Source organism: Amphiura filiformis, chromosome 2 (assembly GCF_039555335.1).
Source record: "Amphiura filiformis chromosome 2, Afil_fr2py, whole genome shotgun sequence".
NCBI classification, from domain to species: Eukaryota; Metazoa; Echinodermata; class Ophiuroidea; order Amphilepidida; family Amphiuridae; genus Amphiura; species Amphiura filiformis.
Genome location: NC_092629.1, coordinates 55,863,664 through 55,935,752, shown reverse-complemented (window position 1 = coordinate 55,935,752; position 72,089 = coordinate 55,863,664). Strand labels below are relative to the sequence as shown.

General features: G+C 36.2%; 1 protein-coding gene and 1 long non-coding RNA gene across 2 annotated transcripts; one reads left to right on the top strand and one right to left on the bottom strand.

Moving 5' to 3' along the window:
- The first annotated feature begins 4,257 nt into the window (after positions 1 to 4,257).
- LOC140141514 (uncharacterized) lies at positions 4,258 to 5,097 on the top strand. The gene has a single exon (XM_072163401.1). It carries the CDS (start codon positions 4,258 to 4,260, stop codon positions 5,095 to 5,097), a length of 840 nt encoding a protein of 279 aa, XP_072019502.1.
- A 42,787-nt stretch (positions 5,098 to 47,884) lies between these two features.
- Positions 47,885 to 49,486, bottom strand: LOC140136318 (uncharacterized). Its single transcript, XR_011856647.1, has 3 exons — positions 49,378 to 49,486; positions 49,011 to 49,078; positions 47,885 to 47,992 (listed from the first exon to the last, which is right to left on the bottom strand). It is a non-coding gene; the product is annotated as an uncharacterized lncRNA (long non-coding RNA).
- Between the last annotated feature and the right edge of the window lie 22,603 nt (positions 49,487 to 72,089).

Sequence of the window (72,089 nt, the reverse complement as noted above, 5' to 3'; positions counted from 1 at the left end):
GCCGTAATCCTCTTGACCATCAACCAATCAGATAGACATATTTCAGAAATATATTCGTAGAGTTGAAACTTGTTCAACTCTGGAAATATATATTTCAAGTAATCTCGTTTCACATTTAGCAGCACTTTTGTTTGCAATAAAGCCACAAACAGAAGTAATGCTAATATACGATTTCAGTCAAATATTGGTTCAAATATACGACTTCGGTCAACTATTTGGCTATTCTTTGCCCAAAATTATGAAATGTATATCAGTAACAACTCTTAGGAGGGTTTTCGAGTAATTTTAACGAAACAATTTTGGACTTGACGCTTAACTGTGGTGTTCTAGGGGAATTAAAATATCACAATTAACATGTTTAATTCAAAATCGTTGTCCTACAAGCACCGGTTAAATGGCTCGATTCATATTAGGTATAAGTTGGGACATTATCAGATTGTGTGAACATTACAAATACAAACAATAAGGTTGAAAAACAAAAAGCCATTTAAAAATTAATTTAAAAGATCGTCTATTTGTAGCTTTATCACACTGAATAGACCAAATATCTGCCTCTGACGAAAAAAATGTTTTCCATGCTGATTTGTTTTTATAACGAGTATGTCATTTCAAAAAAAGAAAGAAAAAAAAAGGCGGATATTACTTTTAAAAACTCAACGCATTACTATTAATAGGCCTATAATTATAATTATAATGTTATACTTGATTAGATAACAATTAGCCATGTGTTTGATAATTACAGAAAATGAAATATGCAAAATTGCTTCTCAGTCGGAGACAGATATTTGGTCTATTCAGTGTCATAAAGCTACAAATAGACGATCTTTTAAATTCATTTTTAAATGGCTTTTTCTTTTTCAACCTTATTGTTTGTATTTGTAATGTTCACACAATCTGACAATGTCCCAACTTATACCTAATGTGAATCGAGCCATTTAACATGTGCTTGTAGGACAACGATTTTGAATTAAACATATTAATTGTGATATTTTAATTCCCCTAGAACACCACAGTTAAGCGTCAAGTCCAAAATTGTAAGTGGGTTTTCTTTTATTTTACCTCATTATTTCGTTAAAATTACTCGAAAACCCTCCTAAGAGTTGTTACTGATATACATTTCATAATTTTGGGCAAAGAATAGCCAAATAGTTGACCGAAATCGTATATTTGCACCAATATTTGACTGAAATCGTATATTAGCATTACCGCCCCTTCGTGCCTTTATTGCAAGCCAAAGTGCTGCTATATAGTTTACTTGAAATATATATTTCAAGAGTTGAACAAGTTTCAACTCTACGAATATATTTCTGAAATATGTCTATCTGATTGGTTGATGGTCAAGAGGATTACGGCATCCTCAAAGTCTCTTGCTGTAATTCTCTAATCGATATCTATTATAGGACAGATCTTTTGAAATCGTGTCAAATGAAATAGTCTCGGATCAAAATTTGTGCACGATACAACGTTGATACTTCAGATTTCGGAATTTTATTTAAAATAGGCATAAATCACCTTGAACAGGTTGAATGCTGGCAAAAGTAGATAAAATAACTATGGGTTGAATTTACATTAATCAGTGTTCTGGGCCAGGATAACATGTAGGACTCCTTCGCACTCTAAAACAATACTTCACCAAATGTCCTTGCTTTCATTTTCTCATTTAATGTATTTTTATTTTTATTAATTTCTTTATTCACTGCCTATGTGGTCAATCCGGTATTGCCAAATATTTCTCGTCCATTACCCGTGTTAATCTATTTATTTATTAAAATGCACCATCTATTAAATTCCTGTAATACAATGTATAGTCCTAGTGTATTTGATAACAAAGTTGTTTTTATTTTTGATTGGAATTTGGGGTTCCATAGATTTACAAGGGTTTTACACGATTTCATATATAAAATATGTTAGGGCATGGCGGAATTAATATATGATTAAAAATAGACATACTCTTAGGCCCCCTTTTTTAATGTTTGTACATTATTAATATTAATATTAATGTACAAAATGCAAACGAATGTATATATATATATTTGATTGTTTTGTAAACATTAATTTTGATGTTTACTTATAATTATGTCTGGAAAGTCAGAAAAAAAGGAGTATCGATATTTCCTGGGAAAGTGGATCAGATGAGCAGTGAGTAAAAAAACATTCGCTCTAAATGTTTATTTGATTATTATTTTTTTATGAATTTATTAGGCCTACTGGTAAAGTGCAGAAAAAAACTCCAAACGCACTCTAGGATTTTTCATCAGCAGCAGTAGAAATTTCTCTTGCATAGATTTTCGGGTGATCTCGCTTGGCTTTAGCAAACAATGAACCGTTCACTTGTACATTTGTAGGTTATGTTTGTAAGCCTAAATATCATATTATTTGCATAAAACATATCTTACCATCACTACAGCATTGGAATACTATTGCCTGCCAGTCATTTTCCTTTTTCTGGACGTCCTCATATAGTCCCTTACTTTTATGTCATATAAAATGGGTAGTACGCTTGTACCGCACTAATAACGTTTTCTTTCAGTTCGTTATCAGCCATTTTGGAACTACCCAGGCGTATTTTGCACAACTGTGCATGTTAATTTTCATTGGGGATTTGTGAAATCATCGTTCGTCGAACGATATTCAGGTGACCTCGAGCCTTTCATATAAATCAATAGTATCTCGCTATCAGTTCCGCGATATTTAATCCTACTCAACTCGGCGTGTCATCATATTTTATTCGTTGCCGTATATATTTTGACGTCACAAAAGTATTCGACAACGAATATTCGCATTCGAATATTCACTATGAACCGACCCTTACTTCGTAACATCATACATAATCGATATATATCGATTATTTAGTTGAAATCAGAACAAGGCACACCAAAAATAATAATTTGCAAACAAACTTTCTGCTAAACTTAGAATTCATCATTGTTACTAAATATTTTGTAACTTTTATTACAAGTATTCATGTTTTAAAATTTAAAATTCCTAAGAAAGCTAAATATAACGTACAACTTAGATTTGAACAAATATGACCAATAGCAATGCTTTTTTTACCTAACAGAATTCAATTTGCCCGGTAGAGATCATTATACGGACACCCTATATAATTATTATTATTGTTATTATTATTATTATTATTATTATTATTGGTATTATTATTATTATTATTATTTTATTATTATTATTATTATTATTATTATTATTATTATTATTATTATTATTATTATTATTATTATTATTAGTAGTAGTAGTAGTAGTAGTAGTAGTAGTAGTAGTAGTAGTAGTAGTAGTAGTAGTAGTAGTAGTAGTAGTAGTAGTACTCAGTGGCGTACCGTGGCTGCCCCAACCCCGTGGGGCTGAAGAAAATTCAATTTTGCGCCCTTCCTCAACAGCCCGAAAAGGTTGACCCAATTTTTTTTCTCGGTCGTTTGAAAAAGTGAAGAGCAAAAAAAAAAAAAGCGCATTTTCATGTATAGTACCATTTTTTCCAAATTTTTTTATGCTTTATCAAATTTTTCCGCCCTTTTTTATTTAAAATTATTTTTGCTGCCCCTTCGTTTTTGCCGCCCCCCTTCTTCTTCCGCCGCCCCTTCATTTTGGCTGCCTCCTGCTTTTTTACCCTGGGGCTGGCGCTCCCAAAGCCCCCCAAAAAAAAATACGCGCATGGTACTAGTAGTAGTATAGTAGAAGTAGTAGTAGTAGTAGTAGTAGTAGTAGTAGTAGTAGTAGTAGTAGTAGTAGTAGTAGTGGTAGTAGGCACACATTTCAAGTTTTGAAATACATTTTATAATAATAAAATTGGTTCGATTTAGTTTATATTTATTGATAGAGCTATGAGTTTTAAAATAGCCTATCATTTCAAAACTCATGCATATTTGACAGAACCAAAGTCATTAACACCTACAGCATTTGTATTACATTTATCATTAAAAACGGTATTATGATCTGCTCCAAGCTCTGGATCGCGGTAAGGAAGCCATTGTCGTGTTGTTGGACTTTTCGGCCGCATTTGATCTGATCGATCACGAGCTTCTTTCACGCCGCCTGGAGGACAGATATGGAATATCTGGTTCTGTTCTGAAATGGATCAACTCCTATCTAACTGGAAGAACACAATCCGTCGCGGTAAAAGATGTGCTCTCTGATGGAACTCCCCTTACGTGTGGTTTTCCACAGGGTTCCGTGTTGGGCCCACTCTTATTCACTCTGTATAGTGAGCCGTTGCAAGACCTGATTGCATCATATGGAATCCAGATAATGGTCTACGCAGATGACACACAACTCTACCTATGCTTTGATCCTGCCGACCGAGCCAAGGTCATTGCCGTCATCGAGAAATGTATCGCAAATGTGAGAATGTGGGCTATAAATAACAAACTGGCTCTGAATGACAGTAAGACTGAAGTTATTCATCTGAGATCTAAGTTCCGTCAAGCTCCGGACCCAGTTACATTGGTTGTAGGAGATTCTGTTATTCATGCTTCCGACAGTGCCCGAAACCTACGCGTCATCATCGATTCCAATCTGACCATGAAACCGCACATAGACCGTGTTTGTAGATCTGCCACAATTGGAATACATCGCATCGGTCAGATTCGCGATCACCTTGACAAGGCTACAACTGAGAGACTTGTTCATGCATTTGTGACTTCGGTTCTGGACTCGTGCAACTCGCTCCTATATGGCCTGCCGGATTGTTACATAAAGCGACTGCAACGCATTCAGAACACTGCCGCTCGACTTGTCGCTAGAGTTCCTCGTATTAATCACATGACTCCGGTTCTTCGCTCACTCCATTGGCTTCCTATGAAACAACGCTCCATCTACAAGATTCTGCTGCTTACATACAAGACTCAAAACAATCTCGCTCCTCAATATCTCATCGACACCATAACTTCTCCATTCAAGCTCCAACTCAATCTCCGCTCTCTTTCACAAGGACTCCTCTTCATACCGTATCGTCCGGCAACCAAGTATTACGGTGACAGATCTTTCGCCTACGCTGCTACAACTCTATGGAACCAACTCCCACTGGATGTTCGTCACGCCAAATCTGTTAGTGTTTTTAAAAGACGGCTGAAAACCGCTCTGTTTTAACTTTATGTACTTTATATCGCGATGTAGGTGCCGGTCACCTTTAGTATCCTCGCTTGTTATTTGACTGTATATGTTTTTATCACGGGCATTTTAATTTTTTATCATGGACTTTAGTGTGTTTTCTCATGGACATGGATATTTGCTTGTCTTTATATAATTTTGCCTAGTATATCATGATGTATTTTGTTGTAGTGTTTAAGATGGTATAGTGTTTCTACCTTATATATTTTTGTCTCACTGAATTTTGGTGTAGTTTTTAAGATTGTATACATAATGGTGTTTAAATGATTGTTTTTATTGTACAGCGCTTAGAGACGTTTGTATTAGGCGCTTTAAAATCCCCTTTTATTATTATTATTATTATTATTATTGTAAGTTATATGTTAAAAGCTACTTTTGAAGTATGTTCAAAAGTTAAAATCAGTGGTGAAACGAGGATTTTTTTCAGAAGGGGGCAAGGCAAATTTACAGGAGGACTTTGACGAAAATGATCAAAAATGGGCTACAATTACCAAAAGACCTCCCCCCCCTCTTGGCTACGCCACTTTTTAACTTTAAATATCCCATTTACTCTGAAAGATGACACATTACAACTCAATGACGCTTTTTGGTATTGCTTGCCAACATGATGTATCATTTTCGACTGATATCATTACACATAACACATATTGGTCATAAAATTAATTTGTTTACAAAACATTTGAAATAAATAGCATTACTATATATGGTACAAAATAGACTTACCTCTGCATGTTAATCCATCACCACTGTAACCGTCATTACATGTACACATGAAGGAGCCAGGTTTATTAGTGCAAAAAGCATTGATGTCACATCCGTCAATCTCCAATGTACATTCATCATCATCTGTAAAATCATAAATAAAATACGACACTATCATAAAAGAATGGAATGTCAAGTGAGCTCCAACACCCCCACGTGGTATATAACAATATTTCTGTGTTAAACATAGGGTATATACCAATGTATACAGGGGGGTAGAATGGTCTTTTTACTTTTTTATTGACATTTTCTTGTTCATATTTTAAGATGGAGATGCATCTTGATAAACACACTCCTCTCTACAATCAGTGTTCGAAATATGCCTCAAAAAGTTACAGACCAACCGGGCTTGATCTTAAAAAGTAGATGCCAGTCAGAAAAGTTACCGGCCAGGCCAAAAAGTTACAGGCCAATGGCCGGCTGACCGGCCCTATTTCGAACGCTGGCTACAATACATCTTGATAACCCCTCACCCATCACGAATGCAGACTCACTGCAAATTAGCAAACTGTGAAATACTTCTTATAATTTATGATTTTTTTTTCAACTAAAGGGTATATCATACTTGCGGTCGCAGCATGCGATTCAAAAATTGCTAGCGATTAAACATTGGTAGATATTTCACAATCGCCAGCAGCTTGTAATTTGCCGATTATCGACGGAGGTGACGTTCATATTAGAAGCGAGTTAAAATAATCAGGGAAGTATCACAGATATATGTGACAGTATTCATGATGTTATTGTTAATAGTTCCTATTCGCCATGCACACGAGTGACATGTATCGCTGAAAAACACGCCCATTACTAATGTATAGACGCGCTGCATGTTGGCTTGTTTGTGAATTATAAGACTCCGTGCGCTTGCAACATTGGTGAAACATTGAGTGTAATTATAATCTACCAAAACACGTTCAAAACGTAAAAAGGGGCCAAGTTTAAAAAATCTTTCCTGTGTGGCTTTTCAACCTTTTTTAAACTTGGTCCCATTCAGTAAAGTGGTACCGTAATAACATGAAGAATGAGTCCTAATTTCTGCATGCAACAATTAGGTTTAAGACTGTTCGAAAGCGGTGCAATATGACGTAGGCTATGTATTATCAAAAACATTTGAAGGTTTATGTTTCATTATATTGCGTGTTCATAAAGAGTAGTAGAGTATTATAGCAAATTGACTGTCTGTCAACCTGTTACATATTATAGGCCCTACATCTGTACATAAGGCGCAGGATCGCACAAGACGATGAAGAATTTAACAAAGTGAGTATTTGCTACTTTTGCTTAAATCAAAATACATTATATCGTCTTTACGGAAAAACTTCAATCAAGCACGAACATTAATTAATTTACTCTACAAAATGAACACTGACAACTAAGAAAACAAACAAGTAGCCTAAAGATGACTTCGTATGGGTCTTTAGAAACTTTCATAAATGGGACCAAGTTTAAAAAAGGGTGAAAAGCCACACAGGAAAGATTTTTAAACTTGGCCCTTTTACGTTTTGAAACGTGTTTTGGTAGATATTAATTCTTTTTTTGAGGTAAAAAGATATTGCGCGGTAAGTGGTTCTTTGTAGCCATGCGAGGCGAAGTAGTTGGATATCCATATTTCACGGTTAATGGTTCTTTGTAGCCCTGCGGGACAAACTAGTTGGATATCCATATTTCGCGATGAGTGGTTTTTGTAGCCCTGCGGGGCAAACTTGTTGGATATCCAGATTTCGCGGTGTGTGCTTCTTTGTAGCCCTGCGGGGCAAACTTGTTGGATATCCATATTTCGCGGTTTGTGGTTCTTTTAGATTTGCAGGGCAAACTAGTTGGATATCCATATTTCGAGATGAGTGGTTTTTTACAGCTTCGAGGGGCAAACTAGTTGGATATCCATATTTTGCGGTTAGCAGTTTTTTGTTTGATATTATTCTTGATTTTGAATAATATTATAGTACCTGTTTGTTTCCATATATCGGTTATTAAAATTACAATTCACCACATACACATTCCAGTTTGCGAGAGGTTTATAATGAATAAATGAATTGGTGTTATTATTTCGAATTATAATTATTTAGGGAGAGTGTTTTAGGATTTTGTTAGAAAAGGGATGATTGTTGATCATGTTTATTTTATTGTTGTATGTATTTTCCTGTCATTTCCTGCAAACCTAATAAAGATATTTTGATAATTGAAACTAGTCTGTATCATAAATCGTAGAGGTTGAAAGAGTCAACAAGCGTCAGAAATTATAATTTGCCATGGAACTTCGGTCATATTTTATTTGAAATATAACTGGATGTTAGGGTCTGCATGTATGGTATGCATAGTATGATGATATACAGACACTGACCTTTCCCTAAAACTATTTTAAAAGCAGCAAGTTGTGTATCACACCCATCATCACACCCATCATGGGTTCGAACCCCTTTATTGTATTTTATTGTTAAACCTGAATAGCGTGATTACTTTTGAATGAGCGGCAGCACACATATTTTGTTTGAGGATAGCTGGATCTATCTCCTTTTCCTCACATCTTCTCCGTAGTACCATGGAAGAAAGAGATAAGAAGGAACCACAACGAACGCATTCACTTTGTCCACTCCCTTTACCGACATTTAATTGACATTGTTATTCATGAGGATTTACTTTGAGCAATACCCCGCGTTAAATAGGTGATTGGTATTGTACTCCATGTATTTGCATGTCTTCTGGAGCGTGTCTGAAGGATGATTTGAACTAATGACCTTCCGTGCAAGCACCCTATAGGATTTTCTCTGGTGACGTGATCATCGGTCATTGATGGCCTACATCTTTTTCTTCCATTTTGCCCAATTTTCCCGAACTTTTGATGACTTTTTTCTCAGAGTTGGCAGTCTTTGGCATTGAAACGAGTTAGCTAGTTACGATTATACACATATAAACTATTAAATTAAACAGGTTTTATGTACCGGACTCAACCGGAACATTGTGCAATATTTAAGAGCATTTTACATCTATTTTTCATCGAAAAAGTCACCAAAATCTTACCTTATTTGCTAAAGCTGAAACTCAGCAAAAAAACTTCCGATTTTGACGACCTTTTCGATGTTTTAAAGGACATTTTCTACACAATACGATCAAGAAAACAGTTTGACTGTAGATCCCAAAACAAAGCTACTATACATGTTCAGAGCATCAGTGAAATTCCAGAATCTTACTTCCGGGTAGCTTTTGTTTGTTCGTGGATAGGTTTGTTATAGTTTTTTCCAGTAATGATTTCGCCAAGCATCGATCGCGGTAAATGGATCATACATGAAAGGAGGTACCATTGATAGCTTTTCTTTTCATGCGTCAATAGATAAGCGGATTAAAACTTGGCCGATCGAAGTCGTTGTGGTTCCTTCTCATCTCTTTCTTCCATGGTAGTACAAAGCTGTCTTTTTATCTAGTGTTTAGACAATGTTTACTCAACCATTGCTATCAATGGATGTTGCCATTTTTGACGACTTCTAACTTTTGAAATGCCCAAAATGAATCAATAAAACCGTGTATAAGATATTTGCAGGGATATTTGGGCGCGATTACAAAAAATTAGAAAATAAATGGGCACTTCTGGGTTGGGTATCTATAGAGGCCCTGCAAGAAATTATTGATTGGCTCCAAACAAAGAATTTGAACCGGTGTCCTTCACCGTAGTTATGGCGGAGTACAGTCCATTCAATCAAATGTTGTCATCAACCTATTTGATCGTAGTGCAGGGTTATGTGTGTGAGACGAACTGTCACGGTAGATTGCAATCATGCTTTTGTTGAATGCATTTGAGTAGTCTGCCATATTTACGAGATGATACGTCACATGCAATGACTCTATAGATTCTATAGAATTTAAGTATGATATATTTTCGATGGTAATATATTTTCACTTTCAAAGTTTGTAGTTTTCATAATTGCAATTTCTGAATGTTATATAGAAAGCGGGAATAAGTCTATAAATGTAAGAGTATCGGATTATTTTGAATGTTAATAAATACGAAACGCCGGCGGTAGACACCAGCGATATCAGGGATTGCCGCGATTCTTGCAGTAGCTTTTATGAATAGAATACAATAGTGGATACAATAGCGGATACAATAGCGGAACAATAGAGCTCTCTTAGGCTGCGTTCACATAGAAGTATACGATTCGGGTATACGGTGCACGTTTTGCAGGTGTACGCGTATAGCTTAAATCGAGCAAGGTAATTTCATAGTACCGGGTCACACAATAGGGCACTATTCGAAAAGGCCGTATACCTGCGTATAGTAGTATAGTGGGAATAAGTGGGAATCGTGCGTGTTCGATTTTAGTGCAGCGTATACCGTCCTAATTTTAAAACTAAACCATATGTGGGTAAATTCATTTTTTTTAAATAGATGCACTATCGAATTCTGCACATTTTGACACCTCATTGAATGCAATGTAACCTCAAGAAGTAAAGTTACAAGCATTTGATTAGACGAAGAAAATTGGTAAACTGACCTACAAATGTATACTCGCTATTCACTATACGAAATACGCTCATTCGACCAGGCTGAGTTCACATAGTATACTCATATATGAACTCAGCCTGATCGAATGAGCGTATTTCGTATAGCGAACACCGTATACCGTATACTTCTATGTGAACTCAGCCTTACGGGCAAATAAACCTCGTCGCGTTTTGCTAAATTTCACTTCTTCTTTTTCATGAACTAACCGTTATTTCATTAAGTAACCGTTATTTTTAAAAATTGGCAAAACCTCGACGCGAGGTTTTTAATATTGGACTAGATAATTTGTTACTTACTTAAGCGTGATCAAAATCCAGCAATTTGCCGATCAGCGACGGAGGTGACATAATAAAAAAAAAATCGCTACGCTCCTGGCGATTGCTTAGTATGACATGCCAATATTAGGTATCAGCATAAACAGCATTTTACATCACCCAAAGTATATTCATCCCAATTTAAGTTATACATTTTCAGGCAGACCCAGATTTTGACACATGATCAAGAGATTAAAAGCTTGAATAAATTAGCTTTGTTTGAAAACATAAAATATCAGCTTTGATTATTCCAATCACAAATATCGGAAATAAAAGGACGTTTTTTAACGTTTACAGCAATCATAGTAGAATATTTAGATCAGATTCCGCAATTTTCAAAAGTTTGCCTCACCTATAGCTGAAATTTTTTTACCTTAGATAAAATTTCGATATTGTACAAATTACACTAACCTGTGCACATTTCTCCATCCATACTGTAACCGGCATTACATGTGCAAGTGAAGGAACCCTCGGTATTAGCGCAAAGAGCATTTGCGTCACAGTTATGAGTATTCCTGCCACATTCATCAATATCTGTACAAAGTTGTATGGATTGATTGAATTTATTTAGTTCTATTTGCAAATACAAACATTGCATAACAAATGTACACACACGATATGAACAAAATTAAGAACATAAGATAAATATATATTCATTACATGTATTTTAATACAAACATGGGCAACCCATGAATGTTAATCTTTCAGGATTATTTCCCATGTGGTCCTTACAAAATGAAATGACATAGCAAGACTGAAAAAATGGAAAATAGACAGATAGACAGAAATATAAATCTGAGACAAACCAAATGGAACAAATTGATTTGTGTAAATGGGGAAAACAAGAATTGGAATCTTATTGGAAATTCGTCAATACGCTACTGCCCATTGTGCATACTCTGGCTATTACAAAGCATACAACTCTGATTTGTATTAATTTATGTACAGTTGATACATTTTCATTTTCGATTTTTTCAGTCAGTACTCCCTCTGTTTGTTATCTTCCCAAGTGTTTTTTTACTTTTGCGATCAATAAACTGGTAAAAATCAGAATTGTTCAGTAGTGAAGTGAGCTATTCAAATCATGCCAAGATATGTTGCTTTCAATAACACAGACCTACGCTATAAAACTTTTTATAGCCATTTACTAATGAATACTTTAATTGTAATAAATATCAGTATAATTTCGAATTCAACTGAATGCGTTCATTATGATTAATAACACATTTGTTATTTATAAAAATCGCCTATGCCATAGTCTACACTGCTGTAGAATAAAAAATTAGAAGCTGCTGAACTTTTCACTTTTGAGACACAGAAATTATAACAAATGCTGTATATTGCTCTGTACTTACTGTGACCTTAAAAGTTTCGATATTAAGATAATTAAAAGATGAGCGTTCACTTTGACCAATATGTACCAGCGTATCAAGTTCTAAATAAGATATTTTTTTCACAATAAAAGTCAATTTCGAGTTGATCGATTGCGAGTAATACGTGTTTATATCGCTTTTTATATTAGTAGGTTAAGTTCCTTAATATAATCGTAATGTACCTACCGCGAATGCAGACTCACTGCAAATTACGCGGTTTTGAAATACTCCCTATATAATACAGGAATGGGCTATTCCAGAAAATAGATGCACACACCCTATAGAGGAGTTCGGATTTCCGGACTTTTTGTCCAATCATGACTGTTGGAAATCCAGACTTTTAAAGTGTTCAAAGGTGAAAAAATCCAGCAGAAAAATAGTTCAAAATCATAAATCCTCACTTTGAGAGCTTATTTTGGATATTTCCATGATTTTTCCTTCATTTAAGTGGATTTCCAAGCTTTTTCAAGTGACATTGGCAACTGGAATTCCAGACGTTTTCAGAAAGCAGACTTGGAAATCCAGACATTTCTTTGTTTGAAAATTTACTCCTCTATAGGGGGTGTGCACTTATTTTCTGGAATAGCCCAATGTTGTCCACTCTAGCGGACACTGCATGTACACGCGAATGCCGTGTATCTCAGTTATCACTACTTCCCAAAGTACATCATCCATTATTTAAATTATAATATTGTTTTGGTAAAAATTCAGAGTTTGATGTATGATCAAAAAACTCTGATACACTCAAAAAGATCATACGATTAAATTTCAATAGCCACAATGCGCTTTAATAAAATGGCTTTGCATGACAAAATAATGTATCATTTTTGATTGATCCCATCACAAATAGTGGTCATGATACGAAGTGGTTTTTAAAAACATAAAGCAATCATATTAGAAAATATCCATATAAATGCACCACTTCAAAAAAAAAATGACTCGCGTGTGATACAATTATTTAAAATATACATAATAGACAATAATAACACAGATAGACTAACCTCTGCATATTCCAAGTATTACACTGTAACCTTCATTACAGGTACATGTGAAGGAACCATCGGTATTGGTGCAGTAAGCATTTGCGTCACAGTAATGGGTATCCTCAGCACATTCGTCATTATCTGTACAAAAATTTATGAAATGCGATATTTTTCCACGATGGATTATTTCGTCATTTATTAAAAATACTTGCATATTCATATAAGGTTGAGTAAGTTAAAACCTATCACTTGTAGCTGTGGTAGTATTCATGATGTTATTGTTAATATACTAATGCAGACGAGTGACATATCGGGGAGAAACACGCCCACTGCTAATGTAGCGGACACACTGCATGTTGGCATACTTGCGTATTGAAAGACACCGTGCGCTTACACCATTCGTGAAACATATTTAATTATAATATTGGACTATATAACATATTTCTTATCCCAGCTTCCAGCTGCAATAATTCCAGCGAACGGTTTGAAACAAAAAGCAAGAAAATTTTAGATATCATGTTTTATTCCGTCATAGACATATCTGAAAAGAACTCTTGAAATACTTCCTATGTCTATACATACGGGGTGTTTGTGAAAGCCATCATGTAACATTGCCATAAGAAATAGAATTGTAACTTTTTTTCACAAAATGTTAGTTTTCACTGTCAGATATACCTCTGTTAATTTTGGGCATCCTCCTCAGCAAATGTTAAAGGGCTTTAACTTTATATCCGACATTGATCACAATGAAAATGATCAGTGACGGCACCAGGAATTCGGGTGGGGTGCGGATGGGGGCAATGTAAATTTCAGGGGGGGGGGCAAAATCGACAAATTTTGGGTGTTTTGAATCAAAAGTGGGGGGGCAAAGTGGGGGGGGGCAAGAAAATAGTTATTGCCCTCTTGCCAACACCCCCCTGTAGCGCCGTCACTGTGAATAACCGAAAGGTATTAGCATTAAGGTGGTTCGAAAGGCAAGGTTTAGGGAAATCATGAATTCCAACATTTTTGCAAATATCTCCAAAACCTTTCATGATACAATCTCAAGTGAGTTTGTGCTTATGTAGGGATATGTTGGCCATGTTATGAAGGTAATAAAACCGTTGCCATGGTAACCAAGCAGTCGCTATTGGCTTCTGACCAATCACATTCAAAGTTGGTTTTTTCCTGTTTTTTCGCAAATCACTTCATTTTTCCCAATAGAAGTATACTCACATGTTGAGTCATGTTCCTGCACACCTCCACTGATTTTCCCGTAAAAAGTTTGTAAGTAATATGGAATTTTTGGCCAAAAAACGAAAATTTCACTTTGACCCCCCCTCCACTGGGATTTTTTGGGGGGGAAAATCAGTGGAGGTGTGCAACATATCCCTACATAAGCACAAACTCACTTGAGATTGTATCATGAAAGGTTTTTGAGATATTTGCAAAAATGTTGGAATTCATGATTTCCCTAAACCTTGCCTTTCGAACCACCTTAACAGCACCATTAAATATAAATTGAATAAATTGGCTTTGCTTGACAACGTAGTGTATCATTTTTTATTGATCCTAAGAAAATAATTGGTCAAGAAACGATTTTCTTTGAAAAATTTAATACAGCAAACATAGATAATTTAGAAAGGAAGGTACCATTCCCAAAAGATAGTTTGCCTCGCGTATATGTGACAACTATTTGAAATATATACAATTGTTAAATGGTATAAAATAGACCAACCTGTACATGATTCTCCATCTCCACTGTAACCGCCTTTACATGAGCATATGAAGGAGCCAACGATGTTGGCGCAATTAGCGTTTTCGTCACAGTTATGAGTATTCTCAGCACATTCATTGTCATCTGTGCAAAGATGTATGAAATGGGATATTTATTTTGGTCTATGAAGTAGTTTTTTAAACTACTTGTAAAGTGCTGGATTCACTATACCATGGGTACTTAAAAAATCCAACCCCATCCCCCCATGTCATGAAAAAATTTACGCCACTGCTAAAGTGTAGGCATGAGAAAGTATAAGTGCAGAGAAAGGAAAAGGAAGGAACGAATAATGAAAATACTAATTATTATAATAGAAACTAAGCATATAACAGCACTAGGCAGCCATTCAATGATGCCAAAACCATTATGCGTCACGTAATTAAACACCCAGTCAGATGTATTTTACACCTGCCAAACACAAGTCACCCAATTTCGATAACTGGATGTTGAATGTACACTCTCATGGATATTGATTGGCAATATTTTCCAATATGTCAGCGCTCAAATCGGACACAATATGTATGATCTTCAGACAGATGGCAGGACATAAGTCTTATGTCAACATTAGTGTATTGTGTTGGTGTGAGAATATTTAGCTCGCAGGGAGCTTTCAGTGCTTTTGAACTAATTGACGTAATTTGAGACCCTTAAGGGTTCTGGAATGAGCGTTTTGAGCGTTTCGACCGTATTTTTTGTGGGATATGAGAGCACATCAGACATATCGAATTGCATTCTGAGTAGTTAATGATGGCTTTTTTGTAGGTGAGGTCAAAGGTCACGATGACGTCACTTCCGGGTCAAAGGTCAACCGAGGTCAAAGGTCACGATGACGTCACTTCCGGGTCAAAGGTCAGCCGAGGTCAAAGGTCATGGGTCAAAGGTCACGATGACGTCACTTCCGTGTCAAAGGTCATCAGGGGGTCAAAGATCGATTTCCATATTCATGATATGGGCGTGGCTAATTTGAATATTCATGAGGTGGGCGTGGCTAATTAGCATATATGAATATTCATGAGATGGGCGTGGTTAATTAGAACATAGGAATATTCATGAGATGGGCGTGGCTAATTAGCATATATGAATATTCATGAGATGGGCGTGGCTAATTAGCATGTATGGCTATTCATGAGATGGGCGTGCAAATTAGCATATGAATATTCATGAGATGGGCGTGAATAATTAGCATATATGAATATTCATAAAAAAAATAAAAAAAAATTAAAAACAAAAGAACAAAAAAAAAAAAAAAAAAAAAAATTTAAAAAAAAATTAAAAAAAAAATGTTGAAAAAAATTTCAAAAAAAAAAAAAGTGAACAAAAATTGGGAAAAAAAATTGAACAAATTTTGAAAAAAATTACATACAATTTTTTTTTTCATTGTGACCTTTGAACCGTTTTTGTTCTAGAAACACCGACATTTTAAAAATAAGGGAAAAAATTTGCCTAAAATGACGCGTCATATCGGCCGTATTACGGAAGGTATCGCCTTCAAACTCGGTCAAAGGGTCGAACTTCCCGCGGGGGTCTAGGGTCAATGCGCTTAAAAAATTAATTTTGTCTAGGGAAACATCGTATTTTTCGTTCTATACTACGTATCGAGGTAAAACATGCTACACGGAAGCGACCCTCGACCCGGCAGTGACGCCGATTGCGTAACAAAATGCGTCATTTGCGTAACGAAACGCGCATCAGTTGCGCGATAAAATGCTTCAAAATGAGTCAAAGAGTGGGGTAATGTAGTGCATTTTGACCATAAATATTTCTCTTTCGTAGACCCGTGTGGAGTATTCGTATTCCGAAAGTGAAGGGGAATCGCGATATGGAACCGGATCAAACCGGATAGAACCGGATAAAACCGGTTCTCCTATCCCCTCCCACCACCACATACAGCAAAATGAATCAATGCGTCAATTGCGTAACAAATTGCGTCAGTTACGCAACAAAATGCGTCAAAGCGTAACGAAATGCGTCAAAGCGTAACAAATTGCGTCAATTGCGTATTGAAATGCGTCACAGCGTAATAAATTGCTTAAAATGCGTTAATTGTGCAACTATTTGCGTAAATTGCGTAATGATTAGCGTAACGTAAAAGTTTAGTATATATAAGTCGGTCATTTCAAACCTATCGATCATTTCGAAACTTCCGAAAAGTCGACATGAATACTTTTAAATCTTATCCTTGCTCCGTGTGCGGCAGGACATTCTCGCGCAAGTACGATCTCGAGAGACACAAGCGCCACGTACACCTTGAAGAAGAAGAGGATGATGATGAAGACGAGGAGGAGGATTCCGACTCGGAAATTGAGGATGAGGTTGTCTCGGACCGAGAGAGCGATGAACTGGAAGACAACGAGGCTTATCGGGAATGGTACGCGGGAGCTAAAGAAGCCACGGAAGACATGAGAAGGGAAAAATACGAAAAGTACGTTGGCGATGGCATGGATCCGGAGATGGCGAGGGAAAAGGCCCATCTGAAAACGGTCTGGGCCGTCAAACGCGACTTTTTCGAGCGGTACAGCACGTTTTTACGAAGCCACGCGCTTCTCAAAGACGACGGAGTTTACCCGGAGATTGCGGATGATCTTGAGGAGAAAATAGAGAATGATGTTGGGGTGGACAAAGCCGTGAAGAGAACGATTGCGAAACATCGCTCCAAATTCGACGGCCTGTTCCAGTACGATGAAGATGATAATGTCTCGGAATCTGCCATGGGCGAAGACGATGAAGATTAACCCGCGAATATTTTTAAAGATAATAAAAAGTAGAGAAACAAAATACAATTGACTCTTTTAGTCGTTATTAACCCAATTTTAAACCTCACTTTGGCGTTACGCATTTTGTCGCGCGATCGACGCAATTTGACGCAATATGTTGCATTTTGATACATTTCGTTACGCAATTTGTTACGTTTTGATGCATTTCAGAATAAAAAGACTATGATTCACGAGGTCGAAAGTTAAGGGGGTCAAGTGCCGCCATTTTGAAATTGAAGTTCTGCCGTTTTGTATCGGAAGTGCGCCATTTTGTACCAGAAATTATGTCAGAGTTAAAGAATCACGTTATTTTTGACACTTTTGTATTTGTTCATTTTGAATTTGTTACACCTCGACGCATTACACGCCGCAATGATGCATTTTTAAGCAATTTGTTACGTTTTGACGCATTTTAGGACGCAATGACGCATTTTTAAACAATTTGTTACGCGTTGACGCATTTCGTTACGCTTTGACGCATTTCATTACGCAATCGACGCATTTCATTACGGGATCGACGCAATTCGTTACGCTTTGACGCATTTCATTACGCAATCGACGCATTTTGTTACGCTTTGATGCATTTCATTACGCGAACGACGCATTTGTCGTATGTGATGGTGGTGGTGGGAGGTGATAGGAGAACCGGTTTTATCCGATCATAACCTAGTTAAGTCATTTTTATACGGGTACGTAGACACGTAGGGATCAAAGTTCGTCAAAGGGTCGCTCCGGGTAAAAACTTCCCGGTCGAGGGTCGCTTCCGTGTAGCATGGTCAGGGCTTTTTAAAAGTTACGTAATATAGAACGAAAAATACGATATTTCCCTAGATAAAATTATTTTCTTAAGCGCATTGACCTTTCGACCCCTCGACACCCGCGGATAGCTTGTAATTCGACCCTTACCGTATATATCGAATTTGATGCCGATACCTTCCGTAATACGGCCGACACGACGCGTTATTTTAGGCAAATTTTTTTCACTTATTTTTAAAATTTTAGTGTTTCTAGAACAAAAACGGGTCAAAGGTCACTTCCGGGTCAAGGGTCACTCTGAATTTTTTTTCCAAAATATTTTTAAAATTTTTGTTTGAAATTTTTTTTTAATTTTGTTTGAAAATTTTTTTAATTTTTTTTTTAAATTTTTTTTGAAATTTTTTTTGAAATTTTTTTATGAAATTTATTTTTGAAATTTTTTTTATGAATTTTTTTTTGTAAATTTCTTTCGAAATTTTTTTTTTTTTTTTTTTAATTTTTTTTTTTTTTTTTTTTGAAATTTTTTTTGAAATTTTTTTTTTTTTTTTTTTTTATTTGAAATTTTTTTTTAAAATTTTATTTTGAAATTTTTTTTATTTTTTTTTTAATTTTTTTTTTTTGAAATTTTTTTTGAAATTTTTTTTTGAAATTTTTTTTATGAAATTTATTTTTTGAAATTTTTTTATGAATTTTTTTTTGTAAATTTCTTTCGAAATTTTTTTTTTTAATTTTTTTTTGAAATTTTTTTTGAAATTTTTTTTTGAAATTTTTTATGAAATTTATTTTTGAAATTTTTTTTATGAATTTTTTTTGTAAATTTCTTTTGAAATTTTTTTTTGAAATTTTATTTTGAAATTTTTTGAAATTTTTTTTTTTCAACTTTTTTCTTCAAAATTTTATTCAAATTAGCCACGCCCATCTCGTGAATATTCATATGCTAATTAGCCACGCCCATCTCATGAATATTCATACATGCTAATTAACCATACCCAGCTCATGAATATTCATAGATGCTAATTAGCCACGCCCACCTCATGAATATTAAAATGAGCCACGCCCATATCATGAATATGCAAATCGATCTTTGACCCCCTGATGACCTTTGACACGGAAGTGACGTCATCGTGATCTTTGACCCATGACCTTTGACCTCGGCTGACCTTTGACCCGGAAGTGACGTCATCGTGACCTTTGACCTCGGTTGACCTTTGACCCGGAAGTGACGTCATCGTGACCTTTGACCTCACCTACAAAAAAGCCATCATTAACTGCTATTCTGAATACAAAGAATATCTTTCTGATATCAAATAATTTACATTTTTGAAATTGGCAACATATCATGCATAGGCTGATAAAGTAGAGAAAAGCTCCGGATATACCTCACTGTGCGGGGACTTGAACCCCAGGCCTCTCGATTGTAGGGCGAGCGCTCTAACTACTGAGCTACACAGACTGGAATATCACTGTCCCAGGGAAAAACGTATTTGATTTGGATTTTAACATATTTTGCAACATTTCTTTACTCATAAATTGATGATAAATATTTACAGATCTATCTGAGCTATATTTTTTCCGTAGAAACTGTGATTTTGAGCTAGAAAAGTCACCCGACAGCCACTTTCTGTACACTTCCCGAGATCAAATCAACAGCGGATAAAAAGGTACTTGATTTGGAAGAAAATGTATTACTACGACGTATTAGAAATTTATGATAGAAAGAACAACTTATTGGTATATGGTGTGGAGGAAAAGAAAGATGAGGACATTAAATAAGTCTTGTTTGATGTGTGGCACCACACATTTTCTGTATCTGATGATCAACTGGAGAGAGGAATAGTTATGACTGATTGCCACAGACTTCCTCAGTCAAATTTTTGCTAAACGTGACAATAATGGGAATAGGAAAGTCATATTGACTGCATAACTAAAACGCTTTCAAGAAATATTGGTGTCATAAACAAACTTAAACATTACATTCCGTATCGAATACTACATACTTTGTACTGTACCTTGATTCTACCCTATCTAAACTAAGGTATACTTATTTCGGTGAATACCTACAAATGCTACTTAGATAAAATTGAATATATGAATACAAAACCCACCCATGTCCATACTTTGGCCAAATTGAGTTAAGCATGGAAAATTGTTGCTATACATAGGCCTGTCATATGTATGAAAGAACAACTCAAATTCATCCTCTGTGTGTCTATTGAGCATGTGAAAAGTAGCATGTATGAAAAAACCACCAAAGTCCATGATTTGAGTCTTGTAACATATTGATTGAAATTCAGCATGTATAAAAGTCCATTTATAACACATTCATTACTGGAGAGTGACTTTTGAAGAAAAAAATGGGTTTAATCAAGGAAAGTGTGTGGTTTATATTATGGCAGAATGCTTATCAACATTATACATACCTGTGCGCTTTATTTTGTATTATCTTACTAGTGGTAATCTCATTCAAACATTATTGTCTTTGTATATGATTCAAAAAACCACCCAAGTCCAGCATTTAAATTGAACCTCACGAAGTCCCTGAAATGCTAATCGTCATATCTAATACAGTTTAACCGACTCATTTGCACGTAAAACTGACCACATTGACCAGGTAAATCTAACTGAAGGAATTAAAATGATACACAGGTTTTTTTCTCTCAAAATCACTTCCCATGGACTTGGGTGGGTTTTGAATTCATGTATTCAATTGTCAAACTTCAAAAATGGGCAATAAGAACAATTAATAAATTGTAAGTTGCCATGTTGACTGGGAATGCAGTCAGACAACTATGTGTTAGTGTTTATATGCTATTATACTAACACTCAGAATGTGTATGTGTTAGTGTACTAACGGTTAGCATGTGTATGTATTGTATGTGTTTGTTTTTTGGGACAACTATGTGTTAGTCTTTATGTGCTAGTATACTAACACTCAGAATGTGTATGTGTTAGTATACTAACAATTAGCATGCGTATATATTGTATGTGTTTGTTTTTTGGGGACAACTACAGTTTGTCCACTCTGAAGTACAAAGTGACAACGCGCGCGTATACAGCGCAATAACAGTGCGTAGTGCTGCGTCTCTGCTGCAGGTATGCGTGCCTTCAAAGTCGGCACAATTTGTGCGTCCGCGTCTGTACTTTGTACTTCAGAGTAGACTTAGTGTTTATGTGCTGTATACTAACACTTAGAATGTGTATGTTAGTGTACTAACGGTTAGCATGTGTATGTATTGTATGTTTTCTGGGGGGTGACAACTATGTGTTAGTGTTTATGTGCAAGTATACTAACACATAGCATACATGTGTTGTATGCGTTTGTATTTTGGGACAAATAATGTGTTATTGACATTTTACAGTCCTCGAAGTAATATTTATAAATCTAATGATATTCACGTATAATTATGTAGCTTGGAGGAGATGCCGATTTCGTCTTTTCGTATTAAAGCTATATTTTTGTCGGATTTTCCTCCCAGCTACATACACATTTTTAAAGTACATATCATTTGATTTATAAAGTTTACTTCGAGGACTGTTAAATATCAAAAATATCAAATGTTAATAATTTGCCATAAAATTTATATTATATCGCGAATTAAAAAAAAAGCAACTTTTTGATATCAGAAGGACATTCCTCGTATTCAGAATTAGACTGTCAGGAGAGGGACATTTTGGTAGACGAACGAGGTACCAATATCTGACCACAGACGTGTGTAGGGGGTCACTTGAAATTAATGGAATGGTGTGTCTGCCGGGTTCCATCCACTGCGTGTGCCCCCGGAGGCCCTCCAAGTAGCTAAAAAAAAATAGGTTCAGGGTAGATGAGCGTGGTACCATTTAAGACCACCATTATAGTGTGTGCAACGCTCTCCATATATCAACATCACAAACGGCAGACATTTTAACTTCTGCCAAAGGCCTATCAGACCCCCAGGCCCCCCTGAAAATCAGCCACCACTTCAGGTACCACTTGTGAACAATTCCAAATGAATGAGTGTAGTGTATAGAATACTAAATGGACAATAACAGACACATAGTCCCCTGCACTACCGGTATCAGACACCCTAAAAGTACCGCCGGCCCCCCTGCTTTCAACTAGCCTAGGCTAGATATTGTCGATACCCTCAAAAATAATCTTAAATGAACAAACATAATTCATAGAATACGAAATAAGGTATGACAGACATTTTGTCTGCTGCAATACCGAAAACAGACACCCCAAAATGGACCACTACCCCCAGCTTGCCAACTAGCCCGGGCTAGATATTGTCGGTACCACTCAAAAATAATCTTAAATGAACAAACATAGTTCATAGAATATGAAATAGAGTATGACAGACATTTTGTCTGCTGCAATACCGAAAACAGACATCCCAAAATGGACCCCACCTCCAGATTGCCAACTAGCCTGGACTACAGTAAGCCAAAGAATTAAGGTACCAGTTATGTTCACTACTGTATATCCTAAATAAAGACAAATATGTCAAAATTAAAGCAGTCAATGTCTGTACTCTTTAGCTCTGATTTAAGACCTTATCTGTTGAAATTGGTTGAGAATTAAAGAAACGGTGATCTAAAAACCTAATGAAGAAACAAAATCAAAAGTTGCACATTTGTGTTCTAATCAATGAAAGCACGACGCTAGTTTTAACGTGCTAATCAAATATGGAAGCGCAACGCTAGTTCTCTTGTTCACGAACGCTTTGTATACAAATCAATAGGGTATTTAATGCAGCAAACTGCAACTTTTAAATTGTTATTTATTTGGGTTTTGGGATCGCTGTGTCTTTATTTCTTAAACATTATTTCAACGAATAAGATCTTAAATTCGAGATACAAGATGCAACTATTGGCTGCTGGTTCACATTATGGCATAACTGTCTTTGTTTAGGATATAGAGGAGGTGAACATAACTAGTACCTTAATTTTTTGGCTTACAGTAGATATTGTCGGTACCACACAAATAGTCTTAAATGAACAAGCACATTTCATAAAACTCGAAATAGGATATGACAGACATTTTGTTTGCTGCACTGCTGATACCAGACCCCTCCCAAAATTGACATCCTACCCCTACCACTCACTGTCCTCGCCCCCGATCACACTGATATATCTAGTAAACTTATTATTTATCTTTCAGTTATCTAATCAACTTATTTAATAAGGGGACAAAATTACTGTTCTCAGCTGGTGACTCGTATCTGCATATTCTACCTATTTCTTTCACAACAACAACGGGGGATACTGGATCCATGGTGCTGAAAGCGGGCTGAAAGTGGGCATGTCAACCTCCTATTTTCTCTCAAAATATTGTTTACTATTTTGATTTGAAACCTGTGGGAAAGTTTCAAATGTGTGTTTTAACAGAAAAGTCAATTTGTGACCGTACAGCACGAATGAGCCGTAAATGTCCTCAATTGTATTCTGAGTTACAGTGTAAAATGGGCATGAAGGTCGTATTCATAGGTACCTCAATTTGGTGCTACGTGTACCTCATTTAATGAGATACACGTAGCACCAAATTGAAATACCTATGAATATGACCTTCATGCCCATTTTACACTGTAACTCAGAATACAATTGAGGACATTTACGGCTCATTCGTGCTGTACGGTCACATTTAGCTAAAAATGTCAGTTAAGACCTTTTTGCATTCACATGACCATATGTTACATTTTGTGCATCTCGTGTATCTTAAATAATGAGCACAGGTTATCTTCAATGATGTTTTTTCTACATTGTATACCCGAATTTACACATGCATAGAGTTTAAACCAGGGGCTATTTTAACGTGCCTCACTGTCACGTTCGTGCAATGAGATAAAAGTGTTGATGAAGTAGAGTGCGTTTCAAAAATAAAAAAAATGACATTTTTACCTGAATGTGACCGTAAGAAAGGCTCTACCATTGTCTACTATTAAAGCATATCTACACGGATTGTTAATTGTCACTGTACGAATATTTTATCTCGGCACGTACGTGACAGTGAGGCACGTTAAAATAGCCCCTGGTTTAAACTTTGGAAGCAACATAAGCCATTTCGTCGGCAGAGCACTATCGTAAGCGCAGTTTGGACAATTTTACCGGAGGAGCATTTTTGTGTTTTGCGAAGTCGTTTGTTTCCCCAGTAGCCATAAAATGACATGGGCATGTAAAACAATTTAATTTTAACAATTAACTATATAAATGTTGTTAAAGTTAATAAATAGATGAATTATTTATTGATTTAGATGTCATAAGTGGCACATACCATAGTGTTGCACTCAAATAGAAATAAGTGTAGAGTGCAATACTATCGTATGTGCCACATAGGATATTGTAGCAGCCACTGCTATTAGGATATGCGTAATATCAGCTCAAATGTCCAATATTTGTCATTTTATGTTACTTAACAACTGTTAATTTATTTAGGCACATACTATTTACAATAGCAAGAAACCTTTTGCCCTAATGTTATCTCTCAAGATTTATTACTGAATCAAAAAATAAGAACACCATATTTAAACTTAGCCAGCTTTGTGACATCGCGTTTAGCAGTCACAGTCAGTGATGTGTTAGAGACTGTTTTGCACTTACGATAGTGTAGCATTCCGTGATTTTGTTGTTTAGGTCCACTAGAAAGTATCGTGTGTGGCACATACGATGGTCTTGCAGCAGATTAAAAACAAAATTTAGCGTGCAAGACTATCGTAAGTGGCACATACATGTACGATAGTCTTGCAGGCATTAATAAAATTGCATTGAACTTATTTTATTTTATTGCTTAAAAAATAATGAAGCAATTTTAAAACTTAAAACCTGGTTTAAAATGTGTATTTTAACGGCTTCCATAATTCTTCAACATCTCAAATTGGCCAAAAATTTCACTTACGATAGTATAGCACTCTGCCGACGATTTTGAATTAAGATGTTCATTATTCTGATGCAAAGTGAGTAACTGTATTAAAATGTTCTTGAAATCATGAATTTTCGAGGCATATTGAGTAAGTTCTTTGAAATGTTTAATATGTTTTCTTTAGTGTAAATTCTGTGGACATGACATAATGATAACACAAAACTAATTTGAAAATAACTGTTTTTGAATTTAATTAAAACACAATACCGATTGTCACACAAAACGTCAATAATTGCATTGAAGAGTTTCTTTTTGTACTTTGGGTATTACATATTACTTATGTAGCCTGGTCGTGTTAGTAAGTTGGGTGGGATGTCCATTTTGTGTGTGTGTGTGTGGGTGTGGGTGTGCGGTGGGGTGTGTGTGTATGTGGGGGGGGGGGGTCTGGTATATTTAGTGCAGCAGATAAAATGTGTGTCATTACCAGGGACAGGCGATTTGCATTTCCGCGCAATTGGCTATTTTTTTTCCAATGGCCAGGAATACATGCTTTGCACTGAAAAAAGAGTTCCGCGCAATTCCGCGCAATTTGCTATTTTTTCCGCGCAAATCGCCTGTCCCTGGACTCATTACCCATTAGGTGTTCTATGAAATGTGCTCGTCAGTTCATTTAGGATTTTTTTGGTACCTACAATATATAGGCTGGGTTAGTTGGTAAGCTGGGTTAGGGGACAATTTTGGGGTGTCTGGTATCGGTATTGCATCAGGCAAAATGTCTGTCATACCCTATTTCGTGTTCTATGAAGTATGTTTGTTCATTTAAGTTTTTTTGAGTGGTACCGACAACCGGGACCGACAATATCTAGCCCGGGCTAGTTGGCAAGCTGGGGGTAAGTGTCATTTTGGGGTGTCTGTTTTCGGTATTGCAGCAGACAAAATGTCTGTCATACCCTATTTCATGTTCTATGAACTATGTTTGTTCATTTAAGATTATTTTTGAGTGGTATCGACAATATCTAGCCCGGGCTAGTTGGCAAGCTGTGGGTAGTGGTCCATTTTGGGGTGTCTGTTTTCGGTATTGCAGCAGACAAAATGTCTGTCATACCCTATTTCGTGTTCTATGAATTATGTTTGTTCATTTAAGATTATTTTTGAGTGGTATCTACAATATCTAGCCTAGGCTAGTTGAAAACAGGGGGGCCGCGGCGGTACTTTAGGCTGTCTGATACCGGTAGTGCAGGGGACTATGTGTCTGTTATTGTCCATTTAGTATTCTATACACTACACTCATTCATTTGGAATTGTTCCTAAGTGGTACCTTGCTCATCTATGTTTGGCTGATTTTCAGGGGGGCCTGGGGGGTCTGACAGGCCTTTGACAGAAGTTAAAATGTCTGCCGTTTGTGATGTTGATATATGGAGAACGTTGCGCACACTATGCTGGTGGTTTTGAATGGTACCACGCTCATCTACCCTGAACCTATATTTCTAGCTATTTGGAGGGCCCCCGGGGGCACACACAGTGGGTGGAACCCGGCAGACACGCCATTCCGTTAATATCAAGTGACCCCCTACACACGTCTGTGGTCAGATATTGGTACCTCGTTCGTCTACCAAAATGTCTCTCTCCTGACGGTCTAAATGCAATTCGATATTTCTGATGTGCTCTCAGGTCCCACAAAAAATACTGTGTGTACTGTGCACTGCGTAATGAGCAAAGTGATTGAAATACTTCGTATATTAAAACAGGAACCCAGCAAACACAAAACGTTTTCGACATCATTCGCAAAAGGTTATAAAAGGTTGTCAGAAAACGTTTCAATGTCGGGTTATATAAAGGGTACATCAATGGTATAAAACGTTTTCATAACATTAAATAACATTTGTTGGTAATTTACTGCACAGCAAACACAAGTGTTTTACAGAAAACATTTAATTGTCGGGTTATATAAAGGGTATAAAAACATTTTAATAACATTCCAAAAACATTTTTGAAAACTTGGTACAAATCATTCTAAACAGAATGTTATTTTGGGGTTGAAAAAATATTTTGCATAAAATGTTTGCCCAAAAATATTTACAATAACGTTTTAAAAATGTTTTCACGATCTTTATATAACCCAACATTTAAATGTTATTAAAACGTTTTGTAAAAAACATTTTTAAGAACATTTCTGTGTTTGCTGGGTGCAAATATTTTAACATAATGTTATTTAAGTGTTTGGCCAAAATGTTTGCAAAAATAGTTTACAATGACATTTCGAAAACATTTTTAAAATATTGTTGTAGTGTGTTTTCATACAAAACGTTGTAAAACGATTTCATGACCTTTATATAACCCGACATTTTAATGTTATTAAAATGTTTTTACCTATTAAACCCAAACCCAAAATATAACTTAGTTATTTAAAACGTTTTAAAAACGTTTTTGTGTTTGCTGGGAAGTTCGTCCACTATAACTGGCCCAAAGTATTAGCACAAGCAGCATTTGCATCCGTTTATAACAACAGCCAAAGTACATTCTAATTTACATATTTTTAGGTAAAACCCGACTTAGAGGTATGATCACAAGAAAAGTTAAAACGGCTATTTACACTGAAATATGATATAATTAGACTTCAATAACGCATGCATAAATTGGCTTGGTTTGACAACATAAGGTTGAGTTCACATAGGAGTATACTATTCGGGTATACGGTGCACGTTTTGCAGATGCACGCGTATAGCTTAAATCGAGGAAGGTAATTTCACTATTCGAAAAGGCCGTATACCTGCATATAGTATAGTATAGTATAGTATAGTATAGTATAGTATAGTATAGTATAGTATTGTGGGAATCGTGCGCGTTCGACTTTAGAGCAGCGTATACCGTTCTAATTTTAAAACTAAACCATATGTGGGTAAATGTATTTTTTTAATAAATCTAATGCTGCACATTATGACACATCATTGAATGCAAGTAAAGTTACAAGCATTTCATTAAAATTGGCAAACTGACCTATACTCGCCTGATCGAATAGCGTATAGCGTATAGCGAATACCGTATAACGTATACAGCATACTTCTATGTGAACTCAGCCTAATGCATTTGATTAATCCAATCACAAATAAATTGGTCATGAAATATTTTTGTTTTGAAAACTTAAAGCTGTCATAGAAGAAACCCTAGATAGGAATGCACCATTTCCAATCTTAAGTTTGATTTGCGTACAATTGAAATAAACAGAATTGCAATATTGTACTAAATATACTAACCTGTGCATGATACTCCATTTCCGCTGTAACCGGTATTACACACGCACATGGAGGTGCTGTTGCAATTAGCATTTGCGTTGCAATCAGAATCCACATTACATAAAACTGTACAAAAATGTATGATTTTTGGAAATGGGTTACTAAAAAGTGATATATTATTAACCCCCTGAGCACTACGTGCCGATCTAACATGCCTCGGCTTGGTCAATTACATGATATCTTCACTTTAATCACCAATCAGAATGGATCTTTGCAAACATTTCACCCCAATTTTTTTGCGTGGTGAACAATGTTGCTGATTGGTCCAATTGATAACGAAAACTTCTTTTTGGCCAATCGGCAGGTAGTTCTCATAAGTTAAAATAATTGATATAGCATTAATATTATTGTAAATATACCACACGTCATGCACTTGCGTGACATATTAAATGCATCTGAATAAACACCCGTCTACTGCGAATGCAGACGTACTGCAAATTAAACGTGACCGTTCCCTTCCCTGCACCAGTACCAGATAGCAAGACTTCGTTGGCCCAACGTTGGCAATGGTCGAGATGGTCGCGATCGGTAAGCCGACGTCAAGTCAATGTTGGACCAACTTTGTTGTGCCAACCTTATATTATGGTTGGTATGCCAACATTGGGCCAACGTAGCTTGCCAACCTTAAAATGGTGGTCGATACACCAAGGTTGGACCAACGTTGTTGTGCCAACCTTAATGCCGACATCAGAGCAACATTGGTAAACAGTATACTGTTGTCTAAGTCATGCGAATGGTCAAGTTTATATTTTCTATTTACTATGCGGATTAAAGTGTGACATTAAATAAAGACTATAAAAGCCCCAGTAGATAAACTAATTATAGTAATAATAATAATAATAATAATAATAATAATAACAATGATAATGCTTAGTAGGCCTAGAAATAATAATAATAATAATAATAATGATAATAATAATAATAATAATAATAATAATAATAATAATAATAATAATAATAATAATAATAATAATATAACCCTAATAAATACATAATTATAATAATAGCAATAATAACTTAGGAATTCAATCATAAGTAACGTTTTTATTCCAATATTACTTTTTAATGAATTTGAAAAAGAATCAACATCTATAGTAAATGTTATCAATATTTACAGTAAATTTGACCAATATCCCTCAAAAGATGTACTTTAGCAAATATTGCTTATATTAACTTAAAATACTTCATCAATAATAACCCCGTTAGCTCAGTCGGTAGAGCATCAGACTATTAAGGTAGAGGTCCCCGGTTCGATTCCCGGTAGATACCCGAAGGTAAGTGACAAGTATTAAATTAACCTCGGAAATTTGTCTTCGTTGTTAAATAGATAGCCACGTAATATGAGACTCAATACAAGCGCTGTCATTTACTTAAAACTAATATTTTTCATATCTTATTAATGTTGGCAAATGTTTGGCTAAAGGTCAAATTACCATAATGACAATGTTGGGCCGACGGACAAAAATGCGTTGGACCATCGTTCACCTACCAACATTGTGCCAATATCCAGCAATATGTTAGGCCAACTATGCTTTGCTATCTGGGTATTCAATAATTGAAATGAATTAATATTGAAGCAGAGATTAGTCTTTTACATTTTATCGAAGATTTTTTTATCAAAACCCATCTAATGGTAAACATAGTCTAAACACATACTTTTAAAAATGAATTATATTCCGCCAGGGACCTACTTGTAAAAATTCCTTGCATTTCAGGTTTTTGGTTGTAATGAAAAGTAACTGACCTTCAATATGGAGACTAATCAGTTCGTTTTAAGGTCACTACAGACATTTTAGAATATTCCATGTAACATTTTTTTAGTTATTTAATCTAATCCCAGTAATATTTAAGTTCTGACAAATATTTGGTCACGTAAAACCGATAATATATTTGCAACAGACATTCTACAAAACATTTTATCGATTTTACGTCATCAAGCATTCGTTAGAACTTAAAACATTACTGGAAATAGAATGGGGATAGATTAAATAACGAATACATGTTACATAGAATATTCTACGTCGAAAACACGGAGGCCCTTATTGTACTTTTAAAGGATGTCTCCTGCAATCACAACATTATGCCTTGTTAGAAAAATCAAGCACGAATCACATGGTTTTATGTAAAACAGACTCATATTGACTATAAAAACGGATAAAAACAGCCGCTCTCAACACGCGATATTCAAAATTCCCGCGCCGAAATTGTCTAGTCCAATGACGTCATTGTTCTTATGTCTTTTATTGTAAGATTGCTGATTTACTATAATTGTGTTTACAAGTCTGTCATTTTATAAAGAATTTACCAAACATGTCTTGACAAAATGTGTGATTTTAATGTATTTTGATGTCTGAAAGATTGCCAATTGGCTGCCTTTTTCGCAGTACAGATCCAAGCGTAATTGTCGGTTGATCTACGAACAAATTTGCTTACATCTTTGCACTACATGACGTATTAAAAAGTCGAACTGAGAGAACGATATTTTTAGCTTGTTTGGATTGAAAGCATCCACGTATAGAATTCTGAAAGACTTGGAACTGTCCACGAGGCTTTCCCCCTTGTTTCCAAACAACGTCATTACTTTTACAAGCTTTGCCATCACAATACTTTCCCAGGCGTTTGCAACTTCAGCAGCTCATAGGGTTCTATTATATACCTTCCCTCCGGAGCTACCTTCTCAAACATGTTGTAAAATGTTCAATCCTGGCTGTCTTCTCTGCTGCTCTGCTTTCAATGCCATGTTTTACCATCTCCTCCTCCATCTCATTTATGTACATTTGTTTCGTCGCTGCTTTGTTTTGCCACGTTTTCTCTTTTTTTTGCCTTATTATTGTTTGATGTATTAAGTTCCCCTTTAATTGAGCGCTCAGCCACCATTGTCTTTTCACCTGGTATCCGAATTGTTGTAAATAAAATAAAATAAAATTATGCAGGCCTCAAAAAAATACGTATATGTATATATGCATTAAGGATACGATACATGATTTACCGACAAGTGACTCATTTCGGAATGTGATCATGAATTTTGAAGAAAAAAAAGTTCCCACGGGGTTCGTTGGGATTCGAACCAGCGATTCGTAACTTCCTTTGATTACGGGTCTAGTGCTTTACCGCTCGGCTACGGTGGCAGTTGAGCGGAGGAGTGTAATGATAAAAGATAAATCTCATAATGCCATCTTTATCCTTTTGTTTACTAAAAAAAGACGCGTTTTGTAAAGATAGATTAGCCGTTTTATGCATGAATAGCACGAACGTTTGGGAAAGGTTTCAAACAAATAATAAAGACACTGATGTGATGATGAAATTGCGTAAGTCGGGAAATATCTGCGTCGCAATGTTTTGTTTTGGTTTTAGGAATTTGACCTTAAAATTTACGACTTCTTGACATTATCATTTGAAATCAACAAAAGATATTTCAACAGTATGTGGTCTCATTCTTGCTCTAGAATGTTTTGCACATGTATATGAAATAGCTTCAACAATGGTTCGCTGCATAATGGTAAAAACAGCCTCGACCTAAAAAAAGGGCGAGAGGTACCATATTTACGGATTCAGGCTAAATTTAAAATTGATATAAAACGTTTATTTTTTGATCGATTACAAAAATTAATTTTTGTCATATAAAGAAGTTGTGCCTGGCGTGAATTACACTACAGGTTTTATTCTTAGGGCTCTATGACTTCTTCAAATAATTTTTTAAATGATAGCGTGAATCCCCTGGCCCTCTATAATTACTCACAAAAGATCAAGTCCCCTTAATATGGATCTGGGCTGATATTCATAAAACCACGCTAGGCCTAGTTGACAGCTAAAATTGACTTTAGCAAGCTGCTAAGCCTAGCTGATTGCTAATTCTTATTCATAAAACCCAGTTAGAGTTAGCAACATTCTAAAATTTTGCCAAAACTTAGAGTTGATCTGGGGCAGCGCTAAGTCACTAGTTGACAACTAGTCAGTCTGCATTTGGACATGATTTATTGTTTTAATTTCATATTAACTGTTGTCAAATAAGAAAAATAATGTTCTCAGAATATTCTGTTTCTGAGGTCTTCAGTGTGTTTTACACATAAGAAACTGTCTTAAAAACACACAACAAATTTAGGGTGAATGAATAAACATTGAACTAAGCCAGTATTGTTTAACCAAATTTGCACAAGAAAATGATTATGATATAGCAAGTAATCTTTAGTTAAGCAGATATGTTCAATCGAAGCAATTCTGTTCAATTGTTTGATACGTAAAATATATATTTTGGAGACATGTTACCAATGTTCTCTTTGGTAAAGATGCATGACTTATTTTCAATAACAAATTATATGTCAATTTGATAAAGATAAATCATGCTTGGCTTACTCATGGTGGACATTTTGTTATGATTTGCCGTAACAACCTTGTAGGCCTATATAGCTTACAAAATACACATGTAATTTTATTAACGAAATCTCAATGAAGACCATCAGCAATGAGTCATTACATTTTGATCATTTTGACTGTGGTTCAGAGCTCAAGTATAATAGACATGTATTATATAAGCCTATTGTATTAGATGTTACACAACTGTTGAAGGCCATAGCACCCAAAACACCCAAATAAGTTATCAGCTAAATATTTCTAGTTGATAGCTAGTTAGCAAAGTGTTTAGCAAGGTTTTATGAATAAGAAATTAGTTGATTGCTACGTAGCTATCAACTAGTGGATTTAACATCTTGCTAAGCACTAGTTGGTTGCTAATTTAGCAAGGCTTTATGAATATCGGCCCTGCTCTCCTGACAAACATAAACACTGACATATACAGAGCGACAGACATACAGACAGACACTTATCAACTTTCATATAGCAGCATATGTCTATACTTACTAGGTTCTGGTGTTGTGCCATTCTGTCCTTGAATATAGCCAGTTAGGGCTAGCGTCAATACAATGAGTATCGACGTAGCCATATTACCTGTTAAACAGAAAAACAAAGAAAATAGTATGGTCAATCCGAATTTTTTCCATATTATTGTTTGCGCGAGTGAAAATGCACAAGCAAAACGGAAATAATGAATGAATAGAAAAAAAGTATATATATATAATAAACAAAACAAAAGAAAGAAAGAAAGACAAAACAAAACAAAACCAAAAAAAACCAAAAAAAACACACCAAAAAACAAACAAACCCCCCCAAAAAAAAACCACATGTAACCAGTATTGATGCAAACAATCTGATTGTGATGGCACTGATGGGCTTCCTATAAAATAGCTAATTCTTAGCTTCATTCATTTTTCCTTGCACTTTTAAAATGTGTTTCGTTGTATATATATTTACCGTAAAAGTACTGATGTAACATGGCTAATCGCCATAGCGATAAGTCAAAAATAGTTTTGAATGTATTGACTCGCACAATAAATTGGCTGCACTCGTTGCCCGTCATGTTTGTGTGCAATCAGAGATTGAATGCAATACCACTCTTTTCAAAGAATTAAGATGCTAGTCGTACAGGTGCGAGTGAGCCATAGGCCTTCAAAAATACACACATGGAATCAGCATATTGTGAAATTTCATAGAATTGCGATCCAGGTCTTAAAACCTGATAATCTATGCTGTGATGCAGAGAAACAGCGTACCATACTGCAGTTACTGTCCGTTTTCCTATACACAATACACAGTGCTCTCACCATTGACGCGTGACCCTACAAATGATGTATGTTGGGAGAATGGACACTTGCCTAGTTAACATCACTGTGTGAAAAATAACCAGCCAATATTTTATTTATTCTCCAAAACTTCTAGCAAATATATTTCTCTAACATGACCTAAAATTACAGCTAGGTTAGATGTTCAGAAATGGTCGTACTTTTGTAAAATATGAGTGAGGGCAAGGCATAGCTAGCCAACTCCCCGTGTTATTTGAATGGAGATTTGACCGAAAATATTGGTATCGGACCGCTCACTTCTGAAGGATGCCACAAAAAACCGGTAAAAGCTACATTTAAATTATTCTAAATAGGTTCTAGAAAATAAAGTTTTGTAACATGTCCTAAATTTTTAGCTAATTTAGGTGTTTGGAGAGGGTCGTACTTTTGTGTTTTAGGAAGGACATGTAAACGACAGATAACACCAAAAATATGAAGAAATTATTTCTAAACCGTGTTAAGTCAAAAATCATTATGTTGCTCATTTTCAAGAATGCTGGTTTACAAAAAGCACGACATTGTCTGATTTCGTGAACAAAGCCACACATAACATTGTTTCCTTTCGTTTCCTTTGTAATCGGTTACCCAACTGAAGCTATGAATACCAGCTTTATTGCGATATCGCACATGAAAACAGTCACTTGTGCACAACCAGAGAAGATCCGATTTAATCAGTTGAGCTGTTTCAATGAGTGTTATCTTGGTTTAATAGCTTTTAATGGGGTTAAGTCCTGCAAAGGTCGAGATGAATTCTACTGTAGACATGACTGCATCATGCGTCTAATGCAGGGCAATACATTTAAAAATAGTTTTGACCCATCGCTACTGTTGAATCGCTACATATCATGCATATGGAAAGGTTTCTATACAAAAACGATTCTCTTATAAACCAGCATGCGCACAGTTTACACCTCGATACACCTGAGCGCACATTTTCGTCCCAAGAGCTTCCAAGCAAAGAACAACAATCAGTGTGCATAGCAATGTAGGAGCTGTGAAACTTCTAGCTAAATATGGGCCCTTTTGATTTTTTTTGTATATATATCAAACGAAAGCTAACACTTCCCCCTAAAAACACCGTTCGTCACTAGGTCAACAGATAACACAATTCAATGTTATAGCAATGCGAATGTGGAAAACTACCCATCGAAGCACATGTTTTGACCAAAATGTAGATTTTTTTTAAACAGTCAAAACCTTAAGTGTTCCTTTTTCAAATTTTATGTCATTAAATGAAAAAGCACACTTATATTGTCCATATACTAGAGTCACTAGAATGAGCAATGGTCAATTCTCTTTAAATTACAAATCTTGTGCAAAAAGTTACTATTTTCGCCTGTTTTGTCATACGGTTGTAAATTCAAAAAAAAAGAGCGCTTACAAATTGATATGCTTTTGAAATGGATATTCGTTATGTTAAGAAACCCATTTGACTTTATTGAATAGGCCATGGTAACAACATATACTGCGAAATAGTTAATTATAGAAAGTAACAGATAGACGTATATATACGCCAGCCACTCCACGTTGTTACGGGTAATCGATCAGCAACTCAATTGAATTTATTTAAATAATTGTATATCGACGGTAAAGTATGCTTTTGTGTGCTGGCGAAGATTCAGTCACACCCGTGGGATGTATGAGAGCAAAAGGTACCTCTCACTCCGGTGGGCGCTTTCACATGACATTCTTTTGACCATTTATTGACAGTAGCCTGCCTGATAAAGCGTTTTACGCTAAATTATATAAATTATTTGATATCAGAAGGACATTCCTCGTATTCAGAATTCAATTCTATGGCCAATGTGCTCTCATGTCCCACACAAATACTGTCGAACGTTCATATACCAGAGCCCTTAAGCTTATTAAGATTTCACAAGTAAGAATTAAAATGAGCAGAAATTTGAATAACTTTGGATTGGATTAACGTTAAATCCTGCAAGTTTTTTCTCTATACTTAGAATTTTTTGTTACATATCGGGCTCTGGTTATTTAAAAGCAAATTATGGTTATTAGGTGCAAGGTTTTGTTATAGAATTACTTTACATTGACTCAGTAACTCATTTTGAGTCATTTTGAGTCTTTTTCTAGAAAAAATGACAGTTAGAATTTTTTTGTTATGTATTGGGCTGAGTATTTTTTTTGTTACGTATTGGGCTCTGCTTATTTTTAGAGCAAATTATGGTTATTGGGTCCATGTTTTTGTAATAGAATTACTTTTTATTGACTCAGTAACTCATTTTGAGTATTTCTAGAAAACAATTTTGACAGTGTTTTTTCTCTATACTTTTTCTCTAAAAATTTTTTTGTTACGTATTGGGCTCAATACATTTTTTGTTACGTATTGGGCTCGGGTTATTTTTAGATCAAATTATGGTGATTAGGTGCATTTGTTTGTTATAGAATTACTTTATATTGACCCAATAACTCATTTTGAGTCATTGTGAGTCTTTTTAGAAAAAACATTGTTAGTGTTTTTTTCTCAGAACTTAGATATTTTTTGTTACGTATTGGGATCTTGTTATTTTTGGAGCAAATTATGGTTATTAGGTGCATGTTTATCAGTGATAGACGATCGAGGCTCGTTGCTTTTCAGATGAAAATATATGGGTCTAGGTCTTTGGGTGACAGATTTAAAGGAAAAATATGGGGTCTTTGGGTGACAGAACATGTGCTGGTAATGGGGTCTTTGGATGACAGCGATGGTGAAAAAAGGGGTCTTAACAGCCCTACATACGCCGACGTCACCTCCAAAGTAGGAGTGCCCCCCCGGATTTCAGCACATCACATCAAAGCTCCCATTGGGTGCCCCATTACCTTTTAAAAGGAATATTTATTTGCATTGTGCTACAAACCGATCAAAGAAATAATGTCACCATTTATCAGAACCAAATATAGTACTAATTCAATTTTAGAAGCTAGTATTTGGTGAATTTTTGGAGAATCTTGCATGAGAAAAAACCGGTTTGTTAAATTATCGATATCTTGATTACGGCACGTTAATATAGACATGCGTGATGTACCCTGTATAATTGCGTAACATGAAATAGGGGAAGCTACCTTTATAATCAAGCAGGAGTTTGTTTATTATGACATCAGGGGGAAAACCCAGATGAATGCAATAACAACATCATTTATGACGACTGTTTATGTCAAGGGGAAAAATCCCCTGAGATAGATTGTGAAATGGACATAATAGTGGGAAAAACCCAGAAGGAAGTGATGTAAGGTGAAATGTTAATGTCTATTATTAGAACATTGGGAAAATCCCAAATTTGCTTCAAAACATCATGTTTGCAATAATTCTAGGCAGACATGTATCGATATGATTGTAATGTGAATGGATGTAGCTATAGCTCTCAAAAAGAGAGTAAATAATGTTAACCAATTAAAATCAGGATACTCAAGGAGTATTACTGAGTGTGGCCAGGGAGACCATGAGTTTCCGGCAGTGCTATTTAAAACAGTCTCTGAGCGATGGAGATAGATGGATATTTTCACCGACAAGCTGGAAATATGGTTATTTCAAAGCTACGAAAATGGTCAAAAGTAAGACATATATAGATCTACTGCGGATTGTGAAGGACTTTATGAAAAATGTTACAATTATTATCATCTGGATACAGATCTGACAGGCTTCAATAGCCTTTATTATGACAGAATGCCATGGGAGATTGAGAAACTCCACATGTTTGTGATGGTCTTCGTGCTTCAAAAAAGAAGTACATTTTAACCAGTTTACATAGCCAATAATTGAGCTATTTTAATAGAGCAACGAAGGAGATTGCGAGCACACAAAAGTGCTCTTCCTCAGCAGAGGATTAAGGGGGTACTACACCCCTGGCCAATTTTGTGCCTATTTTTGCATTTTTCTCAAAAAATATAGCACATTAGTGACAGGTAAGATATGTGTATTATAGGGGCAAAGACTACAACTACTGCACTGAAAATTCAGCAACTCAAGGCAAGTAGTTATGATTTATTGATCAAATATTGGTTTTCCCTCATATTTGACTCTAACTCGATAACTGTTGTATGTGCTAAAATAAAAATTCCAGTGCAGTAGTTCTAGTCCTTGCCCCTATAATATACATATCTTACTTGTCACCAATGCGCTATAATGTTTGAGAAAAATACAAAAATAGGCACTAAATTGGGCAGGGGTGTAGTACCCCCTTAAAGTTCTTCTGTCGAATTGCTGGAGTTTGCTGGGTTTGTGAAGGCCACGCATCTGTCAAATCAGCGGAGCTGTGTTGAAGAACCCTGTTCCCTGGAAAAGAGTGATTGGTGAAAGAAACACCATTTTGGAGAAAGCAGCGCAAGCATATATATATATTGTGTAGAAAGCAGCGCAAGAAGATAAATAATAGGAGAAAGAAGCATCATTTTCGTGTGAGGATTTCATACGCAAGGATATTTATAAGCGCAAGTGTACACTGGACTTCGCTGATTTTCGCAGGACAAGTGAATAAGGATAATTATATTACATCAGTCGCCCAGAACATTGCAAGAACTCTAGGATCACCAACAAGAAGACCGCTGGTTAAGTACCGATAGAATAAAACTGATTGTGTGATTTTATTGTAAATGCAATATTGTTGTTATATGTACCAAGCATACTTTGTTTTCAATTAAAGACTTAGATTTTTTTCCGAGAAGTGAAACTGCAATTGGTTGATTTTTTTGTTACAGTCTATTTACATTGGTACCAAATATAACATGTAGCCTAACTGTCCGTTTGCAAAAATACAGAGTAGGGGGGGGAGGTTGAATATAGAAAAGTACAAAATGTCTTCTTTGTGATTATTAATATCGTGAGGGGAATTGATAAAACGTACACAAATATTAACAATTTTCACGCTACGGGCACGTGCTTCGACGTTCTTGTCAAGAACTTGGGTCAGAGATTATTACGCAAAAGGAACAGTTACCCAGCAAACACAAAACATTTTCTACATCATTCACAAAGAGTTAGAAACGTTACCAGAAAATGTTTAAATGTGGGGTTATACAAAGGGTATATAAAGGGTATAAAACGTTTTCATAACATTCAAAGTCGTTTTTAGATAAGTTACTGCAAATATTGTAACATAATGTTATTGAAGTGTCGACAAAATATTTGGCGAAAAATATTTGCAAATAATATTTTACAATAACATTTAAAAATATTTTTGCAGTGTCTTTTCATACAAAACGTTTTAAAACGTTTTGTTGACCTTTATATAACCTGATATTTAATGTTATTCAAACATTTTTACCAAAACCAAAAATCGAAAATATAACCTGTTAAAATGTTTTTAAAACGTTTTGTGTTTGCTGGGTATGTCACGAAATTCATTTAAAAAAAATCATCATTTTGCCTCCAAAAACGCCCCGAAAATGCTGAAGTTCGTTTCAAAAATAGGATATGTACAATATGTTATCCCCAAAGTAGCCACCCAGCAAACACAAAAACGTTTTTAAAACGTTTTAAATAAGTCATATTTTGGCTTTTGGTTTAGGTAAAAACGTTTTAATAACATTAAAATATCGGGCTATATAAAGGTCATGAAAACGTTTTAAAACGTTTTGTATGAAAACACACTACAACAATATTTCTAAAATGTTTTCAAAAATGTTATTGTAAACTATTTTTTCAACCCAAAAATAACATTCTGTTTAGAATGTTTTGTATCAGGTTTTCAAAAATATTTTTGGAATGTTATTAAAACGTTTTTATACCCTTTATATAACCAGACATTTAAACGTTTTCTATAAAACATTTTGTGTTTGCTGGGCAGTAGATTATCAAAAAATGTTTTTCAATGTTATACCCTTAATATACCCTTTATATAACCCGACATTTAAACGTTTTCTGACAACATTTTATAACCTTTTGCGAATGATGTCGAAAACGTTTTGTGTTTGCTGGGCATAAGGATTTAATTGTATGTCTTTCCTTGACAAAAATCGCCTATCGGAGGTCCCTTTTACTGCAGTATTCCATAATCATCCAAAACTTACCTTTTGTCAGGTATTTTCAACAGATTTTACAAGTTTCCTAGTTCATCGCCGAATATTGTCAAAACTCCACTTTCGTATCAATAAAGGGTTCCACCTAATAAGTATCCACTTTAATATTAGAACTTCCAAATATGAGCACTATTTAAAAACTTACACTTTTTAAATGCTCAGTCGGAACTATTAGAATCTATGATTTTCCAGATACGCTCATGTACTGAATATGATCATCTACCACCGCTGAAGAAGCAGTCAGAAGCTATTGAAACTATTGGCAACTGATTACGACAATTGCCTAATAAGGTATAATTTATACCAAATATGGAATTGAACCATGCATATTGTCAAGGTCGTGGGCGCAACAGGCAATAAAATTCCAATGGATGTTGTCATGCGCTATTAATTACTAAAAAGCATTTATTCTTGAGTTTGTAATATACATTAGCCATTGGATTTATTTATATATTTCGTTGGGGCTCTACACTTGTAGCTCTCATTATATTACACAGCTTTTTCAATTACTTAATGAGATTAAATTTCATCTTCAATGATTTGCAACAAAAGTGAATTGAATATACACTTCAATATTAAACGCGGTATATGAGTTTCCACGACAATGAATAATGACAGTTAAATATACATATAGCAACAGGCAAATTTGTTATATTGGTAGACAAGATAAGATGTATTACCAGAAAGAGAAATTATATCCAAATGAGTAGGCTACACTGCAAAAAAGTGGTCAGCATTAGAACACCAGTTGTTCAAAATTTGACTTACTGTATTCAATTTCGTAATGCTTAGTGTTCACAACGTAACGTCAGAGCACAGTGTAATGAGATTTGATACGCCAAAGACTGGCTCACACTATGACGTATGGGGGGTACCGCAAGCTACGTTAAGTTGCGAATTGCAATTTTGAATTTCCCGCCAATCATCGTGTGTTGCCGTCAATTGTCGCTGACGAGTCCGCTAGCGAACGCAGACGGCCATAAATTATCAGTCGCGTCCGTCAGAAAATTTTAAGCATGTTGAAAATTATGTGGCAGCAAAAACATTAGTTGTGCTCCCGTTCAGATTTCGTTGGAGACCGCAACCCTTATTTCTTTAACGTTCCGTGCAAACCGTCTTTAGTCGTTTTGAGGCTGTCACAATTTCGTTGGTAGTCGTTGTCAACGACCATTGAAAAAAAAAACCAACGACAAGTAACGTCACATCTCGAACCCTGACGACACATTGTGGCAAGTAACGAAATTTTAACGACCTTGGTGCGACAATGGCTTGTGAATTTTGCCCGGAGGGTGACGGATGTTGACTGTTGATGGCGGGTCATTTGCGAGTACCTGCGGCATTGCAACGGTGGTTTGCGATCGGTTACGATGGTCCACGATGGATATAAAATATAAAATACTGCGTATGTTACCCAACTCAACGGCCAGCTAAAATTCCATTGAACCGTGTTAGTTCCATCAAAGATCTTGGTCTTGATATTTCCTCATCTTTCTCTTGGGATGATCACATTAACAGGGTTGTTAAAAAGTGTTATAAAACGATAAAACGCACCATTGGCACCGAGGCTGATTATACACTTGAATGATGTTGTATTTATACTTGCACCTAGCGGCATCTACCGCCGTCGCCAGATGATAGCCTGGCGAAAATGCTTCTTGCGTGGAGTGTTTAAATAAACGAGTTAGGTGAGAAGCATGCACGGAAGGTTAACATCGCTACACTTCTGCAGATGCCCATAGGTGCTAGTATGAACTTGCATCTGATATTCCAAATACCATTACGAACCCAACACATGCACATCAAAGCCAACCTTCTACCTCTTGTCAGGCAAACATAGTCCAAGGGTCCCTTAAGCGTACAATAGTAAAATCGCCCGCTTTTTGCACATTATTCCTATTAGTATTAGATTGAGTCAATTTCAGTTTTTTTTCACTGTTTTTTTTTTTTTTTTACAAATTCCCCACACAAAACTGTGACATCGTCAGACGTCAAAATAGCTTAAATCGCAAAGCTCAATAACATTCTTTATCTTGAACATAGTAAAACCTCCTTGACAGATTAAAAGGTGGTCTATTCTTGTCAAAAAGCTCGTCCCACAGATAAAAAGTAAAAAAAGCAAAAAACCGCATTCCGTATTAGGTTTTAACTTGGGAAGGGCTTTGAGACGAACTAATAAATTAAGATGGCCTGATCATAATAAATCCAGAGGCTACAACAAGAGTGTAAGATAACGCCCAAATTCTCGAACGGAACATTCCATGCTAATTTAAAACAGCCTGAGTGTGCACCCAACCTCTTGTGGATGTTATTCTACTATTGGTCATGGGTTCCGTTTGTACTCCACCAGGTGAGGTCATAAGAAAAAAATCGTAATCTTTGTGCATGCTGAGCTAGATGTGGTCAATAGCAGGTAACTTAAGAAAACACAATATCCATTTTTACTGCTGCTATTACCAAATTTAGCTTAACATGCTCAAGGTCACAAATTTCGGCAAAAAAAACAGGGTATTTGATTTTTTGTTCTCCATATAACCTCATGGGGAATGGGGGGGGCAGGAATGACCAATGGTAGAACAACATCCAAGAGGTTAGGTGTACACTCAGTCTGCTTTAAATTCGTGCCCTACAAGCACACTTTTGTTGTGGCCTCTGTATTTATTTTCATCATCATGGCACGAAAATGTTTATTGCACAACCCTTTATTGTCTCCAGCTTTTACACCCTTTACATACCCTTTATATAACCGATATTCAAACGTTTATCTGTAAACACGTTTTGTATTTGAATTACTATCACTCAACACAACATTTTAAGTCTTAAAACGAATCACTTTCGGCATCTCTTTAGACGAGCAGGTGAAAACAATTACGATTCAACATCCATGTGCTGTATCGGTTTAAAAGTTCAAGTTCGCTTCCTTATCGAGTGCCAGACGTTTGTTGTCTTCTTTAAACACGATGAGTAAAATGAATGCAGTCACAATGGACCCGAAAACCAACCAGTTCATCCAAAACACTCCTAGAAGACAAAATTCAATCACGGTACATTAAACTAGGGATGACCAATGAACCATCAACTTGATTAGAACACTCCCATAGACATGCAGGGAGCTCAACTGTGCACTGCTTGCACAGACATTTATAAATTGAGCTCATTCTTTTATTTTTCATAATTTTTCTGTAAAAATTAGAGATGTTAATACCAATTATTTTTTGTAACTATCCTGCAAATTACAGCAACATAACTTATTTAGTTTTTCTGTAAGTGTGAGTCAAAATTGGTCCATCGCCACAGTGCGCTTAATTGCCAGTGGCCAAATGCAGCACTGCTCAGAATGGCACAAAATATTCAGATGAATAAGATCAGGTGAACACCTTGACCTACTGAGCTGTAATTTGGCAGAGTTGTCGTTATTACCTCTATTATACCCTCTGTAAAAAGGTTAAAAAAATGAACAAGTAGATCTCGAGTTAAAAATTAAATCACCAGCTTCCCTTTGGAATTTCCATATACCTTTCGAATCATGTTAAATAGACACCTTTCTGAACATAAATGTGAAGTTTCGTGATTTGATGTATTGTTCACCTGATCTCAACCCTAAACATTTTCTTATATTTATACCATCTGCACTGACTTGCTGCTATACACGCACAGGAGCTGTACTTTTAGAATACGCGCCTAATCAATAATGAGTCTTTCACTACATTGTTAAAGTACTCCATGTGCTCCATGTAGCATATGGAGTGACCAGGTCCTAGAGTGTGATGGTTTTGTAGCAGATGACAGTATTCATTCAAGCCTGGGCTGGGCATTATCAGCTATCAAAGAGATACCTTATGCTGCTGCCAATCACAATAGAGGTTAAACATTTTGATAAAACCCCAGAAGTAATATCAGGACAAAGCTGTGCATGTTAGTACTTGATTGTTTGGATTCCTATGTTAAAAATCCCTTGTAGTACATTAGTATTGTTCTTATTGTAGTGTATATTGTTGTGGAAAAAAGTTCACCTGGACTTTTGATTTTGTGCCACTTCGGCCATTATGGATGATTTTGAGCAAATGTTTTCTAAAAGCATGATTTCAGTGCCTCGGGTTGAAGAAATACTTAATGCTATTGACTAGTAAAGTGCCATTTCATAAGAAACCCTTTGATACTTTCACAATATGCTTGTTTCATGTTTGCATATATATTAAAATAAAGAAATATAAAAGGTAAATATATGCTTATACCAATTTTGCTCACATTGCTATTTTTAGACTTTGTCAATTTATTTCGTTCCAATGACCGGTCAGAATGGGAAACTTTGAAAATTCATAATTCGAAAAGTTTTTGACCGATTTTGACAATTTAACCACCAAAATACTTCTGTTGATGAGTTCTTTCCAGAAAACAATCTTTTGTAGCAATAGGGGCAACATGAAATTATGATGGTCATCCCTAATTAAACGATGACGAAGGAAACTGATATAATAGAAGACGGACATAAAAAGACGACTTTGCGTCTGACGTAACTGTTAATCAAATTCCCTACGATCCATGATTGGTTAATAGCGCGTAAAAAGAAAGTTGATTTATCTGGTGCCGATCGGAGAAAAGGAATAGCAGAAAATGGAGAAAAATAACGCATTTTACAAGGCAAAAGCAACTTTTCTAGGCATTGTTGACACGGTGCCTTTGGGAACAGCATGATTCCCACTATAACGACCTTACTTTTTGGATGGTTGGTGTTTGAAGGTGTAAAATTAACAATAAGGCGTCCAGTTTACCAACGCGTTCAGCAACTCATCATCGCGACACTTGTAAACAAACCGTGCTCAAGTTTGCTTGACGGATGACGTCAGACGCAATCTAGTCTTGTTATCTCTGTCTTCAATTCTTAATCAGAGTAAGTTGAATCAGAGCAACTTGAATTATGGGGAGGGCGACTATAGTTGACTAAAACGAATGCGACCCGGCATTGACCTTATGAACTCTCACCCCTGACTTAATTCTGCCCTCCCAGGCAATAATGAAGTCACTGGTTTGTTTATTGCTAGCAGAATAAGCAGATATTGCATTACACGAACCAGCGTGTTTGTTCTTAGCGTATAAATTGTTCGCTATAAACACTAGCCGTAACGGGTACGTACCGCACATCGATATTCGGTCTTCTCAACCCAAAGACATTTAGCGTGAGATATTTGCACTATAAACACACGAGGAAAAATTGAGTGCTGTATTACCGGATGTAGTAACCTCTTCATGATGCCTTGGATGCGCACAGGATATTTAAAGCTTTTTGAGCCAGAAGAGTTATCAAAACAGAAGCTACTTGTTCACCGCCATGATCCCACTGTTGAACAGTATAGCTCGCACCACAATATTACATATCCCCCCCGTGCTTTGCAAGTGTGCCCTTGGGGTCACTGCAGATGTACGGTAATGTTAATAGTTGGTACATGATTTGTGCGGTAACTGTGCCTCACTATAAACAGCACCTGGGGCACTCAAATATGAGAGTGTACGCATGCGTGACCAAATTTTTTTTGAACACCCCCTAAACAAGTTTTCCTCTGTGAGCAAAATGACCCCCTAAGCAAGTTTTTAGCGCGCTTTCCCAAAAATTTGACCCCTAAACAAGTTTTTGTCTAATTTTGACCCCCTAAACAAGTTTTTGTCTAATTTTGATCCCCTAAACAAGTTTTGTATAAATTTGACCCGCTAAACAAGTTTTTGTCTAAATTTAACCCACTTTACAAGTTCTGATGGATTTTGACAAATTGAACAATTTTTTGTAAGCCTACTAACTTGTCATTGAACACTAAAAGTCTACCCCTCCTGGATATACCCCCCTCAGGTACCGTATACCATACCACTTTAAAATATAAATACTGACACAATGAATTCAGAGTGTAGGCCTACCATATGAGGTCTTCAGATTCGTAGCTTGTTAGGCCTACATGAATCTGATTGGATTCTCGTAAAGTAGTTTTGTGAGAATATAAAATACCAATATAGGCCTACAGCGTAATTTATCCAGAGGCAGTATTCACATCGTAGTTGGTTCCGAATTCGGCACCTAAAGTTGAATATCGTGTCCCTGTATCGTGTGCCCTTTTCATGCTTTCTAGGCTACTGCAAATATAATTTCCTAATGTAATCCAGAGAAGGGGATCTCACAAATCTACCAGCAGGAGTAGAAAATAATGTGAGGAATCTATAATGGGTCTTGAAAATCTTTTTGAAATAGGCTACATGATATTTTCTTCCCGGATTTTCGTCTCTCCGTTTGTCTACTGAACTATATACCCATCATAATTTTATATGACGTCATTAATTATAATTAATATGCACGTTTTTTTTTTTTTATCTAAACGGTATTTTACATAGAAGTACGTGGCCATGGTTAAATCACATGTAATACGTCATGAAATATATTTGCATAACATAGTGACACTTTAGGTTTGGAGTATGCTGTAAACATTTAACATACGAACGGGGAATTCCGGCACCGGAATAAACTTTTTTCGGAATCAGAGTTTCAGCAGATTTGAAAAGCGGATTAAAATGGTACCCTAAATGCGTTACAAACGATTTGAAAACTACCCCTTTTCATGAAAATCACCGTTTTTTACCCCCTTAACGCGTCACGCGCGTAACGTGCCCAACCAAGAAAAAACACCCCTTTTCACGCGTTTTTTTGGTCACGCATGCTTACATCATTATATTTGAGTGGCCCCCCGGGAAACAGCAAAGGTTTCGGTAAGAACTATCGTACACGATGTACTAAAAATATACACGCTGGTTGGGACCAAACGGGTACGTCCCAAAATCAGAATATAATAAGTGAGTCATCATTAAAATTTACCAAGATATGTTGCATTCGATACCAATACATAATAAATTACATAGTAGCTATAAACCTTTTTATGACTATTTTAATATTGAATATTTCACTCAACTTTTTAATCTGTATAATAATTTGAGATTAAGTAAATTAATGCTTTTAACATGATTGTTATTCTTTATTTCTCAAATATCGACTATGGCATAGTCGCCACATTATGTACAGCAGGTAGTAAACAGCATTGGCTATTGAACTCACCTATATTTGGCATAGTCATTATTCCTAGAAACAGCATCCCTAAGAAGTTGCTCATCCAGTTCAACGCACCTGTGGTTATTCCTTCTCCAACAGGATACATTCCTTCACATATCAACTCGAGATAGATAGGCCGGGTTGATTTGAACAATAGTCCGAACGTTATTGTTGATCCATACAAGCTAACTAAATGGAAACATTAGAGTGTGTTATACCGTATAGGTCGGGTTTTGAGCACATCATTTTAGACATGTCTTACGTACTAGTCTCGGTCCCGGTCGCCTTGTGATCCTTGTTCGCTAAACATATAATGATGTAGTAGCACAAGCTGGCTGGAACCGAAACTTTATATGGTTTTTCCCGACACTGCTGGTGTTTAAATTGAGGTGTTTCTCTACCTCCAATGTAATACCTATATTCTCTGAATTCAACACGTAACAATGAACGGTTGACCGTACAATATTATTAATTTGTATTACTGTTCCAAAAATCATAATTTCTACGAATTCGACCACCACACTCATGCGATAAAATAAAACACATTTTCCTACAGGATATTTGAAATGTGTTTTTGAGAAACATTATTTGCAGGGTTCATTAACGATATATAAAAGTGAATTAATTGCAAGATGTTCTGCTTTCACCAAATCATCTTACCACTTACCATATGAAAAGGGTATAATACGGTAGATTAAGAGTAGAAACCACACGAATACAATTATAGCTGGGGCAGTCAAACAGAGTATGACGAGCTGCATTTTACCGCCAGTAATATCTACGATTCTGAATAAAAAAACAAGAAGTTATTTTGGAATTTAAAGGCTATTATTCATTCATAGCTAGCTACCAAAGTCTTAGATGGTAAGACAGTAACATTTACGAAAATCACACAAGAAAGAGAATAACAAAAAGGAATGCTCTATGGGGTACTCTGATAGAATGAGTTATTGCCAATATTATGGATGTAAAAGGTGGGGAGAAATGACATACTATTGATACGAACCTGTAGCAGGTCAACTCTATGAATTTATGGGAAACACAATGACCATAATTTTAGAAGAAGAGGAACAAGAACTTTTAAATGAAAAAGACCGGAGAAAACAAAAGGAACACCAAATATTTGAGCTAATGCATGGGATGGGACACACATTATTTAATCAGATTTCACCAGAAGCAGAGCGTGAGCACGTTTTTTCCCCACACTTGTTTGATAGCATTGTATTTATTTTAAAGTAAAGTTGAACACTGATGGCGCTATATATCTAAAATCTTATTTGCATTTTTACCAGAGGTAGACACTTGTATAATGGCATTAAAGCATCATAAATTAGTAACATATTGCAAGGGAATTTTCAAACTACTTTTTTACTTTTAATTAAAGGCATAATACATATTATTGGGCTAAATTAAATCAAAAATTAAAAATAAATTACGCCCTCAATTGGCACAAAAATATACAATTTATAGAATAAAATTACTACAAAATGTGAAAAAGATGAAGTTTTGATAAAGAAATGAAAATCTAAGTTGTATAAAAGTAATCTACGTTCTATTTGGGTTGTCATCTACGTTGTGACAACGTTATTTTCGACGTTGATTTTTGGACGTTGATATAACGTCATTATGACATTGTTTCGACGTTAATTCGGACTTACGAGGGACATTTGAATAATACGTTTACAATTTGACGTCAAAACAACGTTCTTACCACGTCATAATGATTTTATATCAACGTCCGAAAATCAACGTCAAAAATAACGTTGTCACAACACAACAACGTGAAAACGTTGACTGGGTTTACCTGCTTGTTACGAAAGCTCCAATAGTACCTCCTAGATATGTATAAAATGCGATCCAACTGACGGTATCCTGTTAGCAGCCGTTGAAAAGAAAAAGAAGTGCAGAAGAAAGGAAAAAGGAAACGAGTGTAATAAAGTATTTAAGATTATCCTCTAACTATGATAGACAACTGGCAGGTCCAATATTTTTATCGTAGTGGATGATATCCTTCATCTACTTCTCAAAATGTTAGACCTGTCTGCCGTCTCACATGGTAGAGGACAGTAAAACAAACATTGATAGACTTTATCCTCTAAGTAGGTAGAATCGATATATCGAATGTCATAATATTTTTGAAAATATCGATTGGTATTTTGTTATTCTCTTACCTGATCTACCCCGACAGTACCATGGAACATCACCACCAGCTGCGTGGCCCAGGTACCAGATATTCCAATACTGACTCCATATGCAATAGAAGGGATCCAAAAATTGTTTACACTCCTAATACCCAGGAGTAACAACACGGTTATGATCATCAAGACAACGATTACGACAAGAAATGAAAAACGAGGAACATAAATATCTTGAAATCCTTCCTGACGTGAAGTATGGACGCTTATAAAAGTACCGCCGATTATCTCGTCTTCTTATCAATTTGCATGGCACCTTTAAGCTTCCGTAGTGATTCTTTATTATAATGAAAGACACAGATAAAATCGCGTCTGACGTCATCAGACTCGAGCAGTGTTTGTTCATAAGTGTCGTGATGATGACTTGCTTTAACGCGCTATAAACCGATCAAGGATCGTAGGGAATTTGACTGACAGACGCGATAAAGTCTTAATTTTTTTAAACTCTGCCTTTCAATATAGTTTGACATTATTTTGAGATGTCGTCCTGTTTCAAGAAAAGTGGTAAGTTACTTTATGATGCTTTTAATTCATAATTTTAATTTTTTTTATTACTTTTTATTTGTCTTAAGTTCATTTCAAAGCTAAATTTGGCCAACAACATTTTTCTTAAGAAGAAAAATTGCTTCATTATAACATTTATAGCTATATCCATTTATTTATCAATGTTTCCAATAAACGTTGTGTCTTATACCTGAAAGTATGCAGTCGTTCTAACTTAATCAATTTCTATGGTGAATCTTACGTATTAAAGATCTGAAGTGAAGTATTATATAATATTGAATGTTTATGAGTTCAATGGTAAGAATATTTTCATGAGGTGAAATATGGACTGTTCCATTCAACGAATCTTTGCCGAGTTAAATGGAACAGTTCATATTTCACCGAATTGAAATATTCTTTCCATTGAACGAATAAAAACATTCAATATTTAATTTATATAACTCATAAATAAGTTCCCTTGTTTCCACTTAATTTTTATAAATCACCAGGAAAATAAAGTGATATCACACTGTAAAATCGCACCAGCTAAATTTGCACGCTACAGAGCCTGAAGAAAAGATCCCGCGAACCACAAGTTGGCACACGTATGGGCGCTGCCATGGGGTGCTAATGGGTGTTGGGGTGCTAATGAACACGTTGCCAGCACAAGCGTCCAACGCGATCAATAACGCGTATTGGGCGCATACAGTGCGCCTACGCGGCCGGTAGTTCCAGGATACGCGATTACAGGGTCAATGGCCGCTTCCACGCAGTAACATACTTCTGAACTGAGTGTCAGGGCCCTGGTGATATCTAAATGCTTATTTATTTTAGAACCAACACCCGCACCTATATAATTGGCGAGTCGAGGTGGAAACCTCGCGATATACGCTCGCACGCCTGTCAGCGTTGCTATGGTAGCTCCGGTAAATATGGTAAATAATCAATAGTAATTGGCCAATCAAATGACTTTGTATATGAAGAGTTTGTTTCCAAAAGGCGCTAAATCCAACGGCTGCTTTATGTAAAATTCAATTGCAGATATTCCTATGAGTAGCAGTAACCTTGCCAATCTAATAACATTGGACCACTTGAATAGTTCTAACAATTCTTTGGATATCTTTAAAAAAATAATTGCAAATCTCTTTAATCTCCCTCGTGCGAAGACAAAAACAATAAATATAAAAGAAAATAATATTTTTTGTTCCAAAAGGCGCTAAATCCAATGGCAGCTATTTTAAAACGTTGCATTGGAGAATTTTTAGGGGACAAAATGATTTTGTAAATAGTTAGAAAATAAGATAGAGTTACTAACATATCCATTCCAATTGTTAAATGTCATTTAAACTTTAAAAATGTTAAAATATACCATAAAAATGTGACACAAGGCAGCTATTGGATTTAGCGCCTTTTGGAAACAAACTCTTCATATGTTATATAATGATGTATCTTTCCACATGACCAATTTTCATTGCCTAGAAAACTATACAGTACTTAGCGAGTCATTAAAATAAAAAAATAAATCGGAGCTACCCACCCCAAAAATCCCACTGGAGGGCAAGCAAACAATTTTTTCTTGGCCTTATGATCATTACTAGATTAGGCCTACCTTGCTAATACTTTCGCACCAGAAATGAAATCATCCTGGGATTACTTGCAGATCTGCTAGGAGGTGTTGGAGGAACAGCAGGGAAATATATCCACGCCGCTAAGTAGAGTATTAAAGATAAGGCACATTCTGAGAATAAAAAAAAACAAATCGAGAGACATGTCAAGCAATCAATCAATCAATCAATCAATCAATCAATATCAATCAATCAATACAGCAATCAATCAATCAATCAATCAATCAATCAATCAATCAATCAATCAATCAATCAATCAATCAAAGATGCACAACTACTCTCTATATCAAAAGAATGGGATATGTGTGTGATTAGATATATACACAGCATTAACATTAACTAATTACCAAGTCCAATATAAAGCATACAATTTATTTAACATATTCTTCTATCTTTAATCTCGTAATTAATTAACTAATTTGCAAATATCGTACCTACATAAAGCATGCAATATATTTCATATATACTTCTCTCTTTAAGCTCCGGACTCAAGGTGGGCGCATCTGATAAATATGAGGTGTTCTTATTTCTGAAATCAAGAAAAAGGGTTGTAAGTAATGAGTCTTGAGTGAATAACAATTGCAGTCGTATAGAGGTCATCCCTTGTTCAAACTCAGGAAGTGGTCAACACTTTATTATTGCACCTTGAATATTTGTGACCTAATCTGATCCACTCAGGTTTAAGTCGAAAATTTTGAAAATTGCAAAGTTATGAACCTTTTATATGTCCATTTTCTTATGTTTTTATTTAGAGAATATAGGTATTGGTTTTAGCCACTGAAGTGCATCTATCGTCTCATATAACACGGGCGACATCATTATTTTATTTTTTACGCCAAAAATAATGATGTCGTCCATGTTATATGAGACGACAGATGCACAACAGCGGCTAAAAACAATACCTTTATTGTCATTCTTAAACACTGCAATTCATAAGTATTACAAAATTTATCACATTAAATCCTACATTTTACAAAAAACTACCTAAGGCTTAAAATCGATCAGTCCCGTTGTTGCTATGCGCCTCCGATTGGTTCAAATAGCAAGCATGCGTATCGCGTTGATGCACACTCGCTGAACTGTGTGATATCGTGTCATATCACACAGGTAAGGACCAATGAGATTGCAGGAACGTTCTCACGTGGTTGAGAATGTTATTTCTCTTCACTTGCTGCTTATCTCAGTTTCATTATTGCCGACCTGTCACATTTAGTATGAGTATAATAAAATCAATGTTAGCAATATTGTAACATTTCCATAGAGTTTTTATCCACAAAATGTTAGTTTTTACGGTCAGATATGTAGCCTTTTAATTAAAGCAAAACAAAGAAATGTATATCAATCCTTATCACCAATCCTTCGAGCGTGAATTAGGTAGATCGCGTTGATGTGTTCAAAATCCTGTACGCCATGTATGTAAAGTGTTATGAACATCAAGTATTATTTACACAAGTTCGGCTAATATTTCGATCGAACTGATGTTTTTGCTTCTACAACTTATACGCTGGCGAAGTGATGTAATAATATGATTAACTATCATAATAATAAGTAAAAACAATTTTTGAATATAACGCGCTGCACTGGTACGTTCACGTAGATATATTGAACCATATTATGCTGATTACTGGCACCAGTAAGATAAGTATTTTTGGAAAAACCTGGTATTGTATTTAGTCTATGATTGCAGACATACACAGGTGATGAGTGCTTGTAGTGCAGGGCGATGTATTCAAAATTGTTTTCACCTATTGCTATGGTAGTTATTCCGATTTATTACGTCACTTCGCCAGCGTATACTGCATTCTTGCACGTAGTTGAAAGAGCAGAACCCACGACCAGGTTTATTGACAGAAGAACGACCATTCCGTTACCAACTTACCCCATGACATAATTTAGTGGTGTGGTATCACTAACCACTAATGGCCCGATGATAAAGGACATGGCAACACCGAAAATCATTGAAGTGGACCCAACGGCAGTTGCTGTGGCCCGTTCGTAAGGGGGGAACCACGCTGCAGACAATAAGGGTGGTCCTTGAACAATAAATGGTCCAGAAAGAGCGATAAAAAATTGACCGAAGTTAGCTGTCCTGAAAATACAAACGGGTATTTTGGTTAAAAGAAATATTTTTTCGCACAAAGTAGACCTTTTAAATTGTATTTGATTTGATATTCTTTATCTTAAACTAAAGAAAATAAAATACAGCCAATTTATTCTGACAAGCATTTTTGTTCCTTTATATTAAAATTCCATTCGTCTTTATAATTTTCCAAGGTGAATTTTGTGTCCTAAAGAGCCATGCTTATGAATAATCTGTCAGACATCAGTACTGTCTGTTGAAAACATGTACCATGAGCGTGAAAATAGTAAATAAACAGATGCACGTATTTGGGATTGAAACTACGTCATGCAGACCCGCCAACAAGGATGGGTGGGTGGGGGTTATGGGGGACACGCCATCAACAGACACAGTCCTTAGGGGCCTGAGACCTAAAGAATAAGTCCATTAAATTTGGAGGACCATTTTGGTATATTTCTTTTTCGCGCGTTTAGAGAGCATTTCGTAAAAGAAGGTATGACTTTTGTCATGTCTATCGATGTTCCATAAAACCTTGGCCGTTATAGCATTCCGGGCCTAGACCATCTCCGAGACCTCTCTCGGCGGCCCTGGTATAATACAGCCCATTGCCAATGAGAGGGTGCGTCTTATAAAGTCCTGTATTTATAACGTACATTGTGTGTAGTTCCAATCCACTAAGGCGCCACATCGAATTTGGTCCTATAGAACTATCGGTGCCCGGTTAGGTACCGATGACTCTTAACATCACTCCCTGGAGATGTAATAAATTGTATCAAGCATAATAATTAACAGTTGCATATTGTTATTGTTTTTCATTTCAATAATAGTAAAACAACGAATGCACTGTACAAATGTTCAGTGTACGACAAAAGTGCCATCGGTACCTCTTCGTGCACCGATAGCGTTATAGGACCAAAAAAATTGAATATAACGTATACCATTTCATATATTCTGGACCGACAGGAAGGCATCTTATGAAAGCACCAATCACGGCAAATGTTTCTGCTAACAAAAACATTGTTCTCAGACCTGAAAGTTAAAATAGGATATTGGATGAATGCAAAATAAATAAATAAATAAATAAATAAATAAATATTCTCATAAAATTAGGGCCGGATTTACCTTTTTGGGGGCCCTGGGTCAGGCCAAAATATGGAGGTCCCTAACGCACCGTGAGGAAGGCATGTGCACTCAAGTGGCCAAGTCTTTAGATTTTATTAGGACACTTGCGCACAAATTTCAATTTTAGACTATTTTAGTCAAAATTGAAGCTGAATTTTGCTATATACGCTCGTAACAAGCCAGTGCACGCGAAGCGTAAAATTGTGCAATTCTTCTAGGCTATTTTGGCCCAAAACATGGTGTTTTTCGGCTAAAATTTAAGATGCACACTGCATAGGGCCCGACCCCCCCTCATTCTGTATGCTTCTGTCGTCACTGTCCCGGTGGTAGTATACCGCAACGACAAATAAACAATGCCTCGATCTGGCTGCAGCGGAAAAACAAAATCACCAGAGCTGCAGAGGGACCGAAAAATAAGGCATTTTTCATAACTTTAAAATACATGCAAATCGTCCTATTATTAAACTGGCCTTTGTTGCATTTTTCTATGATTACAGATTACTGATATGGTTATAAGGAAATTGAAGTTTAGTTTTAAAGCGGGGTTACGAATTACTGTTCATGTGGAAATGATAGTAGACATTTTGACACTCACCGCTTGGAGGGGCACAGAATCGATCTAGTTGGCCCTGAATTGGTCGAGATCCAGCGTGAAAGTCATGGCGCATGAAATTGCTTATTTACATAACAAGGGCTAGCATTTTTTAGAGCCAACGCCCTTTATATCAGTTTAGTTGATCACAAGATTGTCATGGATCTCACACAGAAAAAGTAGTCCATAAGGTCTGAAACGTCCAGAAATGCTATTTATAGAGGATCCGCGTCAGAATGGTGTGATAAAAAAAAAAAAAATATAGATATTTATATAGCGCTTTATGCCGTAAACAGCCTCAAAGCGCTTTACATTTATTCCGCCGTCATTATAATATGTCGGAACCACGTTTGCAGCCTACAAGTGGCGCAGGGTCCATCAGTACAACGACTGTAAATACCCCTAACAGCTTCCCATTGCACCTGGGTGGGGTGAGGCAAGCGAGGCAAAGCGCCTTGCCCAAGGGCGCAACACGGTGGTGGGACGGGGAATCGAACCCACGTACGTCGAGCAAGCTCTCAGATTATGAGTCCAAGGCCGTAACCACTGAACCACCGTGCCCTCTATGATAGGAAATATACCCCACAAAGACCCACTGGCCTATTTTATACACACATAATGCTGGACCCCACAAGAATCCTGTTATAAGGGGGTGTGTGAGGGGGGGGGTTGGTGTTAATTGGTACAGCACCAACCTTTTGGTGGCCAAGGGGAGATACTCACCAAACCTGTCCATGATTCCCGCAAAAGGAATTCCACAAATCACCGTTATAATGCCTCCCCACATTGACAACAATGCAACGTCCGCTTGACTCCAGTCTAACACGTTGAAAACTGAAAGTTTTGAAAAGAAAGAACCTTATAGTTTGAAAACTTGACATTTTTCTTTTTTTCATCAAATAAGTTAATAAACTATATCTTAGAAAATATAAAAAGCTTATTATTTGCAAATTACCCCCAAATTTTTTTTTAGGAAGTTAGATTGTTTTACATTGACTTACTTCGTATCACAAATAAACACAACAAGACTCACCAATGTGACAAAATAATCCCATCTTGAGATAAATTAATGCGTTGGGGTTAGTCCAGCGCCCTCTAGAGGATCTTGGCTAATGAGGTAAAATGATCTAAACAGATAACTCATTTTATCACATTAAATACACGGAAAGTAACAAAAGTTTCTGCTTTCTTCAAAACGAAGAACTGTGGTGGTTTGAGGATATCACCAACGAATATAGCGCCCTCACATTACCCAAGATAAAATTTTATCTCAAAATTTCCAAATTTCAAGTCAGATCATTTTACCAAATCATGGCCGAACACGAGTCTGATTATCGTTAGCATACATATGGGTGAAGTGATCCTACCCGATGATACAACACGTACTAACCAGTTTCCGCAATGGGTGCCCACGTATTCCATAGAATGATTTGTAGTATGGAAGCGAATGAGAATACAGCCAACATATAAAAGCGGCTATTATATGTCTTGAATTCTATCTCTTCTTCAGTAGTCCAATCAAACCCATATAATGGTTCGACATCTGAAATAGAAGACAGACAACAAAATACTAAAATTAATGGTAAATTTGAGGGAGGGAAGAGCAGAATGCATCTCAAATGGCTCCAAATGAGAACACAGTTGTACAACTCAAATGCAAGTAAGTGCTATTAATACTTGATACTAAAGTCAAATATCTGAGGTGGATGCCTTTGTTCACCATTACCTGAACAGAAGGAGATGCGCACACAAGAAGGTGCTGGGTGTGAATCACGTATGACTATAATGCTGTATGTAAAATTCAGCCAAAAAGTAACCAATGGACTTCGGGTATATATATAAATGCGCATTTATAAATGCGCACGTGACATCTACAAGTCGCCATACCGTGTTCAACAATGTAAGATACCCGGATGTGCACAAATTCCACACGCAAAAGTATAGGCGAAAATGACAGGTTACAAGGAAAATTGGTTTTGCAAAATAGTGGCATTGATTGCAAAGGGCAAAATAATTTGACCCGAAACATAAACTCTTTATTTGGATTTTCCATTACGGAAAAAAAATTATAACGGAAAAGCTAGATATAGCTGATTTAAAAAGTTATATTTCATTATTTCCGTGCTAAATGGGCGTGGCAATTGGCCATATTGATGACGAAATGTGATTCTTACTGGCATTAAGGTCAGAACTGGGTAGCTGCCGATGATGTTATTTGATAATGTTTACACGTAGGGAACTTAGGGGGCTGTCATTTTCTTCGGAAGGAAGGTGTCATGGATTTATTTATTTGGGAGTCAAGATAAGTATCCCCCCCCGTAGCGCCGCCAATGAACATAACTCTGACCCTAATTTTAACTCTAATTATAACGTAAATTGAGGAATAGCTCTTTTCGGTATAATGACCCTCTCAAACTAATAGGCTAGATGTCCCCGCCCGACCTCCTCAATTCTAAATTACTCATTCGCTCGCAAATGGACAAAAAACAAATATTCAAAATGTGTTTTTAAGCACCTTTTTGTGTCCCCCATGCTAAATCGGTAATCTGTACACCCTTTGTCACCATTTGACGTACAATTTAGAGTGTAAACACGTAGATGACTGTACATGATCTAATCATCCCGGCTGGAAGATGTTGAGGAAGACTCGTATACTATACATCACGCTCATACGTTATATGACAATATGATGTACAATCACGTATGTGATGCATGGTTTGAGGTTAATTCAGCTAGTAAGTTAGATCTCGTCATACACATTATTGTCATGGTATATTGTAATTATATACGTCAATTTTGTTCAGTTTGATTCAACCGGCTTATACAGTTTTACTTTACACGGAAGGGGAAAGTTAGCAAAAAAACAATTAATTTATGAGTGTAAAAGGGAGAGGGGTGGTTTTGGGGAAGGGGGGACAAATAATATTTATAAAATTATAAGTAAGGCGAGAAAGAGAGAAACCCTGTTCTACGGGCGAACGGACCTTTCAAGTAGGGTCGGTCGGTCGGTTGGTATTTAAAAAAATAAATTAAATAACCCAAAAAATCACAAAAATCTGTAAATAAATTTCAATTTGAGAAAATAAAAAAAAAAATTGTTCTGAAATTTCCGAAATTTGGGGTCGGCATTCATTTGTACAGGAAAAATTTGTTTCCCAATTTGTTGAAAATAGAACAGGGTTTTCGTTTTTCGTCGCATAAATAAAAAAAAATAAAAAAATAAATAAATAAATAAATAAATAAATAAATAAATAAATAAAAAAATAAATAAATAAACATTAGTTATGTTTGTACATGGGGGGTGCTGTGCAATAATCATGATCCTTTGATATCCATGATTTATCCTTGCAAATTTATAGCATCGAACCTCCAGCCAATGTTCCTTGTCAGTGCTAGCCACGAAACAAGGTCACAACTGTAGTCACTCCTTCAATGGTCGCCATTTCAGTGATTGACAGTGATGTAATGCAAATATGGCGCTGGCCATCTGGTCACGTGCGCATTTATAAAAGCGCATTTATATATACAACCGAAGTCTACTGGTAACTAGTCCGCAGGGCAGACTGTTTTTAAAAGTAACTTGTCCGGCCTGAAAATAACCTGTCCATATATGTTGGTTTTGGTGTACCGGTGCTCGGGCGCGGTCTTGTCTAGTTTTCACATTTCCAAGGTGGAGAAAATTGCACAATCCGCAAAACCGGGACGTGTGGCTTAAAAGGCCAAACGGAAGATAACACCTCAGGGCGTCAGTCAGACATCAGCAATGTTATGGAGGCAGTGGTACAGAAACAGCTTCAGAAGTACCTGTTGCTACACCATCTCTTATCAGACAGACAGTTGGGATTTAGACCTCACCATACCACAGCTGGCATCTTAACCATCCTCTCTCACGAATGGTCCAACGCTCTAGGTCACGAAGTGCTTCTTATTGCACTGGACTTCAAAGGAGCATTTGACAAGGTGTGGCATAAAGGACTTTGCTCAAATCTGAAAGGCAAATCATATGACAAGGCAAGCTTATGACCTTGATTCATAAGCTATCTATCCAACCGGTCTATCAAAGTGGTTCTATATGGTAAATACTTAAATAGTACGTCCATCAATGCCTCTATACCACAAGGCTAAATCCTGGGCCTGCTACTGTTTTATTTTACGAGATCAGATCAACCGATGGCAGCATGGCTGCAACAGCAAGCCTAAACTGGGACCTGGAGAGAATGAGGATCTGGGAAGTTGCAATGTCGATGTAGCTTAACATTAGATGGCTGCAGTTTCATTTTTAGACTTTACTAGGAGCAAAAGAGGAAAAGAAAAGAGTAAAAGTATACCTTCCTAATTCTAACCTCCGTGGTAAGGCCAGGTGTAACGTAAGATCTGATCTAACTTGTTTTGTGCATACGGACCATAGAATATGAAAAACTAGCATTTTTTACATTACATTTAAAGGTCGTTACATTAAGGTTACTCAAGGTTTAAATATTAAGGTTGATTGTTTTTTGAAACAGCCCGTCACTTTCAGGTTACTCATTGCTTTCATGCCATGCAGGACCATTATATCAAAGTCCCACTTGGAGTGTTTAGTGGTCGTATGTGAGTCTCCGGCCTCGACCTGCCGGTCCTGCGGCCTTGATGTTTTTTGTTGATGATATTGGGGCCCAGTATCAACAAAAAACACTGGTTGGATATTCAAATTTCGTTGTTAGTGGTTCTTAGGACACCAGTGGTATAGGATAGGTACTCCGTAGGTTTAGCATAGGTACCCTGGATATATATCATAGCGTCACCCTCGTAGCATCACTACATGTTTCTCATTTGCAATTTTGATTTTCTTAGTAATAAACCAGTAATTAATCAAATTTCCAGCCGCTTTCATCGTCAACTTATGGAATACATCACAGAGATGTTTTCCTTAAGTTAAAGAAGAATGCGGCGGGAAATTGCAAATGAGAAACATGTAAGAATGACTTGGGTAGTTTTGTTATGAGGGTGACGATAATGTACTCTTGTGAAATATCATAAAGAGTTTAGTGTTATACATGCAGTGGTGCAATATAACTACTCCTCGTGAAGCGTTATAAAAACATTCCACCCAGAAAACAAGAAGTAATTATTTTTTGTGGATTTAAATAATGTGTTTATTTTTTAATAGTTACTGGTTTCACCCTTTTTGGTATTAAATAAAAAATTTGATTATAATATACATATATTGTTATTAATAACTTACCTATGTCGGTTTCGTTTTCTTTCGTATTACTTAATCCCATTTTCATGTAATTGAATTTTAATTGATGATCAGCAGCTAGCAACTCATATTCCTGAAACGTAAAGATACACGACTGTTAAAATGTCCCCTTTTGATCATGTTGATGTTGGGAAACTAGAAACACAGACAAAATACAGAGAATCACGAAGCAACAGATGCAGACAAATATGTAGGTAAGGTTCAATTTTGTATACTTTGCTCCTTTTTCAGCTGTTCGCATACTTGATGTATCCATTTGTATAATTTCTTTATCTAGTCCGTTGGACTCACCTTTGCCAACATTTCAACAAACATCTTGTTACCTTATTAATACGTTTATTTGAAACTAAAAGAGTAACCCAAGTTACTATACATTTGGTGTGTTTATAGAGGCCCTGCATGAAATTATCGATTGGCTCCAAACAAATGATTTGAGCCGGTGTCCTTCACCGTATTTATTGCGGATTGAAGTCCATTCAATCAAATGTTGTCATCAACCTATTTGATCGTAGTCATGGTAGTGCAGGGTTATGTGTGTGAGACGAACTGTCACGGTAGATTGCAATCATGCTTTTGTTGAATGCATTTGAGTTGTCCGCCATATTTACGGGATGATAAGCCTCTATTAGGCAAAGTACATGTTTATAACGTCCCTATTTACCAGAATTCCTCTTGACAGTTCCCCATAGCAAATCTTTTACCGTCACTTAAATGACTAGAATACCAGTTTTGCATTGCAGCAAAGGGCAATATTATGGCATAGATAAGGAATCAATAACATCAGATTAGACTTACTCCATCAGTCGTCTACACTGCGAATGTATATTTTTAGACTTAATTTGTAAAATGATGAATAATTGTAATTATGGTGTCCTGTTGAATATGCTCACAACGTTTATACAGCAATATTTTGAACTTTTCATTAATACGAGAAGCGCGATTATTCTCCTAAGATGATTTGGTTCATTAAATTAGCTCCAAGCAGAACAAAAATCGTAATTTATGATGCACAGTGCTTGAAAAAAAAACCCCACCCCAATACCAGAATTTTAACAGCACAGAATGTATATACGTACTTTTTGATGGTATATATATAGAACAGACATCTTACTAGTTATGTGAAAGTAGTATGTCTGGTATTTGATCGTATACTTACTACTTCCCCCACCTCCCATGCAAATAATAATTGTTTAGCGTGCATGTTTCAGAAAATGCCTTGTTTAGTGTTAATATTTGGTTTTAACACAACAATTACGGCGCCTGTCACTTGATATATCACTGCATTTTTAATTTTACTATGAGATTGCTATATATATCGGGACAAGATGCGTTATATACGTCGGATTACGGGACATGACATTATATCATATAAAGGATAATGGGGTTTTTGTATGTAACCGGGCCCAATGTAACAGTTGACCGTTGACTTCGGGTGACCTCAGGTTCACCTTTCATGCTGCCTTCATATCAAGGATGCTTCTCAACACGTTTAAGCCAAATATGGAAAAGTTACCATGTGACCGCTTTGACCTTTCACCTTAGGTTGACCCCAAGCTAAGGTACAATTCATATTAAGCTTTGGCCAGTGGTTCTTCAGCTTCTTCTGACCAAGCCTGGTGGTCATAACATGCAATTTAAAGGAGGAGTGGCATTTTCAAGATTTTCACAAAATTATGACCTTTAACCCCTATCTGTGTACAACTTATATTTCACTTGGGTCAGCGGTTCTTATGACCTTGTTTGGTTGAAGTTGGGTCAAGCGCCTGGCACTAGTAGCATTTTAAAGATTTCAACATAATGACCTCTAATAACCCCTACATGACCTTCACATCTAACTGCGTACACCTTAGAAGGAGTTTGGGTCAGTGGCTCCTGTAGCCAAGTTTGGTCCAGATTGATGCAAGCGTCTGGCACTAGTAACATTTTAAAAGATGAATTGATGAAAAAATCAGAAGAAGATTGACCTGCTCAACAATATATCAGTGTGTAATTTTATGCCACCTGACCTGACATACGGGGCATTGAAAAGTTTACCGCCATGTCAAAGACCATGATAGAGATCATTAAACAGTAGTTGTCAAGATATTGAATGCAACGATCCAAGACTTGTTTAAAACGATCACGAGAAGTTCACCCCAGAAAAGCTTCAGCATGTTACGAATTCACCAATTCATGCTAAAGCAACGTAAAAGCCAAATGCGTGTGAAAATCTTTCTCTATCTATCTAGGCTATGTCTATCCACTGTTGGATGTAGCCCTCCTCATGATCAGTCCAGACCAGGTCGAGGTCGTGTTAAAATATATAACAGCATACAAACATGTCGTAACCCTTTAACTTGTCTAATACACTTCCGTGTTGAAAATTTCATTATATCCCAGACTAGATAAATTTAGATAATGGTATGAGAAGTACCTAAGCCAGGTGACTACCACAAAGGTGTTTACAGTAGTTCAAATTTAGTGGGGTAATAAGACAAAGTCGGTTGTATCCAATACGAGTGAGTCACGTATTGGCCTAGACAACCTGGTCAATTTATTGACGACGTACGAAAAGATATACTTACCTATGACCTGGATAATGAAGAAGCAGAACACCTCAATGAAAAAGTAGCAATTTCTCAACAAAATTACAAATGCAGTGATATATTAAGTGGCAGGCACTGTAATTATTGTGTTAAAACCAAGGATTAACGGTTAAATCTGATAAAAGAACGACCTTTTTTTGTGATATTTCGTTTGTTTTTTATTATTCAAAATGTTCAACGGACTTTGACTTTATTGCACAAAAAGGCTGTCTAGGTTAGTACGCAAGGCACGCAGCTAGCACGTAAGCAAGGCACACCGCTAATACGTAAGCAAGGCACATAACACTTTGCTTCCCTAAACTGAATAATTATGATATACATGTAACAGACTCATATCGCAAGTGATAGAATACCCCGGGCCTGATAAACAAATAAATGAGAAGGTACTCATTTCATACAATGGACTGAAATGTTTAATCGTCTATCGTGTCCATTTTGAGCGCTGACATATTGAAGAATGTTGCGAATCAAAGATTATAAACGTCGCTTCATAAATTTACTGTGTAAGGCATGCAGGTGTACCTGACTAGGGGCTTTAATTAAGTAAAAGATAAAGGCTTTAGCTTATGAAAAGAACACCGCATGATTGAAATGACATGTTTGTTCACTAATGGTGTTGTGTATGACTGATTAATAACGACACAAAAGACACTTGTTCAAGGACAAAAAAAGTTACATTATGTACTATGAAATTGACGACCACAAAAATACTAGGCATATTCAACTATTTAATTGGCTATTCCAGTTAAAATCCACACTACCCTTGTGGAAGATTTTGGAAATATTTTCCACAGAGGAAGTACGTTTTTCAAATGTATTTAATCATTTTGAAACCCATACTCCCACGCACGTATTACGGCTTTACTACTTCCACGACTGGAGTGAATACATGAAATTCAAATGGAAGCAAATCAATATTGTATATTCTATTCGAAACCGACACTCCCTCTGTGGATGCCTGAAACATGTGTACGTAAATACACTTACAAGTTGAATTCAGTATTTTACACGGTTGTTTAATGGCATGTTAACTGTAGTAATGTTAAAGAAAAAGCGAACAACGACGGCGCTATTAATTAAATCCTGTTTGCATATTTAGCATAGGGTAGACACTTGAATAATGGCATTATAACATCAAAAGACTAACAAGAACTCATATTATTTGGCTAATTTAAATTTAAAATAGTACCACAAAAAAGCTGAAGCGGCTAAACATTGTCGCTTCATTTTGTAGTTGTATTGGTAATGTCAACAGAGAAAGTCTGAGCGGCAATGAGTAGACATAATTGACGTTCCTCATGTCAATTATGATCTAAAAAGCTTGTTTTCGTTATTGAAAGGGATTCAGTAATGTTTCACCCTGTTTCGGGCAGTGCGAAGGCAGCTTTAGCATGTTATAAAGAACGACGCAGACGCATTGCTTTAAACGGTGATGAACAACGGTAAAAATGAGTGAATCCTTAATAGAACGACCGTTTTGAGCCAAAAGGGTAGAAACACCTCATGACGTGTTTGTTCACTAATGGTGTGATGGACGCCTTTATTATACATTGTAACTCTAGTATGAATACAAATAACGTTGAATTCACAATAAGACCATAAAATGGATGAATGAACATGATATAAAATGACACAAAGGCACTCGTTTAAGGACACAAAAGTACCATGTTTACTACAAAATTGACAAACACAATGCAACAGGTGAAATGTACAATTTTCCTCTTTCACTGGTTTGTAAAACTTAGACTACACCAAAAGGCATCTAATATCAATTGCAGTACCAGTGCTGTGTGCCCTTAATGTTATTGTGTATAATATGTTGTTATTTTTAAAGATGATAGTACGTATATGCTGGTTTCATACTTTTTTGGCCACTCTGACGACGATTTTGCTTCAAGGAGCAGTCGTAGAAACGCTAGTGGCGACCAGCGGCAAGCCGATGTATCGATTACCCCACCGCTTTGCCCATCGTCAGGAATTGAATTCAAGTCGACTCAGGAGCGGCGCCGCTCTGAGTGTGAGAACAGGAAACGATTTTGGGCGGTGCTGAGCGGCAACATTGGCTTTCATAGTCATGCCGCTGCCGCCCAGCCATCTGCCGCTCCGCTTGCAGAAAAGTACAAGCGGCATGATGTAGCGTCAAGCCGCTCAACGGCAAGCGGCAAAGAGTATGAAACCAGTGAGCTTAACTTAGGAGGGTAGAATTGCAACTGTGTCCTCAAACCAAAATCAAGATCAATCTAAACAAATACCTGGTGTCAGTCACCCACCACTGATTGCAACAGATTTTGTTTTCACTTTTATGCGTTTTAGATATGTCCCTTATAACAAAGTATCCTAAAGTAGACTTGGTGGAAAGGTAGTTTTTGACGAGAGAAGACCATACAAGACTTAAATTTCAAAAAATTGCTTCAATTTTCTATATCAAAGTATTCCCCTATAGTCATAAGGATTCAGCTCAGAAAGTGTAGACCTCAGGTTGTATATCTAACCAGTAACTAAACAGTACAAATATTCTTTGAATAAATCCGGCTCGTATATTCGTAAGAAGAACAAGTTGAGAACATTTTGGTTAGTTTTTGACCTTTATGGGGCCCAATATTTGACCTTTTGTTTGTCCTTTTGGCGTATAACTCAAGAACCATACATCATAGATATGGCAAAATATACCTTTTCTGTTTTTGAATGATTGGAGCAATTTTGAAATTATACCCCTGTATGTCTGTATGACCTTTTCCCGCCAAAACTACATTTCCACCTAGTATATTTTAGTATACTTTTTGCACGCTGTTTAGAAGGAATCTCTGAAATGCATAGCAGTGACAACAATATTGTTGCAATTAATGGCGCCAAAACCTGCTTCTACTGGACTATTATAACCATTTCTTTTTTTATGTGTTTTTCACACAAACAACTTAAACTACTGAACATGTTCATCAGGACTGTTATGAAACATAATATATAGTAGAATTTTCTTATTTCTAGTCCAATAAACAGTACTCCCCGTGGACGTTTCGATGTGTACCAGACATCTTTTTCTACACTATTGTTGTTGTGACGAACTTATGTGTACCACTGATGCTGATGGTTGCTTAGCAACGTGGTGCCGTCAAACACGTGACTAATGTGCGGACTCACGCGGTTAGAAAGGCATCCCAAACCATTGTCAATAAATCGGCCATCACAGACCATGTAAGAGGGAAGAGGCTAAGGTAGTAGGTAAATAGGCAGATAGATACAAGCGGTGGATTAAGGAGGCGATAGAGATAACAGGAGACCATCATGAACAGGGACGAGGGGCAATACATTCCCAGTCACGTGTTTAACGATCTTCTTGGAAAGAGAACTGGCAACCACGTTGCTAAGCAAACATCAGCATCAGTGGTACACAGAAGGTCGTCACAACAACAATAGTGTAGAAAAAGATGTCTGGTAGATATCGAAACGTCCACAGTAAGTACTGTTTATTGGACTAGAAATAAGAAAATTCTACTGTTAAACAACTTAAACTGCAGTCTAAAGTCAAATGCGGCTGTCATAACGCCAACCTATGTATATAAATCAAAACGTAATCACTGAAGCCTGGGACATACCAATTTTCCATTTTATACCGATCGACGGCCAATAATTCTGGTAAAATAATAAATTGTTTATTTTAAAGAACTGACACTTCATGGTCAAGTGTACCCAATAAGGCTGAATATAATATTCTAGTTGATTCTGGTAAAATAGTAATTAAGGGACGAACCATTAAATATGAAGGGGTGGTGGGACTGATTAGTTGGGGTCGTGACAATTTATTTAGTACCACGGTAAAGCAAAAAAAATGTTTTTTAACATCCCGGCGAGACAATTTTTTTTAACTCCTCGCATCGGTGAGACATAAAATCGTAAAGTTCTATATTTTCAACAATTTGTTTTTGGATTTGTAAAACAAATTTTGTCCATATTTTAACAATTTTACGTTTTGTAGCACCTAAATTGCGCGTGGCACAAAAAAAACCCCATTATTTCCAACTTTCTTGGGGGGGGGGGGGAACAAAATAAAAAATTCTGAGGAAGACGAAACAAATTCATCAATTCGATCCTGTATTAGAGTAAAGCGGGACAATTAGGCTATTCCATTTAAAATACACACTACCCGTGTGGAAGATTGAGCTAAAATCTTCCACAGAGGGAGTGTTAGTTTTGAATAGAGTAGACCATTGGGTACATAGTGCACTTACGTCCACGGCGAATTCACCGTGACCTTTCCAGCCATAAACCCGCTTATTGAAGATTAAACCGATATATGCAGTACTAAACCATTATATAGTAATCTATTGTCCAATGCAAATTTATTACCACCTGATAATATTGATCCAATGAGCGACCGAATTGTCCGCTACGGACGACTAATCCAATCGATAATGGCTCTATTGACATGTACGAACGGAACCCCACTGACCGAGTTTTGGGATATTTTTCACTGGTTTGCAGCTGTTTGCTGTCATTTACTCATCAAGGCGGAGTACCGTTATTATAAAGACTATGCCAATTATTTAAAGATTGACATGTAGAGAATAAGCCATAATTGATTGACAGAAAGTACTAAATTTGTACCTATGACGGTTTTATGACGCGAATCTTCAAAATACGATCAAAAATGGCTGCCCGGTGAAGTAAAATGTGCATTGGAATAACACGGCGAGTTTGGATAGATGGTAGGATTTTTTTTTTTTTTTTTTGTATGTTAACCCGTTATCAAAGCTTGTACCGGGTTGAAGATTCAGATATTTGGAAAAGAATAAGTAATTGAAACAGAGAAAAAGTAATAAAATCACAGCTTTTATACTTTTTGATATATGATACTAATTAGTTCATCCCCAATAGCTACGATACAGCGCTACCAGTAGGGTTCAATTGCCTATTGTGAGTGCCCCTGTGTTGTGTGCATACATGTAGTTAACAATAACTGCATGATGAATTCACTCCAGTTGTAGAAGATATAGGTAAAGCCACAATACAGGGGAGTAATGGGTTTCATAATGATTAGCTCTGACCAATTCATTTGAAAAAACATACTCCCACTGTGAAAGATATTTCAAAAAATCTTCCTCAGGGGTAGTGATGATTTCAACTGGAATAGCCCATTAGCAGCAAACTTCCATATTCATAGGAATTCATATTGTTCCTTGGATTTGTAGTTTTTTGGACAACCGTCGCCAATGCGTGCGTTACAATCAAACTTTGTCCGCTTACCTTCCTCTTAGCGCTGGTGTTCCACAGGGAACAAAACTTGGGCCCATAACTTTTCAGGCAGTCATCAATGACGCGGCTGGCGACTGCAGGTCACACTATTGGAAATATGTTGACGACCTCACCTTCGCTGAAAACCGTTCCTCTAGTGTGACTAGCAATTTGCAGACCGATCTTGATGACTTCCTGAAGTGGTCAGTAGATAATCAACTCAAACTTAATCCTGCCAAGTGTCAAGCTATGCAAATTTGTTTCAAGACAGATTCTCCTCCTCAGCCAGACTTAAAAATTGGTCCCCTCTCTCTCTCTTTTGTGTCTTCTGCCAAAGTGTTGGGTGTTTGGCTCCAGACTGACCTCAAATGGGATGGTCAAGTTGACCACATGTGGAAGAATTCAAATAGAAGGCTATTCATGCTTCGTTCTCTTAAGAAGTTTGGGTTCAATACATCCGAGTTAGTGACCATTTACAGAGGATATATTAGACCCCTGGTTGAATATTCCGATGTCATTTGGCACTCCACTCTCACTTCCAAGCAGGCCATCAAGCTTGAGAACATCCAGAAAAGAGCTCTGAGAATTATCCTTGGGTCCAATTATGTATCTTATGACAATGCTCTTGTTGTGTGTAACCTTGATAAGCTGTCTGATAGGAGGGAGCAACATTGCCTTAAATTTGCTCGTACATTGTCCAAGTGTGATCGGACCACCAAGTTGCTTCCTCCCAGCAGAGGTCAGGCTCATTGTAGACAATTAAGAAACAATGCCAATCTTTCCCAACTCCGTGCCCGCACGGACAGGTTTGCTAGGAGTCCAGTTCCTTACTTTGTTAGGCTGCTAAACAGCAACCCATCCTAATTCTGGTTCATCCCTTGCATTACTTTGCTGTGTATCCTGTTTCTTTTTTGCTGCCTTGAGTTCTGACCTCATTTGTTGTTTATATTTATTTATTATGTTGTTATATATATATATTGCTTAAATTCTCATTGTTGTTTTTTGCTTTACTTTGTGTACAATGTAATTCGGCCTCCGGGCCGCGATTTTGTGCCAATAAAATCATATCATATCATATATCATATCATATCATATCATATCATATATCATATATATATAGTACTGTGGGTTTCGTGGATGCGGGCTTGAATCAAGTCTAGCCAAATTGAGGGTATAATAAGGACAAAAAAAGTTCGTATGCCCTTATTAAAGGGCATGCGAACTAAAGCTCCAAAGCTTCCAAATGTGATTTTACCTTTTCGTTGTTAAATAAACATATCACGAGATTGAAACAAGCAAATTGAACAAAACAAACGTCATGTGAGAGCTAAGACTGCGTCCTTTACGTTGATGTAAGCATCATGTCACAACGTTATTTTCTAATTGCCAAAGAGGGCGCTTGTCACTTGCACAATTTTTTTAGACAGGCTGTATAGGTTCAATACCATTAATTATATATTACACGGGTTTCAATGGGAAAATGGCTGATTTCGGGTGGACTTTTCTTATTATTCAGAAGAACTCTCACAGTTAAATGCCTCTACCAGGTGAAACTATATGGTTTAGATGCCAAATGATCAAAAACTCAACATAGGTTGACCTGAGACTTTTCTTGTTTTAACGCACTGAACCGTAAACAACTTAAAATGAAGCTGAATTAAAGTTACAATGTGGTAGGGCGAATATTTACTAAAAACCGAAGTCGTGCGTATGAATTTTGGTACTATTACAACAAAAATGTCATATAATGAGAGAAAATGTACCATTTTGAAACATCAAACCATAAAAGGTCTCTTTTGGCTATATTTCTTGGTCAATTTCAGCGATTTTAAAGCAGTCATTTCAGATGCCATGCAAACAAATAGTTACTCGTCGTATTTCCATGTTTCGCCCAGGCCTACTAGTAGGCATATCACCTCAAAATTAAGCGTAGCAGAAACACGTTATTTAATGTTTCTACATGAATGAGCTTTATTAAAGTATCAAAAATCAAAAAACGGAATTGAAATCGGTCAATGCATTGTGATGTAGTGTCAATTTTAAGATGCTCATAAATGGAGTTAAACCCTGCCACAAATGGCTATAATGACAAAATTGGCACATTTCGAGATTTTGAAGGTTTATTTGGTCCCTTGCTTGAAAAAGCAGCGTTAATTTAAGTATCACAGGTTAAATGCCTATCTTTCCGTACTTCGTTAAAGAAAACAAAATTTAAAAATCTATCATTGAATAATTATAATAAATTAACCAAATATACTATTTTAGCTATTTCAGCCAATCTGCAGACAAATTAAAGGTGAAAAAATGACTAAGTTCAGCTAATTAATATGCAAACTTGATGCCAATAGAAAACCGTACATGATATCAGGGTGCGGTTTTTTTTGCACACATATGTATACAAAGTTATTTCAATTGATAACAAAAAATACACAAAAAGTAATTCATTATGCAAATTAGCTAATTACAGCTAATTATGTATTCATGATATTATCATGTAAATTAGGCATGAGTAATTTTGGGTTTTTTGAATATTTAATGAAAATCTATTCATTCACCATAAATTTGTCAAGTATGAACCTGTTATGATGTTGAATAAAGAAACTGCAGTTAATTACTTAAATATAATACAAAAAATACAAAGTTTGACATTTTGACGATGTCTGGAATATAATTTTCATTTTTTTTCTGTAAACATGGTATGTGTCACCATTGCTCAAAGCTAAATCCGAAAAGTAAAAATAAAAATTCATTTGCAATGAGACTTTAAATTAACATTTTGTTATCTGGATTAACATGGGAAGATAAATGGAAAAAGAAACAGCCATTGTACTGTATCGCGTATACAAAAATAGTATGGCCTTGGACACACACAATGGCTATAGAGCTATTGTGGTTTGGAAAATTACTCCCTACAAATTTCTTTGATAATGTTTTGTTTTTAATTAGTTTTACTCGAGGCAAGGGAAGTGTTTCATTCGTTGTCGACGGAAATAATGTATATGCTAAGAAAGATTAATATTTCAGCTAAATGGTGGCAGGTCCCTTTATTTCAATAGGTCTATATTTTACTGATTTATGAGCGATCTTCAAAAATCCATAAAAACAGGCAGTAGCTCTTAAACAAAACAATATTTAATTTTTGCGGACCCGATGGTAGCCTCGGAAAGTCTTCACACACCATATATTAAAAATTCAAACAATTTGGATAAATAAAGCATATTGAGAAATCAATTTTTTGACATGGATGTTTTCTAAAATTGGTCAACTTTGAAGCGCGCGCTTTTCAATTCACTGTTATGCTTGCATGCACAGTGTGGCAGAATTATTGTGCAGCCACTGTGATATACCTACTACTAGGGGTAGTGCAATAATTATGTGTACCCCGGGGTGGTGAATTCACAGATGGTCTGCCAAAAATCGCTTCCCCCCTGACCATGCCAAAAAATCTTTTCCCTTACTTTTGACGTGCCAAAAAATCTTTGCCCCCCCCCCCTTTTCATGTGCCAAAAATATTTACCCCCCTCTTTTACACAGCAAGATTTTTGGGAACCTGAATTTAAAACCTTAAATTGTCTTATCATATAATGCGAACGCAGCGAGCAGGAAAATTTGCACATTTGATCGTGTTCCTAACATTTTCCTACACCATTTTAGGGTGTAATATAGAAACGGTGCTCAAAATATCTGTGCCAAAAATTGCTTGCCCCCTTGCTTTACCAACGGACAAGTT

What these genes read in the sequence shown, in the direction of transcription:
- LOC140141514 (XM_072163401.1), top strand. Translation starts at nt 4,258, where the DNA reads ATGGTCTACGCAGATGACACACAACTCTACCTATGCTTTGATCCTGCC.